The sequence below is a fragment of the Gossypium hirsutum genome, chromosome D01 (assembly GCF_007990345.1).
Source record: "Gossypium hirsutum isolate 1008001.06 chromosome D01, Gossypium_hirsutum_v2.1, whole genome shotgun sequence".
In the NCBI taxonomy this organism is placed as follows: domain Eukaryota; kingdom Viridiplantae; phylum Streptophyta; class Magnoliopsida; order Malvales; family Malvaceae; genus Gossypium; species Gossypium hirsutum.
In genome coordinates, this window is record NC_053437.1 from 19,339,728 (window position 1) to 19,411,816 (window position 72,089).

Here is a 72,089-nt window from a genome sequence, read left to right on the forward strand (position 1 = left end):
AACTTCAATCCCATTTCTCTAATTTCCCCGATCCTGATTAGCTATTCCTATAGAAGCTCTTAACTAGTTACCATATTGATAACTAGTTTCATTAGATTTGTTTTTGGTAACTATCTTTTCATATTTTTGTGTTGAATGGCTTAGAAGGCCACAGTTATAACAAAATGTTGGCAATCTCTCATATTTTATGGCGTAAACAGTAGTGACTCCCTCCCTGTTCACAAACTGAACCACTCTACATAGAGGTTCAAAGATGTCAATTATAACTCTAAGTTGAATATATTCTGTCCATCCACTATCTCTATTGCGTCAGTTGATGGCAATAAGTTCCCCGATAGCACAGCTTACATCTATAGCTACGCTTCTGTCCATGCACTCAAAGGGTATATTAAAGATTCTTACCCAGAATGGGGATAAGTTAAAAGTATATGATTCTATCTCTTTATCTTTAATAAAGGGCAACATAGCAAAGAGGCATTCGTCAAACAACCAGAGAGAAAGGTTTAGAATTCTCTTCCTATCTTCCACATTTCCAAACTTAACCAAGATAATTCCTTCTTTCATTGCCAAAAAATTCACCTCCTCTTTCGTATACCAAATTGACTTAAAAACCTGGTACATAGCTTAACGGTTGCAACAGACATTATTTTTCCTGTAGCCTAAGCCTCAAAACCCTGGGAGTTGTTAGAGTTCAAATTCTTGCAAACGATTCTTGTTGTTTCTTCTTCTGAAAAATTTAATTTTTCTAATAAACTGTTAATATCCTCTTCCATACCGGTACCCAAAAGAGAACCTAAAATAAGATAAAGAGACACAGCCCTACTCAAGATGACGAAACCACCATACAATATTCAAGAAAATCCCACTAATCTCTTTTACCCAAGAATACAACGTTCTAATACACAACCTGACAAAGAAAAAATAGCAGAAAGATGAAAACATAGAAACAGAGCCAGACCCTAACAGTACTAATCAATCACAAAGAGAAACAAAAATATCTAATCTAGACCTAAAGCCAAAGAAAACGACTTACAACAAGATAAAAAAATGAGTATTTAATTTTTATCGTAAAAAGGTCAAAGGAAAACAGTTCATTAATGGTCTCTATTGTTACGAGCTAAAAAATTAGCAGAGAAATTTATGAGCCCAAGTGAAACGGGGAATTTAGGGATTAGTAATATGGAGCGTTTTAATTATAACAGAATAGTCCATGTCATTACGTTGTAGTTTCTTTAAATCTGCATGTATTTTATGGAAGTGAGAATTAAGGAAAATTTTTAGAAAAAAAATCTCATAATTCTCTCTTCATCTTCTTCCTCTCAATTCTTCTTCCTCTCAATTCTCTTTTCTTTTCTTACTCAAAATTTAGACACGCATCAGAGGTATCAGAGCTTTCACGATCCCTTTATGCACGAGGTTACAGAAGGAGGTGACTAGTATGCAACAGGAGATTTATAAGATTCAAGAGGAAATTGTTCGACTAGAAACAAAATTGGAACACCGTCTGCAGGAATTTAAAACTGAGTTTCAGGGAGATCTTCAAGCTTTGCTGAGTCAGTACTTTGGATCACCATCGGTAGGGTCGTCGGCAAACGCTTCTGGGGACAAAGGTAATGGTGTTTTGGGAGCTCCTCCTGGCTTCATACCTAAGAACATGGAGTTCCCTCAAATGGAAACTGTTGTTCCAAATAGGGGTAGTGTACAGATGAAAGATTCCTCATATGTGGCTGGAGTTTCTATTAATCATAGTCGATTGGAATGTCCCAAGTTTGATGGTATCGATTTTTGGGGATGGTAGACCAAGTTAGAGCAGTATTTCGAAGCAGAAGGTATACCTGATGCCAGTAAAGTCCATCTAGTAATGTTGAACTTGGAGGGCCGAGGGTTAGAATGGCATCATTTCTACTCTCAACGTAATGGAGGTCTGCAAATACTGTCATGACCGGCGTATATAAAGAGTCCCTAGGACCGTTTTGGTTGTAGAACGTTTGGGGATCCAATGAGGGAGTTGATCAACTTAAAATAGTAAGGTACGGTTAAGCATTTTCAAGATCTCTTTGTAGGATTACTTAATCAATTACATCTGCCTGAATCGTATGCTCTTAACATTTTTCTGGGAAATTTAAAAGCTGAAATAGGCCATTATTTGGATTTATTTACACCATCGACACTGATGGAAGCCTTTCAATTAGCTAAAAAAATTGAAATACTAATTTTCCATTCGGGGAGAGGGCCTACAACTCTTGGGGTTAATTCAACTAGAACTTTTAGCAACAATTCTGCTATATCGAAGCACTCTTCTTTTCCCACAAGATCGGTAGTTAGTGGTCAATCTGCTACTAAGGTCTCATCAAACAACCTGGGGTCTAGAAATATATCTCCAGCAGTGATAGCCGAAAGGAAGTAGAAGGGCCTTTGTTTCTAGTGTGGGGCTAAGTATCATACGGGTCATAAGTGCATGAAATCTCAACTGTATCAAGTCTTACTGGAACCTCACTCAGATGGAGAGACTGAAGAGTTTCAGGAGTGCTCTGACAAGTTGAAAGAAAATGGGAATGAAGAGGAGGGTCTTAAGTCTCCTACCATTTCACTGAATGCTCTTACGGGGATGCAAGGGCATAATACCATGAGGATGACTGCTAAAATGGGGACCCATTGGGCTATCATTTTAGTTGATTCAGGCAGTACCCACAATTTCGTTGACACAAAATTGGTTCATAGATTGTCTCTACCAGTGGTGCGACAAGAGCAGTTGAGGGTCTCTGTAGCGAATGGAAGTTGTTTGTTTACTAGAGGTTTGTGCAAAGAGGTTACACGGGAGGTGTAGAATCATAAGTTTACAACCGACTTCATGGTGTTAGCTTTGAAAGGGTGTGATATAGTGTTGGGGGTGCAATGGCTATTGACCCTTGGGGACATTATGTGGAATTTTGGTTCCCTAACTATGCAGTTTAATGTAGCAGGGGAATCTTGTGTTCTCCAAGGCATAGCTCCTGGTTCATTGGCAACAAGAAATATGGAATTTAACCCGATATGTTTTGCAGCAATGGGGCAATCAATGGGACCTTTTTATAGTAGTGTTGAGTTCACCCGAACAAGTGATGCTTTCTACCAAGGAGAACAAGGACCAGGAAACCCACCTCCAAGAATTGTTGAGGGAGTTTGATGACATATTTCAAGTCCCAAAGGGGTTACAACCTCGCAAGTTGCACGACCACAAAATTCCATTAATGGATGAAGGAGCAGTAATCAAGATACGGCCTTATCGATATCCAGCGTTTCAAAAAAATAAAATGGAGAAGCTCATTCAGGAAATGCTGCAAGCTGGAATCATTCGCGACAGTACCAGCTCTTTTGCTTCCCCCATTGTTATGGTCAAGAAGAAAGATGGGAGCTAGAGAATGTGCGTGGATTATAGGCGGTTGAACCAACATACAGTCAAAGATAAGTTTTCTATTCCGGTGATCGAAGAGTTACTAGATGAACTAGGGGAGGCTAAGGTATTTTCTAAAATGGATTTAAGGTCCGGTTATCATTAAATCCGAATGTGGAAGCCTGATGTACATAAAATTGCATTTCGTACGTTTGAAGGGCACTATAAATTTCTAGTGATGCCCTTTGGCCTCACTAATACTCCCTCAAGCTTCCAAGCTCTCATGAACTCAATCTTTAAGTCCTTGCTGCGAAAATTTGTGCTAGTATTTTTTGATGATATTCTTGTCTACTCAAAGTCTTGGTCGGAGCACTTACAACATTTAAGGTCAGTTTTGTTGATTTTAAGAGAGCAGCAGTTGTATGCTAAAAAGACAAAATATTGTTTTGGGTCTTCCCAAGTTCATTACCTGGGACATGTTCTGCAAGAGGGAACCGTTTCCATGGACACCTCAAAAATTGATTGCATACTTGCTTGGGTCATTCCTCGGTCAGTGAAGGAGTTGCGCAGTTTTCTTGGTCTCACCGGGTATTACAGGCGGTTTATCAAGAATTATGGAATGATGGCTTGTCCATTAACTGATTTGTTAAAGAAAAATGGGTGGGAATGGTCTGACCGAGCTACTGAAGCTTTCCAGACACTTAAACAAGCTATAAGCTCAGCTCCTGTGTTAGCACTTCCAAATTTTTAGCTAGAATTCATGGTCGACACAGATGCTAGTGGAGTTGGCATTGGTGCAATTTTACAGCAGCAAGGGAGGTCGATTACTTTCTTTAGCAAAGCTCTCGGGTTACACCATCAAGCCTTGTCAATCTATGAAAAAGAGATGATGGCAGTGCTGTTGGCGGTTCGGAAGTGGCACCCCTACTTAGTTGGACGACATTCTAAAATCAGGACAGATCACTAGAGTTTGCGGTTTTTATCTAATCAAGTGGTTGTTACTCCGTTTCAGCAGCAATGGGTCGTGAAAATGTTGGGATACGATTTTGAAGTGTCATACAGAAAAGGGATTAATAACAAGGTCGTTGATGCTCTTTCTCGACAACCACAGTTTGATCATTTTCAGTACTATCAGTTATCCACTAGTTCAGTTATTTTGAGTCTCTTGGAGCAGGTACAACAATCATATACGTTGGATGACAGGCTACAGAGGATTATTCAGAAGGCTTCGCAGTCTCGAAATACTGATCAAAAGCACTCTTGGGATGGTCGATTTCTATTTCAAAAAGGGAAAATCATGGTGGGTAAAGTTCCTCAATTGCGTCGAGAACTATTCCTTCACTTCCACTCTAGTTCCATTGGGGGTCATTCGGGGGTGCATGTCACCAGGAAAAGAATCTCGAGCCAATTATACTGGAAAGGGCTTACGACAGATGTGAAGAAGTGGATTCGTGAATGTTTAGTGTGCCAAAAATGCAAAGGTGAATCAGTGGCTTCTCCTGGTCTTTTACAGCCTTTGTCGATACCTGAGAGGGTGTGGTCAGTGATCAGCATGGATTTTATTGAAGGTTTACCAGCCTCAAATAAGAAGACTTCCATCCTTGTCGTGGTTGACCATCTCACCAAATACGGTCACTTTTTAGCGTTAAGTCACCCGTATACAGCTAAAGACGTGGCCCATGAATATTTGACGCAAATTTACAAATTGCATGGTATGCCTGAATCCATCATCTCGGACAGGGATAGAATTTTCATTAGTAACTTCTGGCAGGAGTTGTTTCGAAAATTGGGAACTAAGCTCCTATTATCGATAGCCTATCATCCACAAACGGATGGTCAGACTGAGGTCCTTAACCGCTGCCTAGAAAATTATCTGAGGTGCATGACAGGGGAAACACCTGCACAGTGGGTTCACTGGCTGCCACTGGCTAAATGGTGGTACAATTCATCCTATCATTATTCTATTCAGCTCACACCGTATGAGGAACTGTATGGACAGCCTCCCCCTACACATATGCCTTCCTTGGCCGGTGCATCTTCCGTGGCTATTGTGGATCGCAGTTTACAAGCTAGAGAAGCTGCTCAAAAATTACTCCAGTTTTACCTCAAGAAGGCCCAGACCCGTATAAAGCAACTGGCAGATAAACACCGATCGGAGAGAAGATTTCAGGTGGGAGACATGGTTTACTTGCGCTTACAACCGTATAGACAACAATCCATTCGGAAGGTCTCCAATCAGAAGTTGTCTCCAAAATACTATGGCCCTTTTCCTGTGATTAAGAAAGCAAGGGCAGTGGCTTATACTTTGTAACTCCCGCAGTATTCCCGAATTCATCCGACATTTCACATTTCTTAATTGAAGAAACACGTGGGAGTGGCTCCAATTCAGGCTCAATTGCCACTGATAGATGATCATGGTGCCTTACCAAAAGAGCCAATTCACATTATAGGCCAAAGGATAGTTAAGAATGGGAGCCAAGCTGTGACCGAGGTGTTAGTAGAATGGGCCAATTCTTTTCCTGAAGATGCAACGTGGGAATCTTTTACTGCACTCCAGGGCAAATTTCCTAATTTTCAGCCTTGAGGACAAGGTTGGTCTTCTAGGAAGGGAGTATTCTTACGAGCTAAAAAAATCAGCAGTGAAATTTATGAGCCTAAGTGAAACGGGGAGTTTAGGGATTAGTAATACAGAGCGTTTTGATTATAACAGAATAGTCCACGTCATTACGTTGTAGTTTCTTTAAATCTGCATGTATTGCATAGAAGCGAGAATTAAGAAAAAATTTCAGAAAACAAATATCAGAATTCTCTCTTCATCTTCTTCCTCTCAGTTCTCTTTTCTTTTCTTACTCAAAATTTAGACACGCATCATCCATGCAAAAAAAAAAAACAAAGAAACATGCACTCTTAACGTAAAACCATACAAGAAATACGTATTATTAAAAAAAAGTATCAAAGAATTACTAATAAAAAACAACAAACTTATCAAGAAAACTCTGATTTTTCCATCACCAGGGCCTAGATTCAATTATGATGATTCATAGCCATCGTGTACGTCACAATCGTACTTTCTCGAGCAGCCCGCCTCCGTACCAAAAATAAACTCGCACCACTTACAAAAAACACAGACCATAAAACCACAAATAGCCATTTAATTATCCAGAAGAATAAAGATGGACTCCACACACTGAAAAAATAAGAAACGAATTCTTCAACAAAGTTACAATTTGCTAAGAATTTGGCCTTCTAATAAAGCAACTTAAAAAAAGAAGATTGTGTACTCTTTTTTCTTCATTAGATTTTTTTTATTGGTATAAGTATTGATATCAATGTAAGAGGATGTGGGTTCCCCGTGTATAGGAGTTATATATAAGTGAAAGTGGATATTCTTACAAAAGAAAATCCTCTCCTAATTCTGTTTACAAACTTTCTTCTTACTTATATTTTCTTCTTCAATTGTTCCAAAAAAGAGAACATAGGAGAGCTCTACATAGAGCCGAAGTTGTGAGAAGTGAAGTCTGGATGTAGAGAAATTGAGAAATTGGTAAGTTTTTTAACCTTTCTATACTCGATATTTTGAGAAAGAGGGAGGGCTAGAGCTCCTAATAAGTTTCTATAAACTGGTTCTGATGTTTAAGGCTAATTACCTTCGATTTAACAGATAAATGATTGCCATGCTTAGTTGCCAAGATAAAGGAGGCTCTAGTGTTTAGACAAGCTAAGCTGACGAGGATAAAGGAAACAAAGTGAGTTTTTGTACTCTACTTAAGGTGGGTAAGGAAATTGAGTTGATGAATTATTTGTGTTGTGACTATTCTGGGTTGTCTAAATCTATTGTTGTGTGTAAAAATGGTGATTGAGCATGTTGTGAATGCATAACCTTGTATAAGTATGTGAATATTTGTAAGTATGATAATTGAACGTCAAACGATTATCACGTGGTGTTGAATATATATGGCATACTTTGTGTTATGTATCAAGTACCTTGTTTGCATGAAATGTATGAGTAGTTTATATACAGAGTGCGGAGGTACTTACCTTGTCGAGGTAGATGAAGATAGTAAAAATTGGTGTAATGGATGAATGGGCAGATTGAAATGGGGATTCAATAGAGTTTGGATGGCATCGTGAAATGTTATCTATTGGTTCACTAGAGTGACACCATGACGACGGTCTATCGACTCTATGGAGCAACACTGTGACAGCGATACGATCCTTCGAGGCAACACCATGAAAGAGGTTAAGGTGTGAGATCATAGCTCAGCTATGGCAACTAATAGAGTCCGCCAGGACATTAAAAATAGGGATTACATGTGTAAGACCATAGCTCAGCTATGACAACACATGGATTCCTTTAGGCCATTAAACATGGGGATTACATGTTTAAGACCATATATCTGTTATGACAACATATGGGGATTGCAAGACAGTAAACCAATAATCCAACCAAAGAATAAAGAAGAAGTCGCGGTGTGACTTATGTCAAGTTGCGAGACAGAATGGTCTTGGCACGTTTGGGGAACGCAAGCAAACGGGATAACACGAGGACTCGCCAAAGTGAAATGGAGAGTGAAGCGAAAGAAATGCCTCAACACCGGTTTGTGCAAAAAAAAGGAGAAATTCCTTAAACAAATTAGCATACATAGTACTAGTACCTACCAGTAAGAATCCGCCAGAAATATCACGAAACCCACATTGGCTGAACAGATACGAAAGGGATTATTATAGGTTAAGGTCTTAATTCGGCAATTGGCAAAGAGATAATCGAAAGGGTGAGAAGTCCATCAAGAGACCTTATAGGAGAAAATGCCCGCACAAGGCTGAATGACCAATAAAGTCTGCCAAAAAATTTCCAGGAAAGTATGCCTAGCTAGGACTACATAATGCAAAGAAAAGACCACTAAGACTAATAACAAAGAAGTCCGCTGGGAACTACTATGGTAGAGAGTCCTCCAAAAAATAGTGAGAAGAGGGAGTCCATTAAGGCCATGTAATATGGAGATACCTTGTAGGTCTACCAAGAGTGAAAACGACCAATGAATACCTGAGTATGAAATGGTACGCCAGGAACTACCTATCCATTGGAGTACCTTGAAAGATGGGATTAAAAGAATAAGTACTATGGAGTTACATCTTGGGCACTAGTCCGCCAAGAAAAAGAAGATATTAGAAAGATATCTTATGTAGGTAAGGATCTGTAATTATGGCAAATACTAGGTGGACGCCAATCGTTGTCGTCAGTCAGAAATAATGAATACAGGTACCAAGGATGTGACATAACATGAAAGTGGTATAACATAAGTCTGAACAACAATAAAATAGGGTAAGACCCATGAGAGAACATCTCTAGATAGAACATGGTTATGACCAGTCCAGAGACTACGTCTGCCAATAAGCGACTCAGAGAGAATGAGGCATTGGCCTTATCGACTAAGTTCGCGAATCCTCCTATAAAATTCAGGGAGTTTAATTCTGTACATAGAGTCTTATTTTCTTAAGATTTAAGCAATCTTCCATGAATTTTATGTACATATCTCACTAAGTTCTTCTGAACTTATAAAATTATTGATTGGGTATAGGATAGATAATGACTTGAAAATAAAGAGGAGGGACTAAGCCAAACCCCACCAGAGTTAGAGGTGGGAGTGATAGCTATTTCATATATAGAGAGGGGTTTCCTTGGAGGCCACGCCTCAGGATTTAAGTGATTGTGTTAGTAACTGAGTCTTAATTTGAAACTTATAAATGGATGTGGGAATCGAAATTGTAAAAATTATCGCCAGTTTTGTACGGATCTTAATAGTTTGGTTTTGAAATTTAAGTTGTTCAAGTATGAAACGAATGTAGAATTTTAAATAGTGTTGAGTTATTGGGTTATTGTCTCATCTTGTACCTGGACCTGATGATTGGGTCGGGTATTAGGTGTTACAGCCTTGCTTGACACTTCTCCACACTATGGACTCGTCGCCAAGGATAAAGACACAATTCAATGTCAATTTCCTCGAATCTCAACACGTTTTAAAATCAGAGTCTATATATCTGATAGGAGTTAAATCCCCTCTGAAATATACAAGCATGTAATCCTTAGTTCTCCATAAATACTTGAGTATATGCTTAATTTTTTGCGCGTGTTTTGGATCGGGATTCACTTGATATTGACTTACCATTGTTACTACATAACAAACATCTAGACGTGGGTATAATAGCATAACATACATGAGATTTCCTACTGCCAATGCCATAAAGCATAAGGAACTTTTCTCTTATGTTCTCTTTCTTTTGCTACCTTGAGATAGTCTTCTAAAGAAAAAATCAAATCTCAAAACAAAAGGTTATGATCCCTTTTTTGAATTGATCATTGTAAAACGTTTCAATAGCTTGTCTATTTATGAACCTTGCGATAAAGCTATCACTTTATTCTTTCTATCCCTAAGTATTCAAATTCCTAGAACATAGTTAGATTCACCTAAATCTTTCATACTAAATTGTTGGGTTAACCACAATCCGATGACAATTTATCTACAACATTCCAATGAGTAGAATGTCATCGACATACAGAATTAGAAAAACTAGCTTTCCATCCACAATACGTTTATAAACACAAATTTCATCAATGTTTTGCTCAAAATCAAAAGTTTGATCGCTTGATTTAATTTAATGAATTATATCAAGGTTAATAAATTTAAAATGATTACTTTTAATTGGATTTAATTTTAATTTTTTAATGAAAGAAGTTAAATATATTTGATTTAATTTTATTTTTTATTTTTTGTAATTAAAAGTGAAAAAATAAACAAATAAAGAGACAATTATAAGTGAAACTCTCTTCAAATAGGATGGGTAAGTGAAAGAAAAAACTTAAAATCTAAATGGCTCGAGTGTGAAAATTATCCAACTTCAAATATCATATAATTGGAAAAAGAAATAAGAATAGTTGATGAAGGTAGAGTAATAATAAAGCACAAATTTCATCAGGTAAATGTCGCTGAAGAAGACTTTTAAGACTTGATCCATATATCCCCACTCTATTTGCCACTTACAACACTTTGTATTTTGATTGATTATGATGTGAAAACGAAAGGATTCACCCTTTTTTATTTTATTATTCCATATTGTTGTTGGGTATAGGCTGAGTGGGTTTTCAGGATCAAGATTCCACCTTTTCTTTTTTTAAGGTATAATAATTTATTTGAACAATTTTAGTTAATTTTTTACAAAATTTGAGTGGAAAAAAAGAATTCCAAGTCAATGAAGCATAAAACTCCATATCACCATTGATGCTCTGAGTGAGTAGTAATAATCAAATTGAAAGGTTTAGAGTCTTTTGAGTTTGTTGAAATGGTAGGTTCACTAAATAGCTCCGGTGGATAGTAAAGTAAAACTGTATTTGCAGAAAGCCCTGCGGTTGGGCAAACAAACCCTTCCCTCATTTTTTTGCTTTCATCTCATTAATGTCACCTGACCCTCCCTTCCCTTAAAACCCCGTGCCATCATTCATTTTTTCTTTGAATTTCTTTTGGATTTAATACATCAAGTTCTATTTGATTTTTCTTTTATTTGTATAAATTATTATTAATTCGGGATCGGCGGTAAACAACATCGAATGCAGAATCAAAGCTCGTGATTGGTGGTAAGAATTTACCAAGAATAAGAATTTTTTTTAATTTTTTCTCTCTCTATTTTTGAGTAATAGTTATTACTTAATAACCCCCCCCTCTTTTTTTCTTTAATTTTACTTTCTGTAAATCAAGTAAGAACATAAAATGCACAGATTAGTAAGAGAAAGAGAGCTCTCTGATAGTAATGGTAATGGTAAACATACGAAACTAACAGATTTTTATTTTGTTAGGAAGAAGATGAGTTAGACACTTAGCCGCCATTGAAGTTCATCAGCATCAGCTTCGCATTATCAATGGAAGCTCAAAGAAATGCGTTATCAATATTCTTGTTAGCTGTAATCTTGTTCTTGATCCAGTGCGTGGTAGCTCAGAAAGCTCGGTTAAGTTCTCCAATCGAACGGCGGGCATTGCTGGATCTCCGCGCATCTTTAGGTCTCCGAGGCAAAGATTGGCCCATCAAGTCCGACCCCTGCTCGTCGTGGCTCGGTATCGAATGTCGGAACGGCTCCGTCTCCAAAATCAGTGTTTCCGGTTTAAAAAGAACCAGACTTGGACGACTCAGTCCCAAGTTCAATGTTGATTCTATGGTTAACTTGGCCCGGTTAGTTTCCTTCAATGCCTCTGGGTTCCCGCTTCCCGGGTCAATACCGGATTCGTTCGGAAACCGGTTGGCTAATCTCGAGGTTCTTGATCTCCGCTCATGCAATATCTCCGGTTCAATCCCTGGTACGCTCGGTAACTTGAGTCGACTCACTTCTTTGTATCTTCATGATAACAATCTTGCTGGTTTGATTCCTGCTACATTGGGACTATTAAGGAACTTAAAATTTCTTGATCTTTCGGTTAATTCGCTTACCGGTTCGATTCCCTCAAGTTTTGGGTCTTTTGGAAACATGGAAAGGCTTGAACTTGCTTCAAATTACTTATCTGAGTCAATTCCACCTAGTTTAGGCACTTTACGAGGTCTTCAAGTGTTCAATGTTTCAGATAATAATCTTTCTGGTTCAATTCCTATTCAGTTTGGCAATCTTTCAAGGCTGGTTAAGCTTGATCTTAGTAGGAATTCTTTGTACAGTTCGTTGCCGGAGGAATTAAAGATGTTAAGGAGTTTAAAAATGATGATAATGGAGGATAATGAGCTAGAAGGACGTCTGCCAGTCGATTTGTTTTCAAGTCTTGTTGAGTTGCAAGTTGTGGATTTGAGTAGGAATAAGCTTGATGGTGCTCTTAATGCTACAATTTGGTCAATGCCTAAATTACAGTCCCTTGATGTATCAAGCAACAACTTTACTGGTCCATTTCCGGGTCTTAGATCTAATATTAGTGCTACTACAGCTGCCATGTTCAATCTGTCGAACAATTTCTTTTATGGAACTTTGAATTTTTCACTCGGGATGTTCAGATTCATTGATCTCTCTGGCAACTATTTTGAAGGCAAGGTAGTAGTAAACAACACGAAAAGATACGCTATTATTGACAGGAATTGCCTTCAGGCTTTGAAACAGAGGACTTTGGAGGATTGTAGACTTTTTTACACTGATAGAGGGCTAAGTTTTGATAATTTTGGAGCACCCGACACAATGCAGCCACCTCCTGCAGAATCTAGTTCGGAGAGCAGGAAACGGTTGATATTTATTTTGGCTGGAGTAGTTGGAGGACTTGGCTTCATTGTACTATTGGTTCTGATTCTAGTGCTCGTCTTGAGGCACAATAAGGGCATTGGAAATCAAAGAAGGAATGCAGATGTTGGGCCTGTTCCTGAAGGGGATAGTCCTCAACTTCCGAAAGATCCTACAATAGCTGGTGCTGGAGATCCATTTACATATGAGCAGTTGCTCCTAGCAACTGATAATTTTAGTGAGACGAATCTTATTAAGCAGGGCCACTCAGGTGACCTATTTCGTGGTATCTTGGAAGCTGGGATCCCAGTGGTCATCAAAAGGGTCAGTTTGAGTTCTTTCAAGAAAGAATCATACATGATGGAATTGGATTTATTCAGAAAGCTTTCTCACCCAAGATTTGTCCTGCTTTTGGGGCACTGCTTGGAGCATGAAACTGAGAAGCTTTTGGTATACAAGCATATGCCAAATGGAGATTTAGCCAATTCCTTTTACAGGGCTACCAATTCAGACGATGATAGCCTACAGTCCCTGGATTGGATTACAAGGTTAAAAGTAGCTACTGGAGCTGCTGAAGGACTGTTTCATTTGCACCATGAATGTAATCCTTCCCTAGTTCACAGGTATTTCAGAACATGCTTTTTGCTACTTTTTAGTTCTATTCTCATTGTAATAGTTAATAATCAATGCTTTTAGCTGCTGGAGCTATATATGTTGGCTTCTCCATTCTATCCTATGCTGTTCATCTTGTTTTTGCAACATTTCGCAAGCTTTAGGATTTCGATTTTCAGTATCCTCAATTGTTTGCTATAATTACTTTTGGTGGTTGAAGGGATGTTCAAGCTAGCAGTATTCTTCTTGATGATAAATTTGAAGTGAGACTTGGAAGCCTGAGTGAAGTTCGTGCCCAGGAAGGAGATACACACCAAAATGTTCTCAAAAGGCTGCTCCGGAAACCACAGTAAGTATTATATAAGTCGCTTGTTTTGTCCATAATACACTTGATTTGTATCTTTCAGTACGTAGTTCATCCAACTGCTTGCTTAGCCTTTTGTCTTGTAACTACAGCATTTGGTATCATATTGTTATGCATGCTACTTTCAACATAGTTAATTTGATTGAAGGGATATGACCTACTGATTCCACAGAATACATTGATATTGCTGATCTTCTTAGATGTAAATTTATAAACTATATAATTCTTTCCAAGGTCATTGGAGTAATGAAATAGGTCCACGGATAAAAAGAGCATAGCATATATGATTCAACTTTAGATTCCCACTTTTTTTCTTCGTAGCACTCATTATATTTTATAGATTATTTGAATTATTCGTTGATAATGTGTTTGCCGAGATCTTTTTCTGTACTGTATATTTGCTCAATGCTCTAATATAAGTTTTGACTCGATGATGTGCAGGACCTCTGAGCCAGGCCCTTCAGCTTCAGGTGCGTAAAATTTGATTGCATGCTTGTTAACATCCTTAGTTCTATATGTTATCATGGGTTAACATGTTAGGCTTAATAGAAGTAGTTCACTAATGTGTGAGCTTCATTTCATTGATTTGCCGTTCTTATCCTACGAGGACTGGAATTGGCATCATCCCTGCTTGAATTGGTTTTTTTTTTATTTTTTGATACCATGCTTGAATTGGTTAATTTGACTGAAATTAAAGCAGTTATACATGGATAAAGATGATATCCATCACTTGTTCCTATACTTGGAAACTGAAACTATAGGTTTTTTGCCAATTTGCGCATGGAATTAAGAATTATCTCAAAGAATATCGTTGGGGAGGGTTGATTCTGAAATATTAATAAGACATCAGCATCCATTTCTTATATCGGTGCTTGGATATGGGCAGGTTCTTCTTCGACTACTTGTGCTTACGATGTGTACTGTTTCGGAAAGGTATTATTAGAGCTTATAACAGGCAAGCTTGGTATTGGTAAGGCAGAAGATGCATCTACAAAGGAGTGGCTTGAGCAATCCTTGCCTTGCATCAGTATATATGAAAAGGAATTGGTGACTAAGATCATGGATCCATCCTTGATAGTAGATGAGGATCTATTGGAGGAGGTATGGGCCATGGCAATCGTGGCAAGGTCATGCCTTAACCCCAAGCCTTCTAAACGACCCTCAATGAAGCATATTCTTAAAGCATTGGAAAACCCTTTGAAAGTAGTAAGAGAGGAGAGTTTCAGCTCCGCAAGGCTAAGAACAACATCGTCTAGGCAATCTTGGGGTTCTGCCTTCTTTGGTAGTTGGCGACAGAGCTCATCAGAGAGTGCCACCATCCCAGGCCACCAAAACAGAGAGGGTTTCAGTGGTTTTAGGCAGGCAGGTAGACTAGGTTCTCATGGCAGCGATGGAATTGAACACTCATCTTCACGTAAAAGGTTGTCGAATGAAGTTTTCCCTGAACCCATGGAAATGCAAGACATGGAGATGTTAGATGAAAACTAACAGATAATCCTTACTGGTTGAAGTGCCTGCTCAACCATTGTACCCAACAGTGTTTTTCTTTTCTAATTGTGCACTACAGCTATTATTTTATGAGGATACTTGCAGCCAGCAGGTGATCCAACCTGATTCAGATAAACTGGCTGAGCTGATACATCCCTTGGCTTAATGAAAATAGCGGAAGTCAGCCATGAAAAAGAAGAGAGCAAGAGCCCCGATTGTATCCAGCAAGATTCTTTCATACATTCAAAAGCTCAAAAGCTTGTTTGCAGTCGATTGTTACAAGAAGCAGAATTTTTTTCATTGTAATTGCCTTTTTTCTCACATACTGAACATGGAGAGTGTACAATTGTAACAGGTTAGGACCCCTTGCAGATTTATTAAGTTTACATTTTGTTAGTAGCAATCAAAGAAACACATTAACTGTATTCTTCCATTTGAGAAATCGGATTCAAACATTTGGCATCCCAGTAAAATCTCAACACATTAACCGCTTGCATTTCAATAACTACAGTACACTAAAAGCCCTAGAAAGCTGCTTCATTTTAGCTGCGTCAAGCTCAGCCAATCAACTAGAAAAGACTACTTCCTAGTCAAAGCAATTGGAGAACAAAATTCATAAGAAAAATGAATCACATCAGACTGTTGGTAAAGTACCCGAGAGATTCCACCATTTTTTACTAGAAACTTATCTTAGAGGTCTAGTAAAAAGCTTGCATCATTTTATAGCATAATATCTTGCTCATGGCTGTGGAATACTTGTATGCTAGAGTCTAAAAACTATGCTATGCAGTAAAGAAAAATAAAAAAAAAAAGAATAACAAAAGAGGAAACCGGAACAGAAACAACCATGCGGTAAATGGAACATGGGGAGCCAAACCTCATGTTTCTTTTATTTTGTCTCTCCCAAGATCCTCTCTGATACAATTGATAGTCGAATATCCAAGATCATTCAAAAAGTTTAGCTAACTATGAGATGCAAACTTGGTTGCCTAAACAAACAATAATGGCGCAAACCTTACGTGGCTGTCTTTAGCTCTCCTGAATCAGCAGTAGCATAAAGGGGGTGAAGGACATGTCCTTCCTTGGGTTCAACATGTACCCATTTGCGCCCGCTAAGCTTATGCATCTCGAATTTCACACAACCTTCCTTTAGGGCATAGAGAGTATGATCTTTCCCAATCCCAACATAGTTTCCAGGATGGAAACGAGTTCCTCGTTGACGAACTATAATGTTTCCAGGAATCACCCTCTGCCACAACAATGCAAAATCTTCATATCATATCTATTATTACTAAATGGACGCATTTGAATTTGGATCATCCACTGACCTCGCCACCAAACTTCTTCACCCCAAGATTCTTGGGTTTTGAATCTCTTCCATTCTTAGTTGATCCAGCAGTTTTTTACTAGCCCACCGCCTAAGCATCAAACTTAAGCCAGAAGATCCATCTAAGCCACAAATAAATGAGGATAAGTTCCATGAAATTAGCTCAAAGAATTTAATAAATATTAAAAGCAATCAAAACAGCTCATTTCAACGAAGCATACCCGTGATTGTGCCATACACAGGAGCGCTGGTAACTAGCTCCTTCACGCTTATCCTTTTGCAGAAGGTTGTTGTAATGTTAAACATATCTAATATCCGTAATCAAATACACCTTGAAGAGAAATCAAATAACATGATTTTCATCAAATATTAAGTAGTACAAAGAAATCAAATTCCCGAGCTACTTAAGAACATAAAAACCATCAATCGATCAAAGCGAAATGACTGGGGGAAATTTGAGGGCTTTCACAATAGATATAAAGGGTTGTACCTGTCTCCTAATGTGATAGGATTGGATCGATCGTCTAATTCATCAATTGCGGATCTTTTTCTAGGGTTTTTTTTTTCCTTTTCTTCTCTTGGTATAAAGTAATTATCAAACAAATTTTATAAACTCCTATAAATCATTCAGGAAAGCCAGCTTGCTCTAACAACATATAATCCAAGCAAAAGTTCAAAATTTAAAAGGCAAAGTTTAGTAAGCTCAGACAATACTGAACCAGATAGATCCTTAAATGATTGAATACACTGATATTGTTTTATGATTGTGCAATTTGTACAGCAAATTAATAAGAAAATTATAGATGGGGACCGAATCAAATAAAAGAAAAGCCCAAAAAAGGATCATGAAATACAAGAGATATATTTTGAAAACACCCACAATTTCCATCCATTCAACAATGTCTAACTTACTCAAAGTACAAGAGAAAATTACTAAAACCAAACTGACCTCAAATCTCAAAGTGTTTAGCAGCTTTAGCTAACAATGGTTGAGCACTGGAAAAAAGGTTGCTTCATGTACCAGTTGGATGGCAGAGTAGCGGCGGCGAAGTGGTAGCAAAGGGGCAGCACACTATTTCAGCTTCTGGGGGTTTTTTTTCTTAGGTTAGAAATTGAAGTTTTGAACCAAGCCCATTGGGTAAATCTTTCAAAAGAAAAAAGCTTACCCGTCAAAACACAAAAAACCCCTTTACTGAAAATGAAAAAACTTCAAAAATTAAAAAAATATATTTAAAATTAAAATTAATAAAATATATTTAACATTATTAATAATTTTTATTTCTTTCATAAAAATATATGTGTGTCATGAAACTAAATGATTATCTTTTTTATGGTGGATCTTCACCAGTTTCTTGAACAAAGCAGCAAATGCTCTGCACTATCCAACAAGTTCGTTAAACACCTTTTAAACATCATCCCCATGTGGCTAAGGCGAACCACCATCCTTGGCTTCCTCGCCATGAATTAACTGTCTCCCAAGCTCTAAAAATGGATCTCCAATTCGGTTCCACCATTAAATTCCCGCAGGTTCAAGCTCCTCGCAAATCATATCGAATGTGTGTTTACACATTCGAAACGCGTGTTTGAACCACCACCGGCATTGTCGGAACTAGCTGAAACCGTCGAAGAACTACCGGCGACGGAACCTGATTGAGCTCGCTTCTTTCCGGAATTACCCAACTCTTCTTCCATTTCAAACCATTAATTTCTTCAATTTTTGCTTCAGCTTCAAAGAAAGTTTCAAAGTCAGTCAGCCATTCATGATGTTGTTCTTCTTGCTTTGCTCCCTCGTCTAAATAAGTCTTTAAGCCCATTGTTTTCTTCATCGGCCAAAGATTCATCACTAACTTTTCTACCCATTTTCTTGTTGTTCCCATTGAACCCATTTTCCACTTCCTCAAAGGAATCGAAGCTGTTATTATAAGAAAATTCTTGTTGATCAAAAACAAATGTGAAAGAACCCATTTCCATTTTACCAAGAATATTATTTTTGTAATATTTTTATTAATTTTTTAAATAAATTTTATTAATTTAAAATAATTTTTAAATTTTTTTGCTGCCTTTGTCACATCTAGATTTTTTACCTAAATATTATGAAAAATAAAATAAAATGCCTAAATAGTAAGTCACGTGGATTATGTACCGAAATGATACATTGATGCAAGTAGAGGATGGTGCATAGGCGACACCACCCTAAAAATATATATATTAAAAATTTGAAAATGCCATCTAAATAGGCGGCACCAAAGAAATATGGATCATTTACTACCCGCATACGACCAAAATTCGACTCGCTGTCGACCTGCTGACATTGAGGTGACAGGACTACTAGTGATGCCTAATAGGTAGGCAGCACACCCCTTTGTCATGCCAAACTGATAGGCAGCACTGGGGTAGTGAAGTCAACCTCATCGACAGCACACCCCTAACCCCTGCAATGGTAGCAGCAATGGGACAAGACTATGCCCGGTGAAATGGTTTTGGGAACCTTATAATGGTCCCTAATGTCCCCATTTTGGCCGGATGAAAGGAAAAAGAAATTTGGAAGAAGAGAGCAGGAAGGGAAGGAAGGGAAAAAAGAAAGAAGAAAATAGAAGCAGGATAGAGAGAGGAGAAGGGGAAGGGAAAATATAGAAAAGGAAAGGAGAAAAGAAAGTAGAAGAAGTTGTGTTTGGGATTTGAGAAAAAATTAGAGTTGTGTTTAAGGTTTGAAAAAAATTAATCTAGAGGTTGTATTTGGGGTTAGAAGGATTTGGTGTTGAAAAAAATCATAAAAGGTATTTTTTATTTACTAATTTTTTTGTTATAAATAAATGTTTATTTTTGTTGTTTTTTATTTATTTTGGAATTAATTTTTAATTTTATTTTTGTAATGTATTATTTGGTTAAAAAGAACTATTAAGATATGTTTGTATTTGTTTTATATTTTCATTCTCAAGTTTATTTTAATGTTTATTCAAGTAAAAAAGCCTATTTATTTTATGTAGAAAGAATATTTTATTTTTTTATGTAATTTATTTGTCCTATGTGTTTTAGGTTTATTAGATTTATTTTTTATATAATTTATTTGTCATATGTATTTTAGGTTTATTAGATTTATTTTTTATGTAATTTATTTGGCATATTTTTATTATTATTTTATATAAATTTTTTTATTTTTTATGTAGGTAAAAAATGAGACCATTGAGATGGAATTTGTGAATGGAACCATTGAGTTGGAATTTGTGAATAGAACCATTGAGTTGGAATTTATGAGATAAATTAGGAATAAGAGTTTTCGTGTTCTAATTTTTTTAGAATTTATAATTGGGAATAAGAGTTTATGTGTTTCAAATTTTTGAAATTTCTTTTGAATCATTCTATGAAAAAAAATTATAATTTTTAACAATAATTAAGTTGGCATGTTATTATATATATTATCTTTTAAACCAATACATTTTACTTATTATTATTTTAAAATAATAATAACAATATTCGTATTTATTATGTTGAGATAATTTATGTTATGTTTCTGTTATATTTTTTAATTCGCATGTTATTTTTATTATTTTAATATAATTTTTTTGTTTTTTATGTAGGTAAAAGATTAGACCATTGAGATGAAATTTGTGAATGGGACCACTGAGTTGGAATTTATAGATATATTTATTTTGTTAACGTAGTATAGCAAAAAATATGATGTGGGCAAAACTGTTTGGTATTTTTGTAATTAAAAGCAATATATAAAATTTAGGTATTTTGATAAATAGTTAAAATGCATCAAACTTAGAAATTAATTATCGAAATTTGTTTTGAAATTGAAGGTATCGAAATGGGTTTATTGATTAAGAACAATGATCACATATTAAACACAGTTAATAATATGGTAATATATTGTTATTTTTTATTCATGGGTTCCCTTAAAACAAGTTCTACGTCATTTACAGAAATAAATTATGTTATAATAACTACTTTTTGTAATTTAATAGTGTCAAGGCTCATACCATGCATTGAGGGGTTGGGTGAATGGTTTAGGATATCCCTCGGATGAACGACTGATGCCATACTTGGAGTTAGTCAGATTCGTGTCAGCAGTATTGGTCCGGACATTTGATTTCCGGTACGATTTAATATTTGCATTGGTTTAGCGTTGGCGCTCGGAGACCTACACTTTTCATTTGCCGCGTGGGGAGTGCACTGTCACTCTGGAGGATGTTGCACTGCAACTTGGGCTCCCAATCGACGGGAGTGGCGTAATGGGCGTAAGTACGATATCTGAGCATTCCGCCCTTTGTTATAGCCTACTAGGAGTCTCACCCAATGATGCTGAGTCCAAATTTACGGGTTTAAGATTTTCATGGCTGAAAGCCAATTTTGAACATTTATCAATTAATGCCACTAAGCAGGAGGTGATATGCGCAGCTCAAGCGTACATTATGTATATTATAAGGGTTGTACTGATGCTAGATGCGAACAACAACAGGGTTCATTTGATGTATTTACCATTAACTGATTTGCAGAATGTTCGCTCATATAGTTGGGGTTCCGCAGTTTTGGTTATATTGTATCGTGATGCCGTAAACATAGGTGGATGTCTCATATTACTGTAGTCTTTGGATCTTTAACGAATGTCATTCTTGGCTTCGGTTAGTCACCAAGCATACGTATTTCCACTGGTGAATAAGTGACAAAATTTTACTTTTTATAGCAATTAATTGACATTTTTTTCCAATGATACTATTCTAACGATACTATTCTAACATGTAATTTGTTTTCGTAGATGGAGTACCAACCCGGGTATTGGAAGGTCATATACTATTCTGATATATCGTTTGATGATTGAACAATATACCGGGGAAGGGGTAAGTTATTCTAATATTCTCGACATGTAATTACTTTGTATATCTTACTCGAACCGTGTTAAATTTTAACCATGTTATTAATCGTGTAGTTTATCTAGATACTGTATCAGAGACCAAAAATTACAGTTGTTATACCCTTGTCTACCCACATTCATTCACACATGTGGTGTATTCACGCACTCATTATCAATTTCCAAATAGTCAAGTGATATCATGGGGATCGAGTACTTCGATAGTTTGGTTGCATCCAGTATATCTCAACTCCGCCAATACAGTTGGGGAAGATCCAAGAGATTAACAAGAGAGGAAAATATGGAAATAATTGGGGGTTGTGCACTAGAAATATATTGCAGTGTGGGATAATCGAATGGCGCGGAAACCTCAAATGGATATTTCTTTCGATTTGCAACCATCGTTAGAGTACATACAATGGTACTCCAGTACGGGAAAACTATATTTACTTGGTAAGTGATTGATGTAGTCCCCTCACATATGCGTCAATTTAAGGCATACGAGCTAGAGCCTGAGCTAGAGCCCGAGCCCGAGCCAGAGACCGACCCTGAAATCGAGCCAGAGCTTGAGTGGTCGCATACATATTCTGAGGATAGTTCTTATCATCCAGAGTTGCGGGTCAATGATTATTTCTCGGGCTCATCAGGACAAGGATATTATTCTGAGTTTGATATCTTTAGTCCAGTACCACCGCAGTACAACACTCCTCCCGCCCTGTATACTACGCATTACTCCACTCATCCCAGCTCGTATCCACCACAGCACTCCACTCCTCTCGGCTCAAGTTCATCGATGGCATTCGGAGCATATGATTTTTCATCTATGTTTTGCACACCTCCACCTGTGGCTGAAGAGAATGTTGATCGTCGCGATCACCCGCAATGTGAACGTCAACCCCCGCAGAAATCTACCCCTATGACCACACCATCAAACCATAAATTTTAGGGGTTTTTTGTAATTTAAATATTACAAAGTTTGTACTTTTTTAATTCTAAAAAATTATAAATGAAAAAATTACAAATTTTCGTGCGTTGTGTATGTATTAAGAAAAAAAAGTTACAGTCTCGCCCTAAAACATTAAAACATATATTGAAAAGATAAGGTTATCCTTTACCTATTCTCACAACTTGTCTCTGCCAGTCTGCATTCTTATAATCTCGATGGAAGTTAGTTGCGATGTACCAAATGTAGTAAACGGATCTCCATGGCACACCGAAACGCCTAATGGCGGTAATTAATCATTTTCCTCTATCGGAGATGATGCAAATATTATCGTTGTTAATAACATACCTCCACAGGTTCGTAAGGAAGAATTTCCACAATTCCATGTTCTCATTATCTACGATGGTAAACGCTATCAGGAGCACGTTCTTGTTCCCGTCTTGAGCAACAGCAAGAAGTAAGATTTGTGTATATTTTCTATATAGCCACGTCTTATCTACTTGCACAAATGGCTTGCAGTGGGGCAATACGCTCACACATAGATCAAATGTCCAAAACATCCGATGGAAAATTCTTTTTCCCAGTTGTAGTTGGTCATCCGGGCCGTAATAAAGTCGTGTCTGTAACTCAATAACAGTCTCTGGCATATACTCCATCATTGCATCTATCCATCCCTGTAGCTCATTGTACGACGCATCGAAATCCCCGTACAATTGCTCCAATTACATCTGTTTAGCTATCCACACCTTTTGATTTGATACTCAATACTGGAATCGTGTCTGCATTTCGACAATTAGTACTGAAACTTTAATGGTCGACATGTCCTTCACCATTGGCATGATGCACGTACAGATAATTTGGAATCAAGTTTTCGATGATCTTCTGTCATACGTGTTAACGTGCATGTGTGAGGCCTAACATATTATCGTATCTTTCACATCTATGACTTCTGAACAAATGCGACTCATACCTGCTAATTGCAGCCTTTCGCCGACTTTCAACACTCCCCAATATATAATGTTAGTTTAGACACGGCGACTTTGTAGTTCACTTATATATTCATGCTATATCGTTTAATAGCAAATACACACTTTTCCTTACTTTCGAATCTCTGACCCACGAACAACTCCTTAGGACTGGAATCTACGGCCAGTCGGTGAACAGATTGTATTTTAGGATACTTTAGAAACTAGACTTCGTGCACCGCGTTTGGGTCTATGAGCGACATATGTGCTCTGGGATTATTGTGTTTCACAATAAGTCAAATTTGGTTCCCAACTGAAGACGCGTTAATATTTCCATCACCATTCACATCTTCATCATCAATATCATTCGATACCTCATCCACGTCAAGATCACTATCATTATTGACCACGTAATCACAATGATCACTACTATCGTATCCATCATCACCAACCACATCAATATCGGGTGCAATATTAAGATCGATATCAATCCTGCGTACAGTCGATTAACTATCAACGTACAATATTAGAGCCACTATATACGGTTCTTGAGCTCAATGTTCTTCACCTAATGGAGTGAGATCTTCAGTTGGCTATACACCAGCTAACTCAACAAATAACTGAATCGGTGAATTTTGATCACTCCGATTCCCACAATAAAGAGCGACCATTGTCTCTACGTCTTCATCGTCTACAAGTTCCATTACAATGAATTTGATGGGATCTATCGAAACTGGAAACTTGTAGAAAAATTTCGAGATCCTTCTCCACAACGTCTAATAATTTTTGCACTAACCCTTTCCTTTATATCATTGAACGAGACATTTCTATTAAATCTCATTGTTATTTGTTGATAATATTCAAATATACATCTAACGGTTGTTGTCAAGATTATTCCATCAAAATAAACATATACGAAAAACTGATTATCCATATTCAATCTGTTAAAAAAGAAATAAAAATTCTCAAAACAATTTTGAACAAAAAAAATACTTATATAAAAATTTTAATGAATAAAAAAAGACCAAAATTATATCAATATGCAAATTTTTTCATTCATAAGCTCAGACTTTTTCAGTTCTCATTTTGTACATGAACAACATTTATCTTTACATTTAACCACTTAAATTCATTTCTATGTTTTCTTCTATCTTCGATCTTGTATCTTCCTCTGGAAAATTCTCTATATTAAATTCTAAATTCTCTTCAAATTCATCTTCTACAATCCAATTTGGAAATTCCTCAGGATCTTCTTCCTCTTCAATTTTTATAACGGGTATTGAATTTAGAAATTCTCTTGGTAATTTCCTAACAACTAATTTATCCATCATGGTATGTCAAACACATTTTGTTTCCTAGTCAACTTTCGCGAACTTACACTTTGTGTCGCTATTTTTCTTGCTCCATAATAGATTATAAACTTCACGAAGTATATAACTAGATTCCAATAGGTTCGTGGTACCAATGTATTCCAAAGTTGGTCTAAAATGATATTGCACTTTATTCTTTCTAAACAGTTCATGACCCTTCCATAACACTTTTTGCATATTTTGATTTATAGTAATAAGGTGTTGAATGATGTCTTCTTCTGGTTTCATTCTGTAATCTTGCAATTCTCTCATCATTTTATCAACTTTCTCCCTTTGTGCTGATGTTATTATTTCATCAGGCAATATCAAATTTATTGCCATTTCTACTATATCTATGACAGAAAATATTTTTATTTCGATTTTCAATATTTATCTATTTTTTTCTGTTGTTATCACTAACTAACAACTACTTTATAATAGTTACTAACAAAATAACTTTCAAATATATTAAAAAATATTAAAACATTTCAGTACCTAACAAATCACAATAATCCTTGAAGAAATAATTAACCTAAATACAAAACTTATTGACAAAATAACTTTAAAATAACTTAAAAATTAATATAAATTTACATTTATAATCTAACAAATCACAATAAACAAAATAAATTTAAAACAAAATATAAAAATAACACTAAACAAACTATATAATACTTACAAAATAATTTATTCTCAGCATAATATATTCTATTTAAAAGTAAAAATAAAAATACCTTTCCTTTCTTTCTTTCTTTCTTTTCCCTCTCTTCTTCCTTATGTTCTGCTATTTTTTTTTAACTTAGCTTTATTATTGAGCCGGACGGTTAAGAAGGGAAAAATTAATACTGGTGCCGCCTATCAAATAAGAGTCACCAATGCCGCTTATCAGATAGGGGTCACTGGTGCTGCCTATCAGGTAGGCACCACACCGCTGCACTGTATCCGTATATAAATATCGGTTTCATACTAGTCCGGTACAAATGTGGTGCCACCTATCAAGTAGGCACCACTATTAAAATAATATATATTTTTTGGCCAAGGATGTCTAATTTTTAGGGTGGTGTCGCCTATGCACCACCCTCCACTTGCATGAATGTACTATTTCGATACATAATCCCTCTGACATACTATTTGGGTATTTCTTTTCATAATATTCAGGTAAAAAAGCCTCACGTCTATATTGTTTGTCATGTAAACATCCACTTAAATTGATTAATTAACCTTAACAGAAAGACTTAATTAATTATTATTTTTATTATTAAAGACTTAATAGAGTATATTTTTACTAAGGTTTCAATTGACTTTTTTTTCATTTTTTATTAAGGATTGTTTTACCTTGAGCTAAAGAAAAAAACATGTTGGGTATAACCGGATCAAAGGTCAATTTTGACCTATTTTTTAAACTGTTTTGAAAGCTAAAATTTTAATAAAAGAATGCATATGTAAAGGTAGTAAAAGTATAGGTTAAATTTTATAAATATGCTGGAAAAAGAAGTTATTTAAGAAATCAAGCTATTTTTTTTAAAATTTATCAATCTATACTGTTTTTAGAGAAAGAAAGAAAAATGTGTCCTACAATGTATATTTTCACTGATGTGGTAGTGAAAACACGCCCTGTAGGACGCGTTTTCACTTTGCTAAAAATTGGTTTTTTCTTGCGGTTAAAAATTAAAAGTTTGTAGATTTATTTTTGTTCATGTTTGAGATAGACATGGTTATAGTTTTAAGGAATGTTTGAATTTATTATCGTGTCATCAAGCTAGGTGACCTACAAAATTCATTTGTCATGTGAGTATGGAGCCATCACTCAAGAAGCCAGATCGTGTTGCAACTCAAGGTTCAAGTTGATGGTGATTATACGATCCCAGGTTGAAGTGTAACTAAAGCTTCAAGTTTACAAAGGTTATATTGTTAAAGGATGAAGCATATATGGGGCCCCAATTGACAGTAGTTATGCAGACATGACAACCAGTTTTTCTCATTAGAGGAGGATGCTTTATAAAACCCAAACAAACGTACGAGGAAGAAAAATGTAGTGACGTTCCAGTATAATCAAGTATTTCATTTTATCCATGTCCACTAAAGGTGGTGACCCCGTTATTATAACTTGTGACATAATTTGGGTGTAATAAGTTTTACAAATAGGGTCATTGCCTCTGGTGACATAGACAACACAAATTACTTGATTATACTAGAAGGCCCTTGCGTTTTTCTTCCTCACACTTCTGTGTGGGTTTTATAAAGCATGCTCCTCTGACAAGAAGAAACTGGTTGTCATGCCTGCATAATCACCATCAACTATGGCCCCAATTATACTCCATCCTTTGACAACATAATTTTTGTAAAGTTGAAGCCTTAGTTACACTTCAACCCATGACGGTGTGATCACCGTCAACTTGGACCTTAAGTTGCAAAGCGATCCCGGTTTCTCAAATGATGGCACCATACTCACATGGAAGGTGAAATTTGTAGGTTACTGACTTCCATGATATCATCATGAATCCAAACACAACTTAAAACTATTACTATGTCTCCCTCGAAGCAAGAGAGAAATAAATCTTTAAACTCAAAAAATTCAACACCCAAGAAAAGGAAAAAAAAAACAATTTAAATGAGACTGAGATATGGATGAGTAGGGGATGAGAGCATACATTTATATAGGGGATGGGGTGGGGTAAAAAGGGGAAAAAAGTTATCTCGAGAACCTCAGGTTGAAAGGGCTCAAAGGCAATCAAGTTGGCTAGGGTGTTGAAATGGCCATAGAGAAAATACTCCCTGCAAAGGGTGTTATTTCTCTAGGAATTTCAACCACCAAACTTGATTCCTTTTGAGCCCATGCAACTCAGGATTCCCAGGATAAACTTGATTGGGGAAAATGTAGAAATCACGAACTCAATGACTTTAGTGTGTCCACACAACCCGGGCGCATCGAGGAGAAAAGCTAATTAAAACACTAACTCATGCAATGAAAACACTAACTTATTCGTTTATTCATTAATTTTTTTGGCATAATTGTAAAAAAAACCCTCAATGTTTGGGGGCTTTTGGTTTTGTGCCATTAACCTTTTTATTTTTTGATTGACACCCTCAACGTTACGATTTTTTCAAAAACAGCCCACTTTTAATGGTCAACTTACGTTGACCGTTAATTAAATTGTAGGTCAACATAGTAGCCCATGTGGCATGCCACATAAGCGCACGACATCATATATGACATCATCTATTTAACTTTTTTTTCATTTTGTTTCCATTCTCTTTCTTCTTCTCTCTTTCTCTTTTCCCCTCTAACTATTGATTCCAGCCATGGATTTTTTTATCAGGTTTTGACCGGTTGACTCTATTCTCATCTCTGATTCTTTTGTGGGTTTCCTCATTTTTAAAAACCCAATTTCAAAAACTAATCAAAACTCAAAATAAACCAACAAAATAAACAAAATTTGATCACTAAATTGGTTTTTGAAAACCCCATAGTAGAAACTAAATAGATTTTGATGACAGTAAATGAATTAGAAAGAGAAAAAAAAGCAGCTGTTAATAAAGAGAACAAGTTATTAATAGCCCATTCCAATCATATACATATAGTTAAAACCTAAAATCATTCAGTTGCAAAGCTAATAAAAAACTCGAAACTGAAGTTAGAACATTGCTGTAACAAATCTATCAGCAGACTAAACCCTCAAAGATCATTGCCAATAAATAATAAAGTGTACTATTCAATTTAATAAGACTACTTTAAAGAACAACCTACTCATACAAAATTGGATCAAATTGTTCAAAAAAGAGAAACAAAATTGGTCTTGTACTTCGACTGAGATCCAAAGAGCATACCTTAAGAGGAGGATTATCAGGAGCCAATGCTTCCGCAATGAACTGCGGGCCCAGAGCCGAACTTCCAATGCCAACTGAGAGTATTTGAGTAAAACGACCCTCTGGAGAAGAAGGTGGTTTAATCTACAGTTTAAAAATGGATTAAACAATTTGATTACTTAAAACATCCACGATCGATTAGTTTGTAACTACGAGTTAAAGCAAAATCGCCAAAACTAAACTTACCGCTAATGACGCTATCAGCGAAATCGCAAACTGCGGCGAGAGTTTTATCGATCTGAACTTGCAAAAACGGATTCAGCGCGAGTGTCGAAAACCAATTTAGTTTCTGTTATTGGGTTTTCAGAAACCAATTATTTAGTGATAAAATTTTGTTAATTTTGTTGGTTTATTTTGAGTTCTAATTAGTTTTCGAAATTGAGTTTTTAAAAATAAAGAAACCCACAAAAGAATCAGAGATGAACACAAAGTCAATCAGTCAAAACCTGATAAAAAAAATCCATGGCTAGAATCAACAGTTAGAGGGGAAGAGAGAAAGAGGGAAGAAGAAAGAAAATGGAAACAAAATGAAAAAAAAAGTTAAATAGATGGCGTCATATATGACGTCGTGCGCTTACGTGGCATGTCACATGGGATACTTTGTTGACCTACGGTTTGATTAACGGTTAACTCACGTTGACCGTTAAAAGTGGGCTAATTTCTGAAAAAATTGTAACGTTGAGGATATCAATCAAAAAATAAAAAAGTTTAGGGCACAAAACCAAAAGCCCCAAACGTTGAGGGTTTTTTTTACAATTATGCTAATTTTTTTTCTGTAAAGTATAAGTTAATATTAATTATTGAAGTAAGCTATATTACAATACGCAAGCCAACGTTTTAATTTTTTTCTGAACCTTTTGAGTAATTTTTATTTTATTTACTAAAATAATAAGAAACTAAATAAATTTAAATTTAATTACAAATTGTACAAACAAAAAAAAATTTGTTTCGTATATTGCAAATAAGTGTACATTTGGGATGTAAAACAAAGTATACAATTGCAGAAAATTACAAATAACATAGTTATCAGTGTCCTGAATGTGTGCCACAATTGGGTGGGCGTCAGGCATGCCTAAGGTTCTGTCACACTATTTGGGTTGGTGGCTCCTCATCGACTTATTCATCTTTACGTGCATGTCAGGGTTGATTGCCACAATCATCTCATTCCTCCGTCGTTGATTGTTATCGTGTCCTAGTCGCCCATCGTAAATTCTCTTGTTTGAGGCGGCGGTTGCGAGGATAACCCACCTCAGTAGAACAATGATGCTGGGGGTGTTCGTGATTCCCAAGTACGAATACCTCTTCGGATAATGATAAATTTAGGTTTTAATGTTTATTCATTTTGTCATTTTCATCTTCTTTTTTAGGGGATCGTTTTGGCTCTCAAGTCTCAACCTTTAAATTTTAATCAAATTATTTATTTTTAGACCAGAAAATTGACTTAATTGTTAAAATTTTGATGGCATTAACGTGGCAGATCATGTGCATTTTACTAAACTTCACTGTTAATATAGATAAATTTTTCTAAAAGTTTTTATGAACCTCTTTAAAATTTGTTGATTTTAAAAAATATATTTTTTTGAATTTTTATGAATTATAATTTGAATAAATTTGAAAAACTGATGGGCAAAATCTTTTGATTAAAAGTATATAATTTGATTAAATTTAAAAAGTTGAATCGCAAAATGATTAAAAAAAATAAGTTCAAAGAAAAAATAATAGGCTTTTAATTTTAAAAATATTTGTGAATAATTAAAAAATGGTTTATTATTTTATACACTACAACAGGACCGTTAAAACGATTCGTTTACTTGCAAGTTTATCAGCCATGCCGCCACCAATGCTCCGCCTTATCTCTAGCACCTCCGTGTCCACCGTGGCTGGCCTCCCGCCAATCCTTACGAAGCCTCCCATTTCAAATCAAAGCCTTTCCATCAACCCCAGTGAAGAGAATCGACAGAAAGTGCTCCGCCTTATCTCTCGCAGAGACGCTGCTTTTCTCTCCTTAATCTCCCTCTTTCCTTCCCTACTCCATACCCCTCATGCTTCTGCCTTCTCCATTGGAATTTGTGCGCAATTCTCGCTCTGTATCATTTTTCTTTTTATTGATTTCCTTTTTCTTTTATTGACTGCTGTTTGAGTGTCTGTTGCTGTTCGCAGCAGGACCCAAGGATTGGCTTAAAGAGCAAAAGAGGAAGTCTTCGAAATTCCTATTGGTCCCAATCGATGCTTCTCGACAAAGCCTTCACTCTGTTTATCTTTGGCTCAGTAAATTACATTTCTATTTCTCTTTCCTTTTTCTTCTGTAATTACGCTGATCTGTTTGTTGTGTTTCTTTGCTTAAATTTGGTTATTTGATACTTTTCTTTTTGGAATAGTGGACAAGGAATCAACTATTTCGAATAATGATTTAGAGGAAGTGCAAAAGCTCTTGAAATCTGCCGCTAGGGATTGTGTTGTACAGGAGAGGAATTCCTTTGTTGCATTTCAAGCCAACACCGGAGTCGAGGTTTGTTCTTGTCCTTGAATGAAATCGAAATTTGTTGCGCATGGTTTCTTTAATTCTAAGTGAAAACTGTTTAGGCTTTTGATTCCTTCAAAGTTAACATATAGATACTGCCGTTGTTTTATTCACTAAATTTAAACTCAAAACAAAATCTGAGAGGAATTCCTAATTTTGGGTTATAATTTTGTAGTTTGATTTTCTTTAATTCACAGGTTTGCACATTTCGTTTGATTGTGAAAAATGCTTCTTCTTTGCTTGAGAATAAGAATCCTGTTAAGCTGGAAGCTGAAGCTATGCTAGATGATCTTATAAGGTATCCGTGTTATAGTTGCTATTAATCCTTTTTTGTGATCGTGTTATACTTATCTTCATTGCTTGAGACCTAAACATTTTAAATTCTGGGTGTTGTTTTGTTATAACGTATAAGGAAATGGCAATGAAGTTTTGTTCTTTGCATGCAATGAAGCATGTTTTGTTCCTCAGGTGTTTGTAGGTATAACTCGATTTCCAGATTATTTTAAAGCATTTTGGGTCATTTTCCTTGAGTCTCCCTAAGATCCAATGCCTGTCGGATTCGGAATAATCCTTCATTCGTTTTCTGTTGAGTGCTAATTCGTTTTATTGCCATCATAACTTGTTTAACAGCTTAGGTTCTTAATAATGTTTAGTGTTATTTTTCTTTCTTGGCAGCTCATTTACCTCGCTTAATACTTTGGCAAATGAAAGTGATATCCAAGTTGCTTCCAGTAGGTATGGTTTTTCAGTTTAAACTCAATGTACCCAATGCAGATGGAGTTCATTTCTAGTAATATGCAGCAATATTGGCAACTTTTAAATGAACCTAACAATTCATGGATTCGCATTGTAATCATATATTGATAAATTACCATGTATTTCATGTACCATTCATATTACTTTTTTCATGTAGAGTTGTGTTTTATGTCATGTATTTATTTTACCTTACCAAATAACAGTTGTTGAGTTTTTGTATTTGCAAAGTAATAAGTTATTTAATTCTTGTTTTCCACAGACAAAGGGTTGCAGATGCACTGAAGGATACCATAACTTCGCTTGACAAATTTGAGCAGGGGATTAAGGACTGCCTGGAAGTATGACAATGGCGGCTTGGCTTCCTTTAGCAACTATAAATTTATGGTGAGAGATGGCAGATGCTTTTGTATTTGGGACTTGGTGGAGACTGGAAGATTGTAAAGTACATAAGCATGTTGTTTGACTTGATCTTTGTTGTAAATTTTGTTTTATTTTCCCATTTCTAATGTGTTTGTTGGTTTCATTGTTACAGAATTTATTGACCAGTCTTTGCTGGAATATATTATATGAGCAAATCCTCCGAATTCTTGTCATTTACATTGGCCTTACAACTAGAAAATGTTTACTCTTCTTTTTTAAGAGAATTAGCAAGTAGAATGCAGAAGAAGTGTGTATATATATATTTATTTGTCAAAATCATTTTTAGATGAAATGCAAATGTTGCAAATGATAGCCAAAAACACGTGCTGGTTTATTGATTAAGTGTTTGGATATTTTGTCGTTGGGAATGGAAGATGGACTTCCTTTTTTTTCTGAAAACAAAGGCCCATAAAGGTAAAATATCATAAATTAGACCAAAACATCATCTAAACCAAGTAGGTGGATGATATTTGGATAATCCGAACCACATGAATGATCAACATCCTTATCAATGAACCAATGGGCAAGTTTATGTGCAATGCCATTGGTTGATCAATGAGCAAAACGAAAAGAAACACAATCAAACCAAGCACAAAGTCTATGGGCTTCCTCAACAAAAGGGTTATAAAAAGAAAAATCCAAACTGCAATTGAGTTTGTTAACAATAGGTAGGCAATCAAACTCAACTACACTCTAGTGAAGATCAAGCTCCCTAGCCATCTTGAGGACAGGATACGAGCATGAGTTTCGGACTTTAATTCGAGTTTAAAGCATATTGGGTTCAACTTTAAAGCTTAATTTTGATTATATATGAGTTTGATGTTGTATCTATTAAGTTTTATATTTTATTATTTATTTATTATGAATTTTAGGATATTTTTAAATATTTTAAGTTGTTTAGGAGTTTTATGTTTCTTAATCAATAAGAAAGTTAGTTCCACTAGAAATACTTCTTGTTTAGATTAATAAAAGTTTCATTCTAAGTTTTATTTTGATGTAATTAGATAGTCTATGTAAAAGCTTCTTCATTATTCATTAATGACACATTAATTATTTGATTTATACAACTCTTTCGAGTTTTTATCTTTAAAAGATATCTTTCTTATGTATTTTAGAAATAGTTTTGTTCTTGGTTTTCTTCTTAAAGCCCTGGGAAGCACTCTTCACCCTCCAATTTACTAGGGTTCGGCTTTAAGGGGTTGGTTAGAGTCATTTTGTGAAGCTTGTTAAAGTTTCTTCTTCAAAGGGTTTCATAAGAGATTAACTTTTCATCACCATTGGTTGTTTTTATTGAAGTTTTGTTCTTCAAGAGGGACAATCTTTCAGTCATTCATCTTATTTTCGTCTCCTTCCATTCAATCTTTTTCCATCTCACCCTAATATTTATCCTTTTTGATTTTATGTTTTGTTTTTCTCTTTATTTTTATTGTTTCTAATATGTTTACTTCTTCTTTTCCAGATTTTGGTTCAGTTCTTGTGCCCAACAATTTGAATACGATCTTGGTCAGTTGCCTTACCAAGACACCAATAATAGTGAGGGCATCAATTGAAAGAGCATCAAAGGGACCTTCAAGTTGTCTTGTGTAGCCTGCATGAACCATTCCTTCAAAATCACAAACCACAACTCCATAGGCCGCCTTATGCTATTTCGCAGTCCAAGTCGCATCAACTTTGATTTTAAGCATCTCTACATTCGGGGCTTCCTATTGCTCAACTCTCAATCTCCTAGGCAACATGGTTGCATATAGTAAGTTATGGACCTGGAAGTCCTTTGAATAGTACAAGCCTGAATAAGAGCATCTTGAGGGATCATCATCTTTCCTTGCCTCCAAATTGCTTACATCCGAAAGCTACCAAAGAATCACTAAGAGGCTAGTAAAAGCCTCCTTATCAAGCTTCCTCATAGCAAATTCCAACCAATCAACAACCCTGCAAAAAGAGGAACCTAATATGGTATTATCAACGCTACACAAAATCAAGACCTCTTTGGACAAGAGACAATCTTAGAGGGCATGCATAACATTCTCTCTCGAACCATCGCATCACCTACATCGAGGGTCATTGGCTGAGGAAAAATGGGCACACTTCATTGCAATAGGAAGAATCTCATGGCCGAGCCTCCACTCAAATAACTTGATCTTAGGAAGAGTCTTTAACTTCCAAATTTCCTTCCAATAAGCTCTATGTGGACCATACTTGAACAAGTTAAGGAAGAGTAATTTGTAACCGAATCTAGTAGCATAAACCCCGTTTGATGTATATCTTTAAACCAAAATATCTTCCTTTTCATTATTGCAAGGGAGGATAGCAAGTATTCTATTCATAAAGTCAACATTAAGAGAAGACATGTTCAAGATTCATTCCATCTAGAACCACTTTTCACAAGGAGGTACAAAACCGCAACATTATGGATAAGAGCATCATTAACCAAAAGATCCTTGCCATCAAGCCCTTTCTTGCCTCATTTATCTGTCCAGACTCTGACCTTAATCTTGTTACCAGTGCACCAAAAGATGGAATTCTAAACATTGAAGTAGGAAAAGGATTGTAGAACCAATCAAGTATTTTATTTTTCCATGTCAAAATGTCACACTAGTTAGCAAAAGAATTTTAATGATATCCATAATTGAACCTACATTTTTAAATTTCAAAAGTAGATGGACTAATTTTAGCAGTTAGCTAAAGCGAGCCATAATGCTACAGTACCAAAAATTATTCGACTAGAAAAAAAAAAGAATAATTCGACTTCCAGAAGAAAAAAGAGAGTGAAGAATGTAAGGGTACCAAAAATTTTAGCAGATGCTACTTAAGTTGCTAAGAAATAGGAAGAAAGGATACTTGCCCAGAGAAAGAAAGTGTTCTGGGATCCTGATTGTTCTAAGAGGTTTTATAGGCTTATTCTTAAGGGATTCATCCATGACTAGAATATTGATGATAATTCCTTTGTTGATTATAGGATTGATCACATTTTTTAAAATGATGAAGTTTTCGGGTCTGTATGCTATGTTCACCCTTCGTAAAGAGGATAGTTTATGAATTCTATGCCAATCTCAACCGTGGCGTTTTTGATTCATCAGGTAAATACTACCAAAATGTATTCATCCATGGTAGATGGTTCAAATTTGGATCAAGAAGTTTCTGAATTACCCCACCACCAACAATATCTTGAGTTAGATGAATCTATTGATGAGACTATTGTTGCTTTAACCAACCGCCTACATCCCTCTGGCCGGTAAAAGGTACTCTTCGAGCTTCCTTTTTGGACCATTTGTATGTTGCCTTATATGCAGTTGCCATGCGGAATTGGCTTTCTAATAGCCGAAGAGATTTAATAACCAGAGAGTGGTTGTAGTGCTTAGAAAAGTTGTGGATATGGAAGTATTTGATCTAGGGCAGCTTATTAATTATGAGATCAATAAATTTGCTGAAAAGGTTAATGAGAATCACCTGTTGCCTTATCTATAACTTATCTTTAGAGTTCTTTTCTCCTAAGATTCTGAGATTGTTCGTTCTAATGAGACCTATGAGAAACCAGTTCTAGAGTTGAAGTTTTCCCATAATGGTTAGGGGGAAAACATGCCATTAATGAGCTAGAAGAAATACATGCATCTAAGTTTGGTACTCCTGAATATGAGACTAGTGGACAATAAGTGCCCACTCTCGCAGGCTTCAATTCCATTCCTAAAGGCATAAGGGCTAGAGCTATTGTTGATCTTTATGCCACAATCGAATTTTATCAAATACATTGTGATAGGCTAAGGGCTGAAGCCAAAGTAGTTTTGTGTTGATAATGTGTAGTTATTGAATTTAGTTAATATTTTTATGGTTTTATTAAAAGTTTTGGGTTGATGATGTGTAATTATTTTATCAAATAAATATTTGTTCAGAAATGAACACAAAGAGAGAGAGAGAGAGAAATATAACATTTATACCATTTGTTGATGGTATGTTTCATAATATGTCCCTCCACCCAAATCAATTTATATAATAGGTTTATTTTTCTTTTTAATTTACACTCTTAGTCTTCTTTATTTTATATATATCACAATTTGATCTTATTAATTATTACTATTTTTAAAGAAATTTATTTCATCTTAATATGAATTTTTTTATTAAATCTTAATATTTTAAAATAGATTTATTTAAAATAAAAAAATACCATTATACATTTAATTAATTTCAATTTAGACAACTTTAGACCTTAAATACATTAATTTTTTTTGGAAAAATTAAATGCATTAAACTATTATAAAATGAATATTTTATCTTAAAAAACATGTATGCACACATTTGTCCAATTATTGGGTAATATTTAATTATTTTAGTAAATATACAAAATTATTATAATTAAATTTATACTACATAATGTTTCTATTGATAAAAAAACAAAAGAATTTTTTTTATATAAGATAATACTCTCAAAATGCTGCTAAATCATTTTAGATTGTTGATTCTGTTTTTATATTAAAATAATAAACACAATTTTTTTAATTAAAAATTACCCCTTAAATTATATTCGTACTAAAATTTTTTTTTCCTTCTCTCCTTTCATTCCTCTCTTTCTCCCTCTCTCTCTCCCATCCTTATTCTTCTGTTTTTATCTTTTTCTTCTCTCCTTTCTTTGCTCTTCTCCCAAACTTCATCGCCACCGCTATTGTTGTCATCAACCCTTCCCATTTCTATCTTTATCTTTGACTCTCATACTTGAAATCTTCAGATCACAAGGATTAAATGGAGGTCGAAGTGGTGGCGTCGCTCCCTACGACGGACTTCAACTACAATAGCTCATGTTCATCGTCGTACATCACCACTCCTTCAAGCCCTCAACACTCCAACTTCATGTGATTCTTCTTTGCACAATGAGCTTAATGACATCTCTCACATTACTGGTTCTTCACCGACAGTCTCTTTCGACTCGAAGATAAAGCAGAGAAAAAGCTTTAATGGCAGGGTCGCTCGACCAAAGAATATCAAAGCAACAACGATGATGATGGCAATGGGTGTTATGATTCAAGTTTAATTTCTATGGCCAATTGGAGAGAAATTCTTTGTCGACTAACGAGCTCTTTGACGACGGTAAGATTAAGCCACTTAAACCATTGCTTAGGTTTGAACCAATGGCGTAGAATTGCCATTAGCAATGGAGAACAATGAAAAAAATTGGGTTAAAAGGCGGGTAATAGCCAACCCAAAAGTTGAGACCACTGTGTCGACCGGCAAAATAAAAAATAAGAAGCAAGAGACTTGGAGAAGAAAAAAATAAATAAATAAAAGGGGAACCTAAGCTCCTGATCCATAACAAGAATAATCATGTAAGAATCTTATTTATAATATTTATACTGTAATAATCATGTAAGAAGAGGAAAGATATATAATATATTTTTAAATATATACCTAAAAGATATACAATATATTTAAACATTCTTAAAAGATAATATCTAATAATAATATCCTAACAGGACAACCGAGAACAACAATGAGGAAAAGAAAGAAAACATGGAAATTAAGAGTCTCAAACACCATGCTAGATGAAGATGAAAGTTCTTCAAATTTTGAAAACCCCCATTGCTTTTTTCACCGCAAAAAACCCCAAACCCAAATCTTATGTTTAGTCATTTTGTTTCAAAAAGAGAGAAAAAGAAAAAGAAAATTGAGCTAAAATGATCTACCACCATCTTCATATACTTAAATTGGAATAATGGAGGAAGTAGATATGAGAGTTATGTTTGTATTATGAGATATCTAATTGCCAAGCTGAAACTCGAATATAACCTAGATTATTGACCTACGACCCGAGTTTGGACCCCACCAGGTGGAGTCATTAGGGGGATCGCGAGCCCAGTTCACACATCCTTGGATGTCCACGAGCATAGGATACAAGGTCAAACGAATAAACCGATGAGCACCTGGACCAGTGAACACGTGTTGAGTTTAGGGTAACATACGTGTTGACATGCATGGAGCCTACCTAGAACGTCAAGGTGGAGTAATTAGGGGGCTCGCGAGCCCAGTTCGCACATCCCTGGATGTCCACGAGCATAGGGTACGAGGTCAAACGAATGAACTGATGAGCACCTGGACTAGTGAACATGTGTTGAGTTTAGGGTAACATACATGTCGACATGCATGGAGCCTACCTAGAACGTCAATTCCATGAACATTAACTATATCATATAAATACTTGATCCTCCGCACTAAGAGGACATACAACAAAAATACTTATGAGTTTAACTGATTAATTATTGAAGGGGTAGCAAATTTATGAAAAACAAAGAAGATGAAGAAGAAAATAAAATTAAAAAGAAAATTAAAAAATTAAAAATAAATAAAGGTGTCATAAAAAGGTTGATTGCCTTTTCTTTATATATATATTTTAAATTATATTTAATATATTACATAAATTTATAATTTTTTAATTTTATATTTTAATTCTATAATTATATATATTTGAATTTATTTTATATAAATGATGATGTGCCAATGATGATGTAGCATTTGTATCACATCTTCATTGGTTATAGTGCATTAACAGTTGTGGGAAAAAATATAATTTGTGTCTAAATTCATCAAAAATAGTTTTAAGTATTTATATGATAAAAAAGAAATAATTTAGAAGACAGTGTTTATATTGAACCTTATAATAATTTACATGCTAAATATTTCACATTATAATTAATTTAAAATTTAAATAATGTAGGCTATCAATCAACTCGTGCATTAATTAACATTATTTTTATTATAACATAATAATTATTAATATACTAATAAATTGTTTTTAATGTTAATTTAATAATGATTGAGCCTTAATTCAATTGGTATAAGTATTATTGTCAAAATAGGAGGAGATGAGTTCATCCATGAGTATTTACCTAATAATGGGTTAGGTAAAAGAAAAACAAATATTATCTCTACAAACTTAAATGGTGTAAAGCTTTTGCAAAATTTGAAATATAGATTATATAGATAATTGGATCACTGTTGAAGTAGTGTACGATACGGGCTCGATTTCTAAATTTCTAAGCCCAATAAATAAATAAACTCTGATTCTGATTTCAGGTCACCATCTCTTCATCTTTATGCCGCCTACTCCCTCCACTTCGCCACCACGATGAGCGCCTCTACTCCCTCATTTCCGCCAAAACCCTGAACAGAGAAAAAGGAAATAATAGATCCCAAACATGACCCCTTCCTCACTTTCCACCCGCCTCACCCTCTTCGCTCTCCTCTCCGCTACTACCTTTTACTTTCTTTACAAATCCCGCCGCCGCTGCCTAAAACCCCTCAAACATCTCCCTCTAAACCCTAACCCTAGACCAGGTAAGCTCTTCTTCCTCACCCAAACCGGAACATCCAAAGCCCTAGCTCAACGCCTCCTTGACCTCCTCTCCTCCAAGAATAACATTCCTTTCGACCTCGTTGATCCCCACACCTACGAACCGGAGGATCTCCCTAAGGAATCCCTAATCATTATCATCGCTTCCACCTGGGAAGATGGAAATCCTCCCCAAAATTCTAAATTCTTCGTCAATTGGCTCGCCGATATCAGCACTGATTTTCGCGCCGGGAATTTGCTGCTTTCTGATTGTAAATTCGCCGTCTTTGGAGTCGGTAGCCGGCTTTACGGGGACACCTTTAATGCGGTGGCGAGGGATTTGGGAAAGAGGTTGAGAGGGTTGGGAGCGACGGAGATGGTGCCGGTTGGGGAAGGTGATGTGGATGGAGGTGAATTGGAGAGTGTCTTTGAAGGGTGGAGTGAAAAGGTGGTCACTGTTTTGAAAGGGGGATTGGTGATGGAGAATGAGAATGGCATTGTTTATGAGAGTGATGTTGAAAGCCTTGAAAGTGATGATGACGATGATGGAGAAGGAGGAGGGGAAGACATTGTTGATCTTGAAGATATTGCAGGTAAAGGGCCATCGAGGAAAAAGTCTGTTAATGTGGCTGAAACTAATGGGAAATTGGATGGGAAAAGAGAGATGGTAACTCCAGTTATAAGAGCCAACTTGGAGAAACAGGTAACTTTGTTTAAGTGGATACGCATCTTTTGCTGATGAAAGCATTTCATCTTGGTGATTGCTTAATCTTAGTATGCCCTTGCACTTTTTGGTCTAATTGACATCCTTTAACTGCTGGGAATTTTCAGGGATATAAAATTATTGGTTCACATAGTGGTGTTAAGATCTGTAGATGGACCAAGTCTCAACTTAGAGGACGAGGAGGTTGTTACAAGCACTCATTTTATGGAATAGAGAGTCATAGGTGATTGCGACTTTCTTATGCACCTTTTAAGCTTTCGATGATTATTTAGTTGTCTCATTTCAATGTTGTGCGACTGATATGGTTTTACTATTTCTTTTTTCATATTTCTTCCTGCTTTAAGGTTTAGTTACGCTTTTCATCTCATTAGTGTCTTGCCATTTTTATGGTGTTCCTTGATTTATAATATGAGGAGAATTCGATATCATGTTTATACTTTCAGAAAGATTATCTTGCCTTTTGCACCCTCAACTAACATAATAGGAGTCTGGAAACAAGGAAGTATGCGTCATGTTGGTCTATAAGTGGCTGTAGTTGACCTCATGTGCATCTGTCTACATTGAATTTGATCATTTTATGTATTTCATAGCAATGAAATCTCATTTTGTAATTTACTTAGTACATTGTACAATCTTTTTTGTCCTGTCTTTGCTTCTTGGCTGCAGCTATTGTCCTGCTATTTAAATTCCTTTAACTTCTGAATTTGACAGATGCATGGAGGCTACACCTAGTTTGGCATGTGCCAATAAATGTGTTTTCTGCTGGAGGCATCATACGAATCCAGTAGGGAAGAGTTGGCAGTGGAAGATGGATGATCCCTTAGAGATTGTCAATACTGCCATAGATCTTCATACAAAGATGATTAAGCAAACGAAAGGAGTTCCTGGTAATTTTCTTAAATTTGTTCTTCTAATTATATTTTCCCTTTATCATGGGGTTTCCTGTAGTTAACTTCTCTTCTACTAAGTTCTGCCTCAGACAATTTAGTCAGTGCACCTCAATTATGTCATAATCGTTTCAGAATTGAGTAATATATGGAAGGATTAGAACTTCCTAAGATTTTCTGTTACAAATTAAACTCTTAGACATAGGATTGCAACAAAGATCTTCCCTTTGAATTTAACAGGAGAATTTACTCGTCCTATTGTTGCAGGTGTTACACAAGAGCGATTGATGGAGGGTCTATCCCCTCAGCACTGTGCCCTATCACTTGTTGGTGAACCAATTATGTATCCCGAAATTAATGCGCTTGTGGATGAGCTGCACCGAAGGCGAATCTCTACATTTCTAGTAACTAATGCACAGTTCCCTGAAAAAATTAAAATGCTGAAGCCTGTAACGCAGGTCTGTGGCTGTGAATCTATCTTAACAATGCATAGATGTCCAACAGAGTCTTGTATTCCTTATTAACCTAGTTAATTTCTTTTGTTCATGCAGTTATACGTGAGTGTGGATGCTGCAACAAAGGATAGCTTGAAGGCAATTGATAGGCCACTCTTTGGGGATTTCTGGGAAAGATTCATTGTAAGTGTTTTATTCTCGAAATCTAAATAACTGAGCTAAAACATTAAGAAAGAAAAAAGAAGTCAAGTTTCTTTAGATGAAAAGGAATGATCATTGGAGAAGAGAGATAATGCAAAGCAGAAATATGGCAGGCATCAAATTCTTGAAGCTAGAGACTAGCAGTGTACATCTGGAGTTTTGAATTAATGTTGATCTGAAAGCTTTATAGCTGCCCTTACCTTGCAATGGATAAACATATTGGCAGATTCCTTATATCCCAATTAGAAAAGCTTACTGTTTGCATTAATCTGAAATGCTATTTACTTAACAGCAGTGTTAAAAGTCCCGAACATGTTCTGGTTTTTTAACTTCTGTAAAAGCGAACTGCTGCTTCATCTTTGTACTTTTCTTATTGGCAATATCTTTTATTCAGGATTCCTTGAAAGCTCTCAAAGAGAAACATCAACGGACTGTATATCGCTTGACACTTGTGAAAGGATGGAATACAGAAGATGTAGATGCTTATTCTAAACTCTTTGTCCTCGGGAAGCCTGATTTTGTTGAAATCAAAGGCGTAACATACTGTGGATCGTAAGTCTATTCGTCATACTGTTATTTGTTGTTTTACTTTTATCAGCAAAACTGCCTGCCCTTTCTCAGCCACGTTGATATTTCTTACAGTTCTGCCACATCAAAGTTGACAATGGAGAATGTGCCATGGCATTCTGATGTGAGGGCTTTCTCGGAGGCATTGGCTTTGAAAAGTGCAGGGGAGTATGAGGTTGCATGTGAACATGCACACTCATGTTGTGTCCTCTTGGCAAAAACTGAAAAGTTCAAGGTCAATGGTCAATGGCATACATGGATTGACTATGAAAAGTTTCATGACCTGGTTAGTGAGAAGCATCAATTTCATTATGGGAAGAGTCTCTAGACTATAAACTTATGTTTGAAATATTTTGTTTATTGCCAATGGTGCAGGTGGCTTTAGGAAGACCTTTTGACAGTGAGGATTATATGGCTCTCACTCCGTCATGGGCCGTCTATGGAGCTGAGGAAGGTGGATTTGATCCTGATCAGTCTCGGTACAAGAAGGAGCGACATCACAAGTCAAAGCGCTGAGCAGTTTGTATTGATATGAGCAAATATATCCATTTTACTTGGGAAAGATGGTTAATCATTTAAACAGTTTTGGTTTAGTTGGCTATAATATCTGATTTAAATGATAGTGGGCTTTTTTTTGGTCGGGCGAGGAGTTGGGGGGGTGGGGGGATAAAATAGTTAAATGATAGTGTACTGCCTTTATCTTTGTTGTATTCATATTATCTTAAAAACAATTTTGATTTCAAACGTTGCCCATGTAGGGGTCATGCTAGTGGCTCTATTGATTTCTCTAATTTATGCACCTCTAACATATAACCATTGTAAAGGAAAATTGATGATAATAAAAAGGGAACTTTTTCTCGAGCTAAAATGATTCCGCAACTGTCAATATTATCAGCTAACATCAAAAGTTGTGCAGTTTTCAAGACATTCATCATGACATGCAAGTTTAAAGCAAACTCTAAAATGCATGCATCCAATGTAGAATCAGTTGATTACAGCTAAAACAAATTTGGTATTGTTGTTGGCAACTCCAAGAATAATCTTATAGTGGAGTGGAGTGGATTGGAGAAGTTTATGCCATTGCTACATTCCCATAGTCCCTACAAGCTAGTCTCTTCCAGAGAGATTCCAAACTCATCAATTGACGTGAGGCTTTTGAGGCATCTGCATGGTAAAAGTAGGTTCTTGTATTAAGATTAATATTACATTTTGTCTTTTCTACTAAAAAAATGAGTAAATTAGTTTTTAAAAAAATAAGTAAATTAATTCTTGTATGTTAGATAAAAAAATAAATTGGTTATTTTGTTAAAAGAATTCATCCATTTTAACCATTAAAAGCTAGTTCATGTACGTTGACATGAGGTACATGCGGCATGGTATGTGTAATTATTTGGTTATTTTGTCAATCATGTCATTTTTTAATAGTAGAAATGGATAAAAATTTAACTGAAAAGACTAATTTACTCAAATTTTAAGTAAAAGGAGTAAAGTGCAAAATACAAAAATGATATGGCATGTAAGTGGTAGCATCACCTCCTGATCTAACACTTACAGCACGTTTGTTCGCTGTATTGGAATAGAGACGTAATGGAATAGAGGTGTAATAGCAAATCAATTGTTTGGTTGAATGTAATGGAATAGAGGCGTAATAGTATTCTTGTGTTTGGTTGAATGAAATAGAGGTGTAATAGCATAATGGAAAAAACTAAAATGACTGGAATACCCTTAGCATAAATTTGTTTTGGTAAATGATTATTGTTATTGTTATTTAAATTTTAATAAGATTATTAATATCAATAATAAATAATTTAATCATATTTAAACATAATTATTATTAAATATATTATAATTAAAATATATAATTTAATAAAATTCTTAATAATCAATATTCTTATATGAATTTACTCAAATCATAATATATGATACTATAAAATATAATTAACATAATTATTATTAAATATATTATAATTAAAATATATAATTTAATAAAATTCTTAATAATCAATATTCTTATATGAATTTACTCAAATCATAATATATGATACTATAAAATATAAATTAACATAATTATTATTAAATATATTATAATTAAAATATATAATTTAATAATATTAATAATTATTAATACTCTTATATGAATTTATTCAAATCATAATATATGATACTATAAAAGATAATTTGAAATAATTAATATTAAATATATTTTAATTAAAATATATGACTTAATAAAATTTAAAATAATTATAACTAATAATTTATCTTATATGAATTTGTATAATTTAAAAATAATTATTATTACATATAATTTAATAATAATATATAATTTCATAAAATTCTTGATAATAAATTTTCTTATATTAATTTATACAATTTAAAATAATTAATATTAAATATAATTTAATAATGATATATAATTTCATAAAATTCTTAATAATAAAATGTTCTTATATGAATTTACTAAAATCAAAATATAACTTGAGAATTATATTCTGCATAAACATAATTAACTTATATTAAGAAATGGTTAGATGAAAATGAAATTCTACATCATAATCCATATGTTATATAGTTTTACAACATCAAAAAGTTTGAACATTGATTTTTAATGGTGAGAAAGAAATCTTCTGACCCATTACAATCGCGCAACAGAAGGTAAACTAAAGAAAACGATCATTTGAGTTGGATGATCTGGAATTTTACTCAAAGCTTCATACCGCTGATCGTCGGTTAAACTTTCAATTTCCCATAAGGTTGAATATAAATTTGAAGCTTTCTCTTCCATCTTTTGATATTCTTCTGACTTCTGCTGAACTACCACCTCGGAGGCAATACTCCTACTGATTTGATCGCCAACGGCCTTGATGTTTTCGGCCAATAAAGCGACAGCCTCATCAAATGAAGAATACATATTATCACGAGCAGCATATTTCTTCTTTCTTTTGTTTGAAGATGAGGAACCCCCTTGGTCTCTATCTCCTCGCGGCTCCATACCAGAAACATCCATGTCGTCCAAAGAGACGTCAGCTTCGCAGTCATAGAATGTGTTTCTCTCTTCATTCATATCTGTAGTAGGTACATCCTCAGCATTTATTTCTTCAAGAACATCAGCAGCTGTTTGAGCATCTTTCTCAGTCGCTCGATCTCTTGCGTATATGGCAGTAAGCTAGTCGTAGTAAGGGAAAGTACGATGTCTGAATTGAGCAGCTTCTTTGTGACTCTAAAAAAATGAGGAAATCATATTAGTTATAAGTTTGGTAAAAAAAATAAAGACTTGAAATACATTTTACCTTTAAATAGGAGTCCCAAACTGCATCTTCAGCAACAACGAGCTGCCTATGCTTGTCCCAACCAAAACCGCTATTGTTTTGGCCATTAAGCATGTCGTAGACGATTGACCATTCCCTTTTTAGTAACCTAATCCTCGATTCAATATTTGGTTTCGCCTTCAACATTGCATTTGGTAAAGCCTTTTCTAGCATTTTTTCTAACTCGTTCAAATAACCGGCTTTGAACCCGGTATCAGCATTAAATGTTCCAACATTGTGCAAGTCCACCATGCAAGAAACCAAGGCTGCATCTTCTTCTGGAACCCATTTTCTTTTGGTTCCTCGAGAAGCTTGAGAAGAAGCATGTGATTGTGGAACACCTGACATAATTATCTTAAGAAAAAAAAATTAACATTGATTAGTTTTTTTAATATCATGAATCAAAAGGTGAACAGTTTATAAAATTATATCGTTAGTTCAATATCATGAATCAAAAGCTCAATACTAAATTTAAAATTATAACACATGCTGAATGAAAAGAAATTAAATTATAATTCAACAAGTTTAGTACAATACAGAATTTTATTCAAACACCACAAAAGTTTCATAAACTAGATACATAAAATAACATCAACAAATTAAGTCAAACTCAATTTGTCCCTAAACCTAACTAATTTCTAGATGCTTGCCATTCATCGAACATTTGGTTGGCTAATTCCATCCTCCAAGTAGCCCAAGCATCCGATGGATGAATATTTGTGATATTCGGTTCATCGTCATCCACCACATTACTAGGTAATCCTTCTCCCACCTCCGCTTCAATGGGATCAATACTCATATGGGTTTGAATAAAATTATGGAGCAAATAACATGCAATAATAATTCTATTGTGCACCCTTACAGGATAGAACGATGGACTCCTAAGTATTCCCCATCTAAGTTTTAATAACCTAAAGCATCTTTCAATAACATTATGTGCTGATGCATGTTTCATATTAAAAAACTCTTGCGGAGAACTTGGCTGATAACCCTGGCGCCACTCGTTCAAGTGATATCGTTGTCCTCTAAAAGGTGCAAGAAATCCCTCACAATTTGTGTATCCAGCATCAACTAGATAATAATAACCTATAAAATTAATTTTTTTTAAATGATTAATTCAGCACAAAAAGTTTGATCTTAATGAACAATATCAAAGTCCTCTAACTATCCACTTTACCATGAGGAACTTTTAGTCCATGTCTTCTACTAATGGCATCTCGAAGAACCCATCCATCGGCAACTGAACCTTCCCAACTAGAAAGAACATAAACAAATTGCATCTCAGGTGTACAAACACCTAGCATATTTGTTGCTATGTCACCTTTTCGCGTTAGATATCTAGGTTTATCAACTGTTGGAACCCTAATCTTGATATGGGTTCCATCAAGAGCACCTAAGCAATTCTATATCACATGATATAAAACCTTGAGTTAGAATACTATTTTAAATCTAAAGCAACTAAATGTTGTACAAGCTATATATAAAACTCAGTCCAATACCTTAAACCATTTCCACCTTGTGTCAGAAGAATCGGCTGTAATTGGCTCCGGCTTTTTAAATAACACATCTTGTAAGCGTATGACAGCATTTAAAACACTATGAAATGCTTTGCTAACAGTTTCCCCGGACCTTCTAAAGTGATGCTTGATAACTCGATTTTTCAGGTGATGAGAGATGATATGTAAAAACATTGCTACTTGCTCATCAACAAGCATGAACTTTGACGACTTCAATCCCCCTATCGATTCTAACATCTCACATAGTTTAAAAAAGGCAGTTCTATTCATCCTAACTTGTTCAATACAGGTCTCGTCACTAGCATATACAAGCCTTTTAACATAATCCCGTTTTGCATAAAAATCTAAGGTATAGGACCTAATCCTTGGTCTATGTAGGCTAAGGCTGGCACCCATTCTAAATAAGAACCAAATCGCAATTCTACAGATTTCCAACCATATTGTCACAGCAATACCAATTCTTTTACGCCTCACACTTTGTGCAATTAAAGGCAGATGAGCCATTACTGCAACATATTAAAATTAGAACACACTATCAAAGAATTGAAGTTGCAATTACACATTATCAAATAAAAATAAACAGCACAAATTTAGAACACACGAAGCAAAAAAGTATCTATTAAATGATATCGTTGCAACTTTAATTTCATTTCTTTATCAATCACCCAAACAATAATGAAAGAAAATATATTTGATTACATTTTAAATAAATGAGGATTTAAAGGTATATGTATAATTGACCTAAAATAATTGATGATTAGTTCAAACATTGATTAGTTTATTTATTGATGATTAGGTTAATTAAGGTCACCTAATTTTAAAACAAATAAAATAAAGAATGAGGATTTGGTTTACTAATGAAATTGAAGTTTTAAAACTTTTATAACATTTCATTTCATATAAATATATTGATTAGTTAATTAAAGCATGTTCAAAGTTTGAACATTGATTAGTTTGAACATTTAAATTTAAATTTAAATTTAAATATAGTTTCGTATAATGAAATTGAAGATTTAATAAAGCATGTTCAAATTTTGATCATTGATTGGTTTTTTTTATTGATGATTAGTTTAATTAAGGTTTTCTAATTTTAAAACAAATAAAATGAAGAATGAGGATTTGGTTTAATAATGAAATTGAAGTTTTAAAACTTTTATAACATTTTAAATTTAAATTTCATTTTGTAAAAATATATATAACTTTTATCTCATTTACATGTACAAATAATTATTAAAAAGTAGTATTGTATTTGCAATTATGATTGGAAAAGATTGAAATGTAGTATTGTATTTACATGTACAAATAATTGTGATTTAAGCCCATTATTTGTAGGCATAATGCTCTTTAAGATTGAACATAATTATTATTATTTGAATAATATCAATTAAAGGTTGAACATAATTATATATTAGTATCAAATTTGTATGTACTCTTTATATGTACTCTTTCACTAATAAATTATATATCAAATTTGTATCAATTTTTTTTATGTACGCTTTCACTAATAAATTATATATTAGTAAAAAGTTGGTGCATTGGTACACCAATAACATATAACCTATTAGTAAAAACATATAACCTATTTTAAATTCAAAAAGTGTTCAACTTTAGATTTGAATACATACTACTTTCTTTAAAAAAACACTTTTAATATTTATTTTAATAACCCAGAAAAGAAAAATATCAAATAAATAAATAGAAATATGTTTTCATAATTTTAACCATAATTTTAATTATTTAAAAAAACAACATAAAAGAAATAAAATGAATCAAGACTTTTTGGAATTTACTTCAATGGCAGGGACCTATATTGTTGTTGGCCGGCAATTGCAAGCAAAACAAAAGAATTCAAACCAAACTTGTGAATCAAGATTTCAACAATCAAAATTATTCCTAGGACATACAATGCAGGGAGTGGAGAGTAATTAATTAATTAGTGGTATTATTATTATTATTATTATTATTATTATTAGCTTTCCTACCATGTGCTGCAAAAGATAAGGATTTTCTTTTTCTTTTTTACAGATGATTTTTATCATTTACTCAACACTTCACCATATATAGTTCTATTTTCTAACTAAGAAATCGGGTAGTTTGGAATAAACATGAAACAAAAGGAGAAGTTGAGTTTGATTACCTAACTAAGAAATCGTGCTAAATGGTGTTAGATGAATTAACGTGACCTTTTAACCTGGTTCATTCCATGAAAAGATATTTATTACTTATCTTCAGAAATATATGTACACAAGTGGTTAGCTTTCCCCATTCTGTTGAAACAAATGGAACATGGGTTCCTCATTCATATGATAAAGTAGGCAGACCCAGAGAAGGGAGAAAAAAAAGTTGTGTGGTGCAAGCTGCCTGCATCCCAATAATTTTGTTGGTCCAATAATGCTAATAACCACTTTTTTCGCAGGTTGGACTATATACAATTTACTAAAACCAATAGGGTGATGTTAATCATTGTCATTCCATGATACACAAAGCAAAAGCTGTAAGGCATGTAGGAGAGAGAGATAGCAGAGAAAGCAAACAATGAATTATGAGTCAGACAGAGAGTGGAGTGTATGTGTGAATGGAAAAACCCAATAGAACAAAACCAAACCAAACCAAACCTAGCTTGCAAGCAAGGATTGCGAATCATTGTATTCCTACATTTCTTTTGTCTCTACATTTCTTACAGCAATAACCATAACTATACAAACAATAGCTGTAATGAGCAATACAAACATACAAACAAAACCATACAAAGGAAACAACAAAAGTTGCTACAGCAACACAAACATGCAATCGGGGAAAACATACAAACAAAACCATGAATACCAATGGAAAACTAACCTGTAATGAGCAAATCAGGGACGACTGCAATGAAGAAGTGTTGGAACAAAGAACCTGTAATGAGAAAAGGGAAATCGATTAAGTGTTGAGAGACAGCAAAAATCAATAAAGAGGATACTCTTCAATTTCATTCATTTAATAATTCCAACATTAAATCTGTTTTTTGAAGTTAAAATATTCAATTGAAACCAAGATTGACTATCTATGCAACCCTAAAACAAATAAAAATAAATAAACATAGGGTGAGGTTCCTGCATGCCAAGTACTGCAGATCGTCGACGGATAAAATCGTCGGAGTTCTAGTTAAGACAACGAGAAAAAAGAGGGCCAGAAGGGAAGATATCGGAAGAGAATGCGAAGACATCTTGTTGATGTTACAAGGATGAAGGGTTGAATATATTTATTGAATATTGAATGGTCAATGTTGAATTCGACAATATTAGTATACACGTTTAATCCTTTTCTAATCTGGAAATTACATCAGGAGTTGGAAAATTGGTTCTAGACTGTTGCAAAACTCTATGGAGGCATCTATTATGGGGAAGAAGACCAAAGCTTCAATGGCAGAATTTGAAGGAAACTGGCTGGAAATGCTTTGGATATAACATAAATTGACAACACTAAAAACACCCTAATTCCAAATCGAAAAACTCAAACTAAAAGATTATAATCTGATTAAAATTTAATATCTAAAGGAAAATATTTGAAGGTGTAAAGACAAAATTGAGTACATAGGTACAATCCCAGAAAAAATTAGCCTTTTATCATCCAAGATATTAACATTAATCATAGCAAGTTTATACTATCTGTTCTAGTTTCAGAGAGGACAGGGGAATCGTATCTGCTATAATCAGCATATAACAAGTACTGGAATTGAAGATTGAATCTCATGCAGGATGAAACAATTGCTCAACCAATATAGAAAACATAAAAGGACAGTCAAAGACTATATATGAAGGTTCTAGTAGTTCTGGAACCAATAAAGAAAAAGAGAATAACAGATTCAAGCGAGTATTTAACACCAAAAAGAAAAACGAAGAAATAGAACTAGCAGAAACTATATACAAAGGGAAAATTCTGGGAAAAAACCCAACTCATTCAAAAAATCGCAGAAACTCCTATAAAATGTGGAGATAATGCTCATGTAAAATGCTTCAAGAAATGAAAAGTTGATTCATACCTCAATATTCAAAAACCAAACGCCGAGACCGACAGAAAAAATGAAGCAGTGGGAAATGGGAGGAGAAATGACGAGGACAAAAAAAGGAGAAGGTGGAGGTCGATTTCGGGTAGGGAAGGAGGGTAAAATAGAGACTTGGGAAGGGAACACGCACGTAATAGGGTAATCGTCGATTTGGGAAGGGAATAGAAAAGTAGCGAATTTGGGGATTAGGTCGGTATTGTAATAGCCGTGTAATACCGATTACAGCGAACCAAACGCCGGAATAGATCGGTAATGTAATAGGCGCGTAATCGGGGCGTAATGGATTACCTATTACACTGAACCAAACACGTTCTTAATTATACAAATATTTCAAGATCGTTAAGTAGGCTTAAGGTCATGCCAAGGAAAGTCTTAGGGCTAGTTGAATAATACTTCTAAAAAGCATTTTTGAAACAAAAAACGCTTTTGAAATAAAAATATTTCTAAACAAGACACTTTTGAGAGAAAAATGTTTTTAAAACGCCAAAAATTGACCAAATGCAAAAGTAGAAAATTTGAGCTTTTGCTACAACCAAAATCACTTTTGAGTGCCAAATTACTTTTTCACCCTCATTTAAACACATCAACAATATTTTTTTTATTACTACACACCAACCAAAATTTCTCTGGTTCTTTTAGCTTTTGCAGCAGTTCTTTGAACTATTTTCCCTACTTTCCTAACTTTCCTTTTCTCTGTTTCTTCAAATTTTGTAGTAGTTCTTTGAACTACTTTTCCTTCTTTCATTTTCTTTGAATATAAGTCTGATTTGTGAAGTAACAGTGGAAAAGGACTTACCCTTCTTCTTCAAAGATACATTTTTTTTTTATCTTTGTTCCTTCAAGGTATGTTTATTATTATTATTATTATTATTATTATCTTTTTCCTATTTTACTTTCTCCAAGAGAGGTAAATGGCTTTGGTAAAAATGAGTTTTGTTTGGTCTCTTTGTATTCACTTTGTTGTTTTTAACTCTTAAGGTGTATAGGATTTGCTTTTGTGTTCATTGGTAGCATAAATGTACAGTAATTTGTTGATGATTCCCTGTCAAATTCCTTGTTGAATGCTTGACTTTACTATTGATTACGATCTATAAATGAATATTAGTAGTGAATTTAGCCAAGCTATTTGAGAATTACCTGTCAAATTTCTATGATTTGCTTGTTTGCTTCACTGGCTAAAAAAGCACGTCCACCAAAAGCACGAGCCCAGCTAAACTCTCACTTGTATGCTTTTAGATATATGTTTGTATAGATAATATTTAATTTGTAAAAATACTGATCTAAAAAATTTTATGAAATTCATGAACTAACGTAAATAGTATTGTTGTATGCAAGGGATAACTGATATATACAAACTACATTTAAAGATTATTTATTTATATTTAAAGAAATTTTTTGTAATATTGATTTTCAATTTTTTATATGTGATCATTTATATTTATATAATAGATGAAAAGTACTTTGATCGTTGAAGTTAGTAGTGAAAAGGTCAAAGAAATGTGGGATAACAGATTAATAGAAATATTTTGTGATCTTTGTATTAAAGAGATATTGAAAGGAAATAGACCTGGTACTCATTTCACAAAAGAGGGATGGTTAAAAATAATGACCAACTTCGAGAAAGAAACAGATAAGACTTATTCAAAAAGACAATTTAAAAATAGGTGGGATGCATTGAAAAAAGAACGGAAGGCTTGAAAAAAGCTTAAAGGTGAAGATACTGATCTAGGGTGGAGTCCTACAAAGGAAACCGTTGATGCATCAGATGATTGGTGGGAAAGTAGGCTAAAGGTACATTAATAATTCTTATCATTTTTGTTTTTTTCTTATTTATGAGGTTATTGATAATTTCATATTAAACTATCAATTTATATGTTGGTTGTGCTTGAAGCTCAAAATTTTAGAACTTTGGGCATTGATCCTGAATTTGAAGGGAAGTTGGACCAGATGTTCATAGGGATAGCTGCCACCGGTGATAAAGCATGGGCACGTTCTTTAGGTACACTCCCTAGTGAATTTTTTGAGGATGTTGACAATGACATTCTTAAAGAGAATGAGAAAGAAAATGCGATAAATGATGTCCACATTTCAAGTCAAGTGGGATGTGATTTTGATAGAAACAATCAAAAAAGAAAAAAAAACACTTGAGGCAGGAACTTTACATTTTAAAATTGGAAGGAAGAAATTCTCAAAGCAAATTGAAGGCGCTGTAAGATTATTTAGTCAAATTGAAAAATTATGCAGCGCAACTAATAATATGAGTCAAGCCACATCTAGTTTGACTTTTATTATGGATCCATATGGTATTCCACAAACAGTTAAATTACTTGATAGCTTGTCGGAGGAAGTTCTGGGAGCTAGTCTGCTACAGTTTTTCTCACTAAAATTATTAACAAATAAGGACAAGTGAACTGTGTTTTTATCAATTAATCCCAAAATTAGAGCTTGGTGCCTTAAGACGGAAATTGATGAGGGTTCAAAAATTTTATAGTTTTCTAAAGTCTTAGGATATCTACTATGTGACTTATAAATGTCATCCGTGTGTAATCTTTGTTTGGCTATTTATTTATGTTCTATTAATTTATGTATAATCTAGTTTTATCAATAATTGTTTATATTTGGTTTTTGAATATAGAATTTGTTAACAGGTGATGAGTACGGTTGACAATTCTAGTGGTGATGGAAGTGATGATGAAAGGGAAAAGAATGAGATTTTACAACACATGAAAAGTTTTAATCAATTATTTCATGTTGCATATTCTTCTATGCAATTATATTATGGGAAGTATATTGAAGCAACCATGCATGGATTCAAAACAATCAGGTGAGACATGGAGCCAAGAGATCCTTGACGGTCATGAATCACGTTGCCTGATTAATTTTAATATATCAAAAATTGTATTCACAAGCCTGTTGAGAGTTTTGGAGACAAGATACAATTTACAAACTTCAAGACATATCTTCTCATGAAATATTGGGAAGTTTTTTGTACATCTTGGGTATTGGTGCAAAATTTTCCCAATGTCGAGAAAGATTTCAAAGGTCTAGAGCAACAATAAGTCGATACTTTGCAAATGTGCTTGAGAAAGTTTCAAGGATGTCCATGATATAATTGCACCCGACGGTCATTCTTTTAACTTAATACCCGAACAAATACGTAATGATTCTAAATGTATGCCACATTTTAAGGTAAAAATTTAAAGTTATATTATTATATTTTAATATTTTTTAACTAAAAGCATGCATGGGACTAATATGATTATTTATTTAGGATTGCATATGTGCAATGATGGTACACATATTGCCGCTATTCTTCCACCAAATGAACAAATTCCTTACATTGGAAGACAATGTGTCCCGACTCAAAATGTTATGGCCGTATGTGATTTTAATATGTGTTTCACATTTGTTATGGCTGGATGGAAAGGATCGGCACATGACACTAGAGTATTTCTTGATGCAATACGAGATCCAAAATACAAATTTCCTCACCTACCAAATGGTAAGATATTTCATTTATTTATTTCTTTTAAATAATAAAGTATAAGTTCTTTAAATTGATAATTTTAAAAAATAAACAACTCTTGAATTATTTGTTTATCACATTATGACATGTAGGAAAATATTATCTTGTTGATTCTGGATATCTTCAAATGAAAGGTTATCTTGAATCATATAGAGGACAACAATATCATTTACCTAACTTTCGTAGAGGTAGACCTATATATGGTAAAGAAGAGATATTCAATCATTTGCATTCATCATTACGTAGTGTGATTGAATAAACTTTTGCAGCTTGTTTGGTTTGGTGTATTGGCTAAGCCAGTACACCCCTAATCGGTGGGCCCCATGTAATACCTATCTAAGACGCCGTTTGGTTGAGTGTATTGCTAATACGCGTGTATCCCCTTACTTCCCTAATCGGTGAAAAGCACCGATTTCTATTCCCCCCTTCTGCCCAGATTAGACGACGCTACCCTAAACCCTCCCTCTTTTACCCCTAATCGATCCCCTCCGTTTCTCTTCCGTTTCCCACCTTCATTCGAATTGCTTCCTTGTTTCATTGCTTTTTCCCAGTATTATTTTCTTGCCTTTTCTGCCGATTTGCTCCCCCGATTATTTTCTTTTCTATTTCGGCCGATTTGCTCACAGTTTCTACCGATTTGCGTCATCGGTTAGTCTATGTTTCCCGATAGATTAATATCCTTTTCTATTGTAGATGAAAACCAATACTTTCGAGGTAAATATGATCTATTGTTTTTATCTAATCGGTTTCCCCTTTTGCTTTTTTCAGGTTCTTCTTCATTGTGCCCCGATTTGCTAATAGGTTAGTTTTAGCCAATTTTATTCTGTTTGTATTGCATGTGCGATTGAAATGTGTTTTCTGTTGTTGGTTAGGCTTAAGAAATGCATGCCGTTCGAAGTTATCTCTTCTCTGCTAATCTTCGATTTCTGTTTGTTCTGTTGTAATTTTCAAGTCCTTTTTTGATCTCCAAAACCGAATGAGATTTCTTCCAATGTTTGTTTGTTTAAGTGCCTGAACTGAGTAGCAAAAATAGGTAAGATCATTGAGTTCTTTTGGTCCTCTGAAAGTAGCAAAAATAGGTAAGATTTCTGCAGTTCGAGTTCTTTTGTTTGTTTGTTCTGTTGTAATTTGGTCCTCTGAAAGTAGCAAAAATAGGTAAGATGAAAATTTTAGATGATAACGAATGTTCAAAACAATTTATAATGTTAAGAATATTGAATTTCATGCTGAGTGCAGATCATAGAAACTAGAAGCTGTTAGATGCAATTTGTGTAGTCTGGCTTTGGATATATGTGTGAAGATACTGATACTGGTACTTCAATGTCTTTCATGTATTCCATTTTTTCTAAATAGTTAATTAGGATGAACAGAAATATGATTTTTTTAAGATATTAAACATTTTGGAATTTGAGGTTCTTGTTATTGATTGAATAGGATGTTTGATATGAGTAAGAATTTCTATTTTCTTTTTGTGTTTTAATATATGAATTTGGGCAAGATATGAATTTGAGTTATATGTATATAACTAATTTGTTGTAAATTAAGAATAAAATTTGATATTTTCAGACTTTGATAAACAGAAAAGCAATGATGAGTTGGATTTTCCAATCAGTGTAATATGATTCTTTTCTGCTAACCAAGCTATCTATATGTTTATGTTTAATTGTAGGTCCAAAGTTCTGAATTCTATAGTCAAACTTATAATGTTTCATCGGAACTTTTAAAAAGTAATAATATTATTGCAAAATTCCCTACAACTACCTTTTATCAACTTGTTACAGTCATTAAGTTCTATTGTTGGTTTTTGAACTTATCAAAGTACATTGTGTTTGGATCATTTATTAAACATAATTATGTATTTTCTGCTAGTAATATCACAAGATAGATAATATCGAGATAGAACAGTTTTAACCTCTGAGGTGGGTTAGCTTTGATACACATGGTCAGTTACATAGATATCAAATTTATTATGATTTCAATCTTGTAGGTAAGTTAAAGTACTTGTACATTAAAAATTCATGTTTGAAGAGGTTATAGGCGATAAAGATTTTGTTGGTTTGTTCTGGACATTGTTTTGATAGTCTGCTGGAAAATGTTACTTTAGTTTGTTAGTGAGTAGAAGATGAAACTGTTGTGGAAGATGAAATGTTATTTTAGTCTGCTGGACCTTGTTTTGATTTGTTAGTCAATAGAATTTGTTATTTTAGTTCTTTTGGACCTTGTCTGCTGGAAAATTTTGATTTGTTCTTGATTGGGACGAGTATAGGATTTGAAGAGCATGTGTTTTGAACATAGGCCATGATAATACAAAGGAAAAAGTTAGCCATTAAAATAAGCAAGTAATTACTTTCAGGTTCAATTAGCATTCAAAATAAGCTTTCCTCATTTGCTTTCAAAAAAATGCTGATATAATATTGCTAAAACTTGTAAAAGCAAGTAATTAATTTCATTAAAATACCTTTCCTTTTAATTACTTTTCATGCCCTTCATGATGTTTTAGGGTGAAAGTTTGTAATCTATTTACCAAAGCTAAATTATAATTATATCTTTCTTTATATGACATTTCACCGACCAAAGTAAGCTAATTATTTTTATTAATTGCTCTCTTTTTATTATGGTTTACGTCACTATCTCTCAAACCATATTCATTTCGTTTACTTTTGTCTCTAATTTTTTTTCATTGGTATTTAAATTATTTATCGATTACTATTTTTAGTCAAATAATTTAACGAGTTTAAAAATAAATACTCCATCCGATTATTATTTTTATTCATATTTAACAATCTTATTTGCTTATCTAGTTTATGACTTGTATAATATTTGTCATGAGAGCAATTTTAAGTTAAAATTGTCACTTAATCCAATTTAACAAAGTAAAAGGATTAAATTTTTAAAATTATAAATAAATAAATTAAATTTTAAATGTGTAAAAAATATAGAGACGAAAGAATAATTAAACCAAAAATGGGGCTTGTGACCTAATCTATCAAAAAAAAATTCTTCATGCGGCAAAGGTTGTTATTATTTAAAATAGTACAGGTAATTTATCATAAATTCGATGTTTAATTAAATTATAAATATTATGATACTAATAATGAGAACATTATTAATAACATAAATATAATTATAATTATTATAATTTTTATCTTTAATATTAATAATTTGAAATTAATAATAAACATGAAACCTGTTTGTTAAGTATTAATGTTGATATAATTTTATGTGGAGAGAATTATATTTTTATATTAATTAATAAAAATTATCATATATATTTAAAATATACGTAAAATTAAAAGATTATACATACACCAACAATGTTTTTTAGGGTAAATAACATTAAACCAACAATTATACATACACCAACAATGTTTTTTAAGGTAAATAACATTAAACCAACAATTATACATACACCAACAATGTTTTTAGGGTAAATAACATTAAACCAACAAGTAATTTTAGGTCAATTATACATACACCAACAATTAATTTTAGGTCAATTATACATGCTTTATAATTTCTTTATTGTTTGGGTGATTCATAAAGAAATGAAATTAAAGTTGCAACGATATCATTTAGTATCAACTATTTTGCTTCGTGTGTTTTAAATTTGTATTGTTTATTTTTATTTGATAATGTGTAATTGCAACTTCAATTCATTGATAGTGTGTTATAATTTTAATATGTTGCAGTAATGGCTCGTCTGCCTTTAATTGCACAAAGTGTGAGGCGTAAAAGAATTGGTCTTGCTTTGACATTATGGTTGGAAATCTGTAGAATTGCGATTTGGTTCTTGTTTAGAATGGCTGCCAGCCTTAGCCTACAGACTTATCAACCAAGGATTAGGTCCTATACCTTAGATTTTTATGCAAAACGGGATTATGTGAAGAGGCTTGTATATGCTAGTGACGAGACTTGTATTGAACAAGTTAGGATGAATATAACTGCCTTTTGTAAACTATGTGAGATGTTAGAATCGATAGGGGGATTGAAGTCGTCAAGGTTCATGCTTGTTGATGAGCAAGTAGCAATGTTTTTACATATCATCTCCCATCACCTGAAAAATCGAGTTATCAAGCATCACTTTAGAAGGTCCGGGGAAACTGTAAGCAGAGCATTTCATAGTGTTTTAGATGCTGTCATACGCTTACAAGATGTCTTATTTAAAAAGCCGGAGCCAATTACAGCCGACTCTTCTGACACAAGGTGGAAATGGTTTAAGGTAGTAGACTGAGTTTTATATATAGCTTGTACAACATTTAGTTGACTTAGATTTAAATTAGTATTCTAACACAAGGTTTTATATCATGTGATATAGAATTGCTTAGGTGCTCTTGATGGAACCCACATAAAGATTAGGGTGCCAACAGTTGATAAACCTAGATATCGAACCCGAAAAGGTGACATAGCAACAAATATGCTAGGTGTTTGTACACCTGAGATGCAATTTGTTTATGTTCTTCCTGGTTGGGAAGGTTCAGTTGCCGATAGACGGGTGCTCCGAGATGCCATTAGTAGAAGACATTGACTAAAAGTTCCTCATGGTACAGTGTATACTTAGAGGAATTTGAATTATTCATTAAGATCAAACTTTGTTTGCTAAATTAATCATTTTTTAGCCAATTTATTTTATAGGTTGTTATTATCTAGTTGATGCTGGATACACAAATTGTGAGGGATTTCTTGCACCATTTAGAGGACAACGATATCATTTGAACGAGTGGCGTCAGGGTTATCAGCCAAGTTCTCCGCAAGAGTTTTTTAATATGAAACATGCCTCAGCACGTAATGTCATTGAAAGATGCTTTGGCTTATTAAAACTTAGATGGGGAATACTTAGGAGTCCATCGTTTTATCCTGTACGGGTGCACAATAGAATTATTATTGCATGTTGTTTGCTCCATAATTTTATTCGAACCCATATGAGTATTGATCCCATTGAAGCGGAGGTGGGAGAAGGATTACCTACTAATGTGGTGGATGACGATGAACCGAATATCACAAATATTCATCCATCGGATGCTTGGGCAACTTGGAGGATGGAACTAGCCAACCAAATGTTCGATGAATGGCAAGCATCTAGAAATTAGTTAGGTTTAGGGACAAATTGAGTTTGAATTAATTTGTTGATGTTATTTTATGTAACTAGTTTATGAAACTTTGGTGGTCTTTGATTAAAATTCTGTAATGTACTAAACTTTGTTGAATTATAATTTAATTATCTTTTCATTCAGCATGTGTTATAAATTTAAATTTAGTATTGAACTACCGATATAATATTATAAACTGTTCACCCAACAATTAAATGATATTCAAAATAGTAAATAATGTTAACTTTTTTTTCTTAAGAACAATATGTCAGGTGTTCCACCAACGGGTGCTTCTTCTCAAGCTTCTCGAGGAAGCAAAAGAAAATGGGTTCTAGAGGAGGATGCAGCCTTGGTTTCTTGCATGGTGGATTTGCACAATGTAGGAACATTTAATGCTGATACCCGGTTCAAAGTCGGTTATTTGAATGAGCTAGAGAAAATGCTAGAAAAGGCTTTACCAAGGGCAATGTTGAAGGCAAAACCAAATATTGAATCTCGGATTAGGTGCCTAAAAAGGGAATGGTCAGTCATCTACGACATGCTTAATGGCCAAAACAACAGTGGTTTTGGTTGGGACGAGCATAGGCAGCTCGTTGTTGCTGAAGATGCAGTTTGGGAATCATATGTAAAGGTAAAATGTATTTCAAGTATTTATTTGTTTTTTACAAAACTTATAACTTAAATGATTTCCTCATTTTTTTTTAGAGTCACAAAGAAGCCTCTCAGTTCAGACATCGTTCTTTCCCTTACTACAACCAGCTTATTGCGATATACGCAAGAGATCGGGCGACTGGGAAAGACGCTCAAACAGCTGCTGATGTTCTTGAAGAAATACATGCTGAGGATGAACATACTACAGATATGAATGAAGAGAGAAACACATTCTATGACTGCGAAGCTGAGGTCTCTTTAGACGACATGGATGTTTCTGGTACAGATCCGCGATGAGATAGAGACCAAGGGGGTTCCTCATCTTCAAACAAGAGAAAGAAGAAATCTGATGCTCGTGATAATGTGTATTCTTCATTTGAGGAGGCTGCCACCTTGTTGGGGGAAAAAATCCAGAACGTTAGCGATAAAATCAATATGAGTATTGCCTTCGAGGTGGTAGTTCAGCAGAAGTCAGAAGAAAAGATGGAAGAGAAAGCTTCAAATTTATATTCAGCCTTATGGTCAATTGAAGGTTTAACCGACGATCAGCGGTATGATGCTTTGAGTAAAATTCCCGATCATCCAACTCAAATGATCGTTTTCTTCAGTTTACCTTCTGTTGCCCGATTGGAATGGGTCAGAAGATTTCTTTCTCACCATTAAATATCAATGTTCAAACTTTTTGATGTTGTAAAACTATATAACATATGGATTATGATGTACAATTTCATTTTCATCTAACTTTTTCTTAGTATAAGTTAATTATGTTTATGCAGAATATAATTCTCAAATTATCTTGATCTTAGTAAATTCATAAGAACATTTTATGAAATTATATTTAATAATAATTATTTTAAATTGTATTAAATCATATATTTTAATTAAAATATATTTAATATTAATTATAGTATCATATATTATGATTTGAATAAATTATATAAGAATATGAATTATTAAGAATTTTATTAAATTATATATTTTAATTAAAATATATTTATTAATATTTATGTTAATTTATATTTTACAGTATCATATATTATGATTTGAGTAAATTAATATAAGAATATTAATTATTAAGAATTTTATTAAATTATATATTTTAATTAAAATATATTTAATAAAAAATATGTTTAAATATGATTAAATTATTTATTACTGATAATAATAATCTTATTAAAATTTAAATAACAATAACAATAATCATTTACAAAAACAAATTTATGCTAATTATAAGAATTTTATTAAATTATATATTTTAATTAAAATATATTTAATAAAAATTATGTTTAAATATGATTAAATTATTTATTACTGATAATAATAATCTTATTAAAATTTAAATAACAATAACAATAATCATTTACAAAAACAAATTTATGCTAATTATAAGAATTTTATTAAATTATATATTTTAATTAAAATATATTTAATAATAATTATGTTTAAATATGATTAAAATATTTATTACTGATAATAATAATCTTATTAAAATTTAAATAACAATAACAATAATCATTTACCAAAACAATTTTATGCTAAGGGTATTCTAGTCATTTTAGTTTTTTTCATTATGCTATTACACCTCTATTCCATTCAACCAAACACAAGATTACTATTACGCCTCTATTCCATTACATTCAACCAAACAGTGGATTAGCTATTACACCTCTAATCCAATACACCTCTAATCCAATACAGCGAACCAAACGCACCCTTGGTGTTTTGAAAAAAAATAGACCATTTTAAGGGATATGCCAAGTTATAGTTTTGAAAAGCAAGCAATGATCGTTGTTCTTACAATGACGATACACAATTTTATCCGAAAACATGTCAGTCAAAATGATGTCAATTGTATGGAATACGAAAATGTTGATAGGACATATGAGAATTTTATTGATCCAGAAGATATGCATGATGGAGAAATTGATGATGATGGTGAATCAAACAATTCAAGTGGTTATGAAATGGAATTAACAAGAGATGCCATAACTTATAGTTTAATGAATTCACTTTAAATTGTCAATGCTAATTTAAAATTTTTTATTTTTATATTGAGTATACAATTATTACACCTTTTTTAAACTTAATTCAAATACATAGAATATTTGAATTTGTTAGGTTTATGTTTTCTATGTTATGTTAATATCTAATATGATTTATATATTCAAATTACAATTTACAAAAAAATAGAATACAAGTTATTTTAAATATATTTAAAATTTCTAATTTATGTATTAAAATATTAATAATAAGTTATAACAATTTTTTTATGTATTATTATAATCTAATTTGATGCATTTCATATATAATAACACTAAAGAATTTTAATATAATTTAAATACATCTTTCCTTCCTTAACATCATGTTTAAAATAGACATTTTATCTTTTTAAAAATATTTTTTACAGTAATACTAAACACTTAAATCTTAAACCAAAATTTTTAAAATCACTTTTAATAAGCACTTTTCACAACATTTTTTAAAAACACTTTTTAACAGCAATGCTAAACTAGCCCTTATTGATTTGTAGCTTATAGATACATTGATAGTTAAAGAAGCAGAGAATTGTGGAATTAGTTTTCTATATTCAATGATCAAAGTTACAGAGGAATTTATACAAGCTATACACGAGCTAATCCCTATTCTTTAGGAGATGAGATCAAAGTTTAAACTACCTAAAATTAAGCTAACAATACAGATATAGTGAGTTTAAACAACCATATGAAATGGTCAAAGTTTAAGCATGTGTCAGGCATGTGTTACACTGATACGCCCCCCCAAGCTGAGAGTTCGAAGTAACTCCAAGCTTGGACAGATGAAGTTGGAAAAGATTATTTGCCAAGGGTTTGGTAAACGTGTCTGCAAGTTGATCCTTGGCATGAACATGAACAATACGGAGCTGGTTTCAGTGTACTTTATCTCGAACATAATGAAAATCGACAGCAACATGCTTCATACGAGTGTGGATTGCGGGATTTTTACTGAGATAAATCACGCCGACATTGTCACAATATACCGTTGGCGGAACTGTTTGATGAACTCGCAATTCTAGAAGAAGATTGGTGACCCAACAAACCTCGGATACAGAGTTTGCAACAGCCTTGAACTCCGCTTCAGTTGATAACCGAGCAATGGTTTGTTGTTTCTTGGAGACCCAGCTGATCGGGTTTGGTCCAAGAAACAGAATGTTGCCCGATGCTGAATTTCGACTATCAAGATCCCCGGCCCAGTCGGCGTCAACATACATGGACAGATCAAAATGTTGCACAGATTGAAGTCTCAAACCAAGTGTAGTGGTGCCACGCAGATATCGTAGTATACATTTCAAAGATTTCCAATGCAGTGCGGATGGTTGATGCATGAATTGAGAGAGCTTGTTGACAGAGTAATTAATGTCAGGCCTTGTAAAGGATAAATACTGCAATTTACCAAGCACTGTACGATAGCGTGTAGCATCAAATGAGGGTGCTCCATCACGTAAAGATAACGAATCAGTGCTGCTCATCGGTGTAGGAGCAGGATTATAATCCTGCATATTCTCAGCACTGAGTAGTTCGACAATGTAGTTTGTTTGAGTGAGATATAGGTTGTAAACAGTTCGGGTTACCTCAACTCCCAAAAAATAGTGTAGATGCCCAAGATCCTTTATTGAAAATTGATTGGCAAGAGAGTTTATAACTCGGTCAATTGTGGAGGTATGAGTCCCAGTAATAATGATATCATCGACATAAACCAGAGCAATTATTTGGACTGCACCATTGCACATTATAAAGAGAGAAGGATCAGATTTAGACTTGGCAAAACCAAGCTCATGCAGGTAGGTCGTGAGGGCAGTATACCATGCCAGCGGAGCTTGCTTGAGGCCGTAAATTACTTTGTTAAGACGACATACATGAGTCGGAGCAGGAGAGGATGCAAAACCAGGAAGTTGAGACATATAAACCTATTCAGTAAGATCGCATTGCAGAAACGCATTGTTGACATCTAGCTGTCGAAGCACCCAATTATTCGAAATGGCAAGGGATAGTACAACTTGTACCGTTGTTTGTTTGACCACGAGACTGAAGGTTGAGTGGTAGTCAATGCCTGGCCGTTGGGTAAACCCCTTGGCAACCAGCCTCGCTTTATAACAATCAATCGTTCCATCCGACTTGCGTTTTATCCTGAAAATCCACTTACAAGCAACAACATTTTTAGTGTTATCTTTGGGAACTAGTTCCCAAGTTCCGGTTCGAGCTAAAGCATCAAGCTCTGCTTTCATAGCATCCCGCCACTCTTTGTGTTTTTGAGCTTGGTTCACAGTGGTGGGTATGGTTTCAGGTGAGACAAGTGTAAGGAAACTAAATGGTTTTTTTTTGGTTTGAAAATATTATTTTGGGAGCGAGTGACAACTCGTGGAATAACAGGGGAAGGTTGTGGTATCGGAGGGGAAGAGGCAGTAACAGTGGGGTTAGGGACGAGGCATGGGCTGCATCGGATGAGGGTGAGGCTAACTCATCAATAGGTGTTGATAAAACACTTGGGTTATCGGGTAAGGCTGGGGTTGCCTCGGGTTGTGAGTGAGAGGCGTTGTTTGGTGATGAAGGAGTAGTAGGATGAGAAGACATACCTGGGGTGATCGAGGACGCCAGTGGTGTCGGACACGAGTCGATAGTCCTGGTTGGTGGGGTTGGTTGAGAGCAGACTATGGATGGGGGCAGACATGGTTCGAGAGTTGAGGGAGGTAAGGCAGGTTCGTTTGGGTGCACTGGGGAGTGATGTTCACGATTGTTGGTGGGAAACATGTCCCACTCAAAGATTTTGGAGGTGGGTAACAAGTTACGGAATCATGTTTGATACGGGAACTCGGTTTCAACAAAGGAGACATCACGAGATAGATAGACCTTGGAATTCACAGGATCATAACAAATGTGGGAATGATGAGTGGTTGACACGCCTAGGTAGACACATGGCTTGGACTTGGGATCAAGTTTATGATTAGCGTAGGGTTTGAGCCATGGATAACACAAGCAACTGAAGCTTTTAAGGTTATCATAGGTTGGTGTTTTGTGGTGTATTTGTTCATAGGGGGACTTATACTCCAGCAAGGGAGTGGGCATGCGATTGATTAAGTAAACCGCATGGTGACAAGTAAAGGACCAAAATGAGGGAGGAAGGGTAGCTTGGTGTAGTAAGGATTTTGCCGTCTCAACTATGTGTCGATGTCGACGCTCAACAGTGGCTATTCCTTGTGGTGTGTAAGGTGGACTCACTAAATGTTCAATACCATTAGTTTGAAGGTATGGGTCTAGCCTCTTGTATTCAGTCCCTCCATCAGTGTAGAGGGAGAGAATGGTTGTGGAGTAGTGTTTTTCAAGCAATGGTTTGAGCATTTGGAAAATGATTTTAACTTCACTTTTGAGTTTCAAAGTAAATAACCAGGTATACTTGGTAAATTGATCAACAAAGATACAATAATATAACTTGTTGTCAATGGAAAGGACTGGAGAAGGACCTCATAAATCACTGAAAATAGTTTGCAAAGGTTTTGTACTTGTGAGAGAAAAGTCTTTAAACGGCAAACGATGGGATTTATTGCATTGACAAGAATTACAAGTCGTAAAATTGTCTTTGGTTGAAACTGATAACTTGAACTTGTTGCAAATAAAATTGAGAAGTCTTAAATTTGGATGACCTAGCCTATGATGCCAGACTGCATTTGGCACGGTGTGGTGGACAGTGAAGGTTGTGGGTTGTGAAGGCGATCGGCTAGGCCACTCGTACAGTCCATCTCTACTCCATCCGTGCACCAATGGTGTCTTCGTGGTGAGATCTTTCACACAAAAGTAAGAGGGGAAAATTTAATTGATGTTTGGTTATCATGACAAAATTGTGAAACCGAAATTAAATTGTGTTTAAGCTCAGGAGCACAAAGAGTGTGAGGAAGCTTAAAAACAGAATTCGATGCTTGTAAGTGTGTTGTGCCTGAGCAGCCAGTTCATCAGCAATTACACGGGCACGAGAGAGGTATGCTGAAATAGATTGAGTGTCTTTGGAGATGCGACCAAGCTGGTCGCGGAAACTAAAGAGCCTAGAGTGACAACCCAAATCCAGCCTTTAGCCTTTGGTTTCGACAAGATCAGCTCATTCAGAATGCGCTTATGGCATCGGTCGATCTGACAATTGCACCTACGGTAGCCAACGCTTCCTCCGTTCAACGTGCTTGGGAAGCCCTCCACTCTACTTATGCCAACAAGTCTCACTTGGCTCTGATACCATAAAGAAGCAGATAATTATAGAATTAGTTTTCTATATTCAATGATCAAAGTTACAGAGGAATTTATACAAGCTATACACGAGCTAATCCCTATTCTTTAGGAGATGAGATCAAAGTTTAAACTACTTAAAATTAAGCTAACAATACAGATATAGTGAGTTTAAACAACCATATGAAATGGTCAAATTTTAAGCATATGTCAGGCATGTGTTACACTGATAATAGTGCCTAGATTTACTTAACAATAAGATGAAACACCAAGTTGAACATGTAAATGAAACAACATAAAAAAACATCTAGACAATTCCTTAAGGACAATAAACAATAATTTCGCAAACACGCTAAAGGAGAAGACCATCCCTGTTCCTTGGACAAAGATATTGTAAAAGCAAACACAAAGCAATATGTGTAGATATAGGGTGGGTTTGGATGGGCGATTGGGTGCGGTGCGGTGCGTTTAGCTTACTTTTTGTCTCACGCTACAGTATCGCTATAGTATCTAATCTCACCGCCACCGCTGTTTTTACACTAATCGCAGGTAAACGCACCGCCCATCCAAACTCACCCATAATCTCCTGCTTCGGACTTTGGAATCATTTGTTGGAAAAATCTAATTTAGAAAATGATATTTAGTAATAGCGAAAATTTAAAAATTTAAAAATCGAATTGATTTGTGATATTTATCATCATAATTCTTTTTTCCCGAAAAGCACTTGTGCTTTGAGTGAGATGGATATGTATTGTTTCCTGCTTTCAACTGAACGACCTTCTCCTCTATTCTCGTACCTTGAATTGCGTCAAGTGTGGGCTCGAGCAACATGAACCAAACACAGAATAAGAAACAATTTAATTACTTTCAGTAAGAAAGTAACTCTCTTAATAGAAACCGATAGAAATTGCAATTCCCAAAAAATAGAATTTATTCTTAGAAAATAAATTCCTAGTACTCTCTGTCAGAATGACAATATATGAAATGTATGTGTAAAAACTTATGTAACTCTACTAGTGCCATCTATTTATAGAAAGAGACATAAGAATTTTGATTGAATAAATATAACACAAATAATATTTATTTACTAAAAAACACTCTCCCAATCTAATTGTGAGGGGTGGATGGCACACCCTAGTAAATAATACTAGGGTTGCCACCCCTTCATATTCATGAGTAGTAGTATTGAGCCTCTTATGTATTGCATCCAATTATATGTGCTTCCTTCGCCCTTTTATATTCATGAGGAGTAGTATTGAGCCTATTATGTATTGTATCAAATTATATGTACTTCTTGGATTTCTGGCCCAGCACTTAATAATTCAATTCAACTCAATATTTATATTCTATTCCCAAAATAAATATAATTTATTTAATTAATCAAATTAATTAAATTAATTTCTTAATTAAATAATTTTCTCAACCCAATTCTAATTCCGTTAAAGTCATGGTAACTTTACCGTAAAAGAATTTATGAGAAAATATATTTAATTTCCATATTCAACGAATATATAATGAATAATTAATTTAATTTCATTTTCAAACTTCAATTATTTAATTATAACTAATTAAACAATAATTTGAAAACCTTAAATTAATTTTCAAGTCATTTCTATACTCAGCGAGAAAATACATTCATTTGTGAATGTGACTCATTTTTCTAATTTCATCATTTCCATTTATTTATGTTCATTTGGTTTTACATGCAATTCATCCACTGTAGTATCGTGACTGAGCTTTCCCTAATTACGTACCATTACGAAAGCTACTTAATTAGTGTTTGTCTAATGATCTTGTCATAAGTGTGTTATCCGCATAGGATATCCTTAGTTTCTTTGGGATAAATCCGTTCTACCAATATTATCCTATTTTATCTTAGGTAACCATTACATATTCCTTCATGAAAAGTCAATTACTATCAAATAGTAATTAAGTCATTCGTCACAAAGACAAATGACCAGTGACCACATTTACTTTTATCTATCATGTAATGCCGATGTGAGGATATCATTTGCCCTTTAGCCAGACTATGAATTCCATTATTGTGAATGATGCTACCTAGTGCAAAAATCATATACGTAACACACCAACTTTCGGTTTCTAATTTATTTGAACTCAGGCTTTTATTTACATCAAAATATATGGATCACTCATACATAGTCCATCATCCGCTTAGGATTTAGGTATCCACACTATAAACGTCACAAGTGAATAAACCCATAAACAAATGTAGGATTTATTCTACTTGGGTTTTGTCCGACGTACTGTAAGCCTAGTTAGTTACATCTACTTCTCTATCTTCTATGAGTCATCTACTCCGGTATTCAAGACAAATCACCTCCCCAATTGGACTTGATAGATATCATATTAATCTTTTAATTGGTTTGCTCATTTTTTATTAGGCTAAGGACATGTTTAGGTTCATCTACTAATACAAGTTGCCTTTTCGTATTACGATTTAACTACGTAGTACCTCTTAGTATTAGTTAAACGTTAGATAACCAGTGAGTCAATATTTACTTATATTTTGCTTTGCGTGCAAAATATTGATGACAATATACAAATGATATTAATGTAATTAATTGATATTATTATTAAATCAATTTTTACTTTGGAACCCCTACAACTTAAAACAAGCCACCAATCCATAGCTTCAGCAAAGGCCCTATTCCTCACTTTGATTGAAGCTACCAATCATGCTAGTTTAATGTGGTGGTAGAAAATGTGCCACCTCTGCTTCTCTAACCTTCTCGAGTTCTTCCTTCTTTGTTGGTAGTTCTATCAATCATAATCCACCATAGTTTACCTTCGCTGCTTTTCAAGCACGTGATTCCGACTCTTAGTTGACTGTAGTTTTGCAACCTGGCTCTAGAGATTAGGGTATCCCCATCTCCTATGTATCTATTCTTCACTTTCTTCCTTTTCGATTCCTTAATGCCCAACAAGACTTTTTCAACATATTAAGTTTTCAGACCTGAAGTGGAGAGATGGTATATTCAGGTTTATAATTTGAATCTAATAATAAGAATAATACCATGTTGACCTGGTCAGCTGGCCAGTGAAAATAAAAGAAAAATATTTTGTTGGATCCTTAAAACTTTAAAATTTTATATCTTGTCCACCTCATTCAAACCTTAAAATTTTCTTTTTATATACAAATATAGCTTGACCTTAACATACAAATTTTTAACTGCAAATCAATTTGGATCCTTAAATATTGACATTTACTATCTTCCTTTATGCTGTTTAATTTCAAGGATTCAATTAGAAAAATATTTAATATTTCATTGTTTTATAAAATAAAAAATTATATTTTGAGAGTTTTCTTTTTTGTTTTTATACAAAATTTAAAATTTAATAAAATGAAAATATCACCCACGTATGAGATGATATAATATATACAAAAATTGCATAACATTACTATAAATTTTTTTATATAGAGAATAATTAATTAATCAGTAATACAAATTCCAACCGAAGCTTCTCCATTGAATTAGATTTTCCATGCTTTGAAACAAACATGAAAAATTATATTTAAATAAAAAAAGTAAATAAGGGGGGTATTTGACCTGCAGCATGAACATTGCTCCCTGTAAGTTTCTGCATTTGCCCCTCTGACTAGTATATAAAGGGGAACTCGTTTCTTTCCAGCACCCAACTCTTTTTCCTGCACTTTTAATTAGTCAATTTACAGATAAAGGAAACAACTACAAAACTTAAGCTGACTCAAAAATGAGGAACCATGAATGGAGAGGAGCATATTCAGAGAACAATTCCGATACAGAAAGTATAGCAAGTGAAAGGACAACGTTTAGTGAACCATTACCCCTTAATGCTGCTCCATTTTCCAACAAAAGAGACTCTAAAAAGAGTGCAACATTCAATCTCCCACCTGAAATCACCACCATGCCCGACTCTGCTGCTGAGGACGATGAAGATGAGGGGTATGTGGAAATCACCCTGGATATCCGAGACAATTCCGTGGCGGTTTACAGCGTTCAGGGAGGAAATGAAGACCCTGAGTTAGCGTTGCTGGCTTTGAGAACTATGGAAAACAAAACAATGTCCCTTCGTTCGTCTTTGTTTTCCAACACGTCGGCTCGAATCAAACAGGTTTCTCAAGAACTGAAACGTGTGGTTTCGAGACGATCTTCTAACAGGAAAATCGATAGGACTAAATCTGTAGCAGCTCATGCATTGAAAGGGCTCAAGTTTATCACTTCTAAAACTGGGGCCTGTGGAAATGGATGGTCCTTTGTCGAGAAACGGTTCAATGATTTAACTTCTTCCGCGAATGGCCTTCTTCATCGTTCCCAATTCGCTGAATGCATTGGTATTTCTTTCCTCATCCAAAAATCAAACCAAAATGGCGAAGTACTGTTTTGTGGTTTTACTTTACGAATTTTCTTCGTTTATGATGTGTAGGGATGAACCAGTCTAAAGAGTTTGCCGACGAGCTGTTTCAAGCACTGGCTCGACGGCATAATGTAAACGGAGACTCAATCCATAAAATACAACTCAAACGCTTCTGGGATCAGATTTGTGACGAAAGCTTTGACTCTAGACTCCAAACTTTCTTTGACATGTAAAAGTTTTTGTATCAATTTTGATCAATCGAAAGAGCATATATTTTTTAATCTTCAGTGTTTGTTTACTGAGTATAATTTGTAATAATGAAGGGTTGACAAAGACGCTGATGGAAGGATCACTGAGGAAGAAGTCAAGGAGGTAAGAATTAAGACCCCACACACATTGATTATCCAATCTCATTCAAGTTTAATCAACTAGAAATGAACAAAATTTCCAAATAATATGACCTTCTATACATATTGTAGATCATCAGTCTCAGTGCTTCTGCAAACAAACTTGCTACTATTCAGAAACAGGCTGAAGAATATGCAGCTTTGATCATGGAAGAATTGGATCCTGATAATGTTGGATACATCATGGTAAATTAAATCACCCCAAATACAAATCTTTGTCTTATGTTTTGTTTTGTCCTATGTTGTCTTTTATTTCCTAATGTTACTGTTTTTTTTACAGGTTTACAACCTGGAAACTCTCCTATTGCAAGCTCCAACTCAATCTGTCAGGGTAGGAGATAGTCGAGTTTTGAGTCAAATGTTAAGCCAGAAACTCAAACCTACTCAAGAAAGAAACCCATTTAAACGGTTGTATCAGAAGATGAAGTACTTTATAATGGATAACTGGCAAAGGGTCTGGGTCATGATGTTGTGGCTCGGAATTGTGAGCGGTTTATTTGCTTATAAGTTCGTGCAGTACCGTAACAAGACCGTGTACGGTGTGATGGGCTACTGTGTTTGCATTGCCAAAGGCGGTGCAGAGACTCTTAAGTTCAACATGGCTTTGATATTGCTACCTGTGTGCCGGAACACAATCACTTGGCTTCGGAACAAGACTAAATTGGGAGTTGTGGTTCCTTTTGACGATAACTTGAATTTCCACAAGGTAAGTGATACTATCAACAATCAACT

General features: G+C 34.4%; 6 protein-coding genes across 7 annotated transcripts in view; 5 read left to right on the forward strand and 1 right to left on the reverse strand.

The window, feature by feature from the left end:
* Positions 1-3,401: 3,401 nt before the first annotated feature.
* LOC107921687 (uncharacterized mitochondrial protein AtMg00860-like) lies at positions 3,402-4,124 on the forward strand. Its single transcript, XM_016851511.1, has 2 exons — positions 3,402-3,500; positions 3,732-4,124. The coding sequence occupies exons 1-2, from the start codon at positions 3,402-3,404 to the stop codon at positions 4,122-4,124; spliced, it is 492 nt and encodes a 163-aa protein (XP_016707000.1).
* A 6,241-nt stretch (positions 4,125-10,365) lies between these two features.
* LOC107922304 (probable LRR receptor-like serine/threonine-protein kinase At2g16250) lies at positions 10,366-15,875 on the forward strand. 2 transcript variants are annotated; one of them, XM_016852280.2, is made up of 5 exons: positions 10,366-11,003; positions 11,223-13,234; positions 13,444-13,572; positions 14,029-14,057; positions 14,474-15,875. In XM_016852280.2, exons 2-5 carry the CDS (start codon positions 11,286-11,288, stop codon positions 15,073-15,075), a joined length of 2,709 nt encoding a protein of 902 aa, XP_016707769.1. In that variant the 5' UTR covers positions 10,366-11,003; positions 11,223-11,285; the 3' UTR covers positions 15,076-15,875. The 2 variants fall into 2 exon arrangements, with proteins under 2 accessions (XP_016707769.1, XP_040943193.1); XM_041087259.1 differs by having other exon boundaries at positions 11,227-13,234.
* A 53-nt stretch (positions 15,876-15,928) lies between these two features.
* Positions 15,929-28,819, reverse strand: LOC107922305 (50S ribosomal protein L27). Its single transcript, XM_016852281.2, is given in 7 exon segments — positions 15,929-16,324; positions 16,404-16,480; positions 16,483-16,524; positions 16,624-16,733; positions 17,352-17,546; positions 28,340-28,462; positions 28,565-28,819. Coding segments are annotated over 4 exon segments (438 nt in total). The 5' UTR covers positions 16,709-16,733; positions 17,352-17,546; positions 28,340-28,462; positions 28,565-28,819; the 3' UTR covers positions 15,929-16,090.
* A 1,303-nt stretch (positions 28,820-30,122) lies between these two features.
* Positions 30,123-32,248, forward strand: LOC107921124 (uncharacterized). The gene is made up of 6 exons (XM_016850991.2): positions 30,123-30,447; positions 30,539-30,646; positions 30,757-30,887; positions 31,097-31,197; positions 31,575-31,634; positions 31,915-32,248. Exons 1-6 carry the CDS (start codon positions 30,138-30,140, stop codon positions 31,997-31,999), a joined length of 795 nt encoding a protein of 264 aa, XP_016706480.2. The 5' UTR covers positions 30,123-30,137; the 3' UTR covers positions 32,000-32,248.
* A 6,811-nt stretch (positions 32,249-39,059) lies between these two features.
* On the forward strand, positions 39,060-43,090 carry LOC107922369 (S-adenosyl-L-methionine-dependent tRNA 4-demethylwyosine synthase). The gene is made up of 8 exons (XM_016852366.2): positions 39,060-40,090; positions 40,219-40,334; positions 40,823-40,998; positions 41,266-41,456; positions 41,550-41,636; positions 42,049-42,206; positions 42,297-42,507; positions 42,597-43,090. The coding sequence occupies exons 1-8, from the start codon at positions 39,254-39,256 to the stop codon at positions 42,735-42,737; spliced, it is 1,917 nt and encodes a 638-aa protein (XP_016707855.1). The 5' UTR covers positions 39,060-39,253; the 3' UTR covers positions 42,738-43,090.
* Positions 43,091-70,282: 27,192 nt separating this feature from the next.
* The window catches only part of LOC107921843 (respiratory burst oxidase homolog protein D), a 3,788-nt gene continuing 1,981 nt past the window's right edge, over positions 70,283-72,089 (forward strand). Inside the window, exons 1-5 of the mRNA XM_041087261.1 lie at positions 70,283-70,927; positions 71,020-71,179; positions 71,274-71,322; positions 71,430-71,543; positions 71,638-72,063. Coding sequence (XP_040943195.1) covers positions 70,327-70,927; positions 71,020-71,179; positions 71,274-71,322; positions 71,430-71,543; positions 71,638-72,063 — 1,350 coding nt within the window. The 5' untranslated portion in view covers positions 70,283-70,326. The remainder of the gene's footprint in view (positions 70,928-71,019; positions 71,180-71,273; positions 71,323-71,429; positions 71,544-71,637; positions 72,064-72,089) is intronic.

What these genes read in the sequence shown, in the direction of transcription:
- LOC107922369 (XM_016852366.2), top strand. Translation starts at nt 39,254, where the DNA reads ATGACCCCTTCCTCACTTTCCACCCGCCTCACCCTCTTCGCTCTCCTC. An exon ending in GAGCCAACTTGGAGAAACAG is followed by an intron (nt 40,091 to 40,218) that starts GTAACTTTGTTT and finishes GGGAATTTTCAG; the next exon opens with GGATATAAAATTATTGGTTC. An exon ending in TGCTGAAGCCTGTAACGCAG is followed by an intron (nt 41,457 to 41,549) that starts GTCTGTGGCTGT and finishes TTGTTCATGCAG; the next exon opens with TTATACGTGAGTGTGGATGC.
- LOC107921687 (XM_016851511.1), top strand. Translation starts at nt 3,402, where the DNA reads ATGTGCGTGGATTATAGGCGGTTGAACCAACATACAGTCAAAGATAAG. An exon ending in ATGAACTAGGGGAGGCTAAG is followed by an intron (nt 3,501 to 3,731) that starts GTATTTTCTAAA and finishes GTCTACTCAAAG; the next exon opens with TCTTGGTCGGAGCACTTACA.
- LOC107922304 (XM_016852280.2), top strand. Translation starts at nt 11,286, where the DNA reads ATGGAAGCTCAAAGAAATGCGTTATCAATATTCTTGTTAGCTGTAATC. An exon ending in AATCCTTCCCTAGTTCACAG is followed by an intron (nt 13,235 to 13,443) that starts GTATTTCAGAAC and finishes TGGTGGTTGAAG; the next exon opens with GGATGTTCAAGCTAGCAGTA. An exon ending in GCCAGGCCCTTCAGCTTCAG is followed by an intron (nt 14,058 to 14,473) that starts GTGCGTAAAATT and finishes GGATATGGGCAG; the next exon opens with GTTCTTCTTCGACTACTTGT.
- LOC107921124 (XM_016850991.2), top strand. Translation starts at nt 30,138, where the DNA reads ATGGTTTATTATTTTATACACTACAACAGGACCGTTAAAACGATTCGT. An exon ending in TGCCTTCTCCATTGGAATTT is followed by an intron (nt 30,448 to 30,538) that starts GTGCGCAATTCT and finishes TGCTGTTCGCAG; the next exon opens with CAGGACCCAAGGATTGGCTT. An exon ending in ATCCAAGTTGCTTCCAGTAG is followed by an intron (nt 31,635 to 31,914) that starts GTATGGTTTTTC and finishes TGTTTTCCACAG; the next exon opens with ACAAAGGGTTGCAGATGCAC.